The 60,948-nt window shown below is 46.0% G+C and overlaps 1 protein-coding gene across 1 annotated transcript; it reads left to right on the plus strand.

Moving 5' to 3' along the window:
* Positions 1-33,742: 33,742 nt before the first annotated feature.
* On the plus strand, positions 33,743-60,647 carry MYL10 (myosin light chain 10). The gene is made up of 7 exons (XM_060757739.2): positions 33,743-33,820; positions 42,198-42,287; positions 43,330-43,405; positions 43,977-44,081; positions 49,404-49,482; positions 58,903-58,951; positions 60,457-60,647. The coding sequence occupies exons 1-7, from the start codon at positions 33,818-33,820 to the stop codon at positions 60,553-60,555; spliced, it is 501 nt and encodes a 166-aa protein (XP_060613722.1). The 5' UTR covers positions 33,743-33,817; the 3' UTR covers positions 60,556-60,647.
* The last annotated feature ends 301 nt before the right edge of the window (positions 60,648-60,948 follow it).

Here is a 60,948-nt window from a genome sequence, read left to right on the forward strand (position 1 = left end):
GACCCTTCCAAGGACCAATGAGTCCAACCCCATTATGCCAAGGCACCATCCGATCCCTCCCAACAGAGGGCCATCCAGCCATGGATATGATTGATGCACTATCTTCCATACTAGATCTATCATAGGATTTTGGAGTTGGAAGAGACCCCTCCAAGGACCAACCAGTCCAACCGCATTCCGCCAAGACATAATCAAACCCCTCCCGACAGATGGCCATCCAGCCATGGATTTATGATAAGGTTGGAGACCCATTTCCCTGGAACTCAAACTTTCCCTGAAATGTCTGGCTGGCAATAATGTCTCCTTCTCCTTGCATGGCTGGGTTGGGTTTCCCTTCCAGGCAGCAGGAGCAGCGGCATTGGGGCAGCCCCACGATGAGATGATCGCAGCAGCGGGAGCAGCATTTTCCCAGGTTATCTCAGAAGACAACTTAATTGGCGAAGGACAGACAATGTGTCTCCAGTCTCCCAGCGCCTAGGGACGTGTGTGTGTGTGCCCAGGACGCCTTCCTTGCTTGCTTGCCTCCTTTCTTTCGTCAGGCCTCCTCTCGCGGCTTCTCTCAGGCGTGTCCCTGCAGAAGGGAGGCCTGCCCCACTCCGTTCGGTCCTGGGGTGCCAATGGGAGGCGGGAAAAGCACCATCCGATCCCTCCCGACAGAGGACCACACAGCCATGGATAGGATAGATGCACTATCTTCCAAACTAGATCTATCCTAGCATCCTAGAGTTGGAAGAGACCCATCCAAGCGCCGTGCAGTCCAACCCCATTCTGCTTTAAAGGAAGACACCACTCGATCCCTCCCGGCAGATGGCCATCCAAGCATGGATATAAGATACACTACATTCTATATCTATCATAGGACTCCAGAGTTGCAAGATGGCCCTCCAAGGGCCCTCCAGTCCAACCCCATTTGGGCAGGAAGGAAGACACCATTCGATCCCTCCCGGCAGATGGCCATCCAACCATGGATATGATGAGATACACTATATTCTATATCTGTCAAAGGACTCCAGAGTTGGAAGATGGCCATCCAGTCCAGCCCCATTTGGGCAGGAAGGAAGACACCATTCGATCCCTTCCTGCAGATGGCCATCCAGACAGATATGATAGATGCACTATATTCTATATAAGAGATCTATGATAGGATCCTAGACTTGGAAGGGACACAAAGGACCATCCAGTCCAACCTCATTTTAACAGCAAGGAAGACACAATCCCTCCCAACAGATGGCCATCCAGCCATGGATATGATAAGATAAACTAGACACTATAATAAATTGGATCCCAGAGTTGGAAGATAGCCCTCCAAGGGCCATCCAGTCCAACCCCATTTGGAGAGGAAGGAAGACACCATTCGATTTCTTCCTGCAGATGGCCATCCAAACATATATTCTTTAAGAGATCTATGATAAGATCTTAGAGCTGGAAGGGACCCAAAGTGACCATCCAGTCCAACCTCAGTCTGCTGTAAAGAAAGACACAATCCAATCCCTCCCAACAGATGTCCATCCATCCATGGGTATGGTAAGATACACTATACACTATAATAGATCTATCATAGGATCCTAGAGTCAAAAGGGTCCCCAAGGGCCATCCAGTCCAACCTCATTTTAACAGGAAGACACAATCCAATACCTCTCAACAGATGTCCATCCAACCATGGGTATGGTAAGATACACTATACGCTATAATAGATCTGTCATAGGATCCTTGAGTTGAAAGGGTCCCCAAGGGCCATCCAGTCTAACCTCATTTTAACAGGAAGACACAATCCAATTCCTCCTGACTGATGGCCATCCAGCCATGGATATGAATTGATGCACAATATTCTATAATATATCTATCATAGGATTCCAGAGTTGGGAGATAGCCCTCCAAGGGCCATCCAGTCCAAACCCATTTGGAAAGGAAGGAAGACACCGATCCCTCCCTGTAGATGTCCATCCAAAGATAGGTATGATAGATGCACTATATTCTATAATAGATCTGTGACAGGAAGAGATCAATGCAAGTGCCATGCATCCCAATCCCATTGTACTATAAAGAAAGACACAATCCAATCCCTCCCGACAGATGTCCATCCAGCCATGGATATGGTAAGATACACTATACGCTATAACAAATCTATCATAGGAACCTAGAGTTGAAAGGGACCCTAATGGCCATCCAGACTAATCTCATTGTGACTTAAAGACACAACCAAAGCCTTCCTGACAGAGGGCCATCTAGCCATGGCTATGATAAGATACACCATATTCCATAATAGATCTATCATAGGATCTTAGAGTTGGAAGGGACCGATGCAATGGCATCCAGTCCAACCTCATTCTGCTATAAAGGAAGACACAATTTGACCCCTCCCGGCAGATGGCCATCCAAACATAGATATGATAGATACACTATACGCTATAATAGATCTATCATAGGATCCTAGAGTTGAAAGGGACCCTAATGGCCATCCAGACCAATCCCATTGTGACAAAGACACCACCAAAGCCTTCCTGGCAGAAGGCCATCTAGCCATGGCTATGATAAGATACACCATATTCCATAATAGATCTATCTTAGGATCTTAGAGTTGGAAGGGACCCATGCAAGGGCATCCAGTCCAACCTCAAGGAAGATACAATTCAACCCCTCCCGGCAGATGGCCATCCAAACATAGATATGATAGATACACTATATGCTATAATAGCTACCATAGGATTATATGGTACCGTTGCCTACAAGTGTAGCAAGTTTCATATTTTGGGAGATTCGGAAGTTTCATCCTGAAACTTCCGAATCATAAAAACGATAGTCGGGAACCTTGAAATATTTCCCATCGAAACCGGGGTTGTCCGAATTGCGAAATGAATCGCGAACGGGATTCCTGCCTCTATCGCACAGCTCTAGTCTTCGCTCCTTCCCGAGTGTTTCCTTTTGAGAGCATCATCCTGGCCCATTTTCAACGTGTCGCCTTTCCCTATTTTGTGGGGCATGCGGAGGGCCTGTCTGTCATGGTTTAATTGACGACAAGCTGGCTCCCTTTGCGTCCTTTGGCGGACGATGGGACTTGTCTGGGGGAACAGACAGGCAAGCCCTGGGACGCCTAAGGTCGGGACCCGGCCTGCAATATATTACCGATCTGACAAATCGTGAGCCAATCTCCCTTATTTATCATCAGGGCAGGACAAGGATGGAACAAGAGAGACGTAGAGGTGGAAGAACTTGTGTTTTGGGTGACTAACACAAGATTTTAGGTTTTTTTCCGCCCACTGAAACTAGGGGGGCAAAACCAGAGCCGAACCTCACTACCTCTGAGGATGCTTGCCATAGATGCAGGCGAAACGTCAGGAGAGAATGCCTCTAGACCATGGCCATATAGCCCGAAAAAAACCTACAACAACCCATGAAAGCCTTCGACAATACAGAGCCGAACTGCTTGTGAAATGTTATTTATTTATTTACTACTAGTGTAGGGACCTGGCGGTGCCCTGGTTGTCTGTGCTCCAAGTTTAGTCTACATCCATTGTTGGATGGGTTTAGTGGGTGCAGGTGAACTACAACTCCCATATTCAAGTCCCATCACCCATGGTGCATCCTCCTCCAAACTGAACCAGGATGTAGTGTGGGTCTTGGGGGCTCTGTATGCCAAGTTTGATCTCGATCAGTCATTGGTTTGGGTCGCAGTGGTCTCAGGAAGGTACTGTAAGTCCCATAGTCCATAGCCCATCCTCCTCAAAACTGCACCAGGATGTAGAGTGGGTAATGGGGACTTTGTGTGCCAAGTTTGGTCCTCATCCGTCATTGGTGGGGGTTGCAGGATCTCAGGAAGTGAGTGAAGCTACTGTAATTCCCATCATCTGTAATCTGTCCTCCTCCATACTGTATCAGAATGTAAAGTGGGTCACGGGAATTCTGTGTGCCAAGTTTGGTCCTGATCCGTCATTCGTGCGGGTCACAGTGTTTTGTGGGAGCTGTCACAATTGAAAGTACTGCAAGTCCCATCACCCATGGTCCATCCTCCTCCAAACCAAACCAGGATGTAGATTGGGTCTTGGAGGCTCTGTGTGCCAAGTTTGAGCTCGATCAGTCATTGGCTTGGGTCGCAGTGGTCTCAGGAAGTGAGTGAATGTACTGTAAGTCCCATATTCAATTGCCCATCCTCCTCAAAACTGAACCAGGATGTAGAGTAGGTAATGGGAGGTCTGTGTGTCAAGTTTGGTGCTGATCCGTCATTGGTGGGGGTCACAGGATCTCAGGAAGTGAGTGAAGCTACTGCAATTCCCATCATCTGTAATCCGTCCTCCTCCAAACTGTACCAGAATGTAAAGTGGGTCATGGGAGTTCTGTGTGCCAAGTTTGGTCCTGATCCGTCATTCGTGCGGGTCACAGTGTTTTGTAGGAGTTATCACAATTGAAAGTACTGCAAGTCCCATCACCCATAGTCCATCCTCCTCCAAACTGCATCAGGATGTAGTGTGGGTCTTGGTGGCTCTGTGTGCCAAGTTTGATCTCGATCAGTCATTGGTTTGGGTCGCAATGGTCTCAGGATGTGAGTAAAGTTACTGTAAGTCCCATAGTCCATAGCCCATCCTCCTCAAAACTGCACCAGGATGTAGAGTGGGTAATGGGGACTTTGTGTGCCAAGTTTGGTCCTCATCCGTCATTGGTGGGGGTCGCAGGATCTCAGGAAGTGAGTGAAGCTACTACAATTCCCATAATCTGTAATCGATCCTCCTCCAAACTGTACCAGAATGTAAAGTGGGTCATGGGAGGTCACGGGAGGTCTGTGTGCCAAGTTTCCGTCATTCGTGAGGGTCACAGTGTTTTGTGGGAGCCGTCGCAATTGAAAGTACTGCAAATCCCATCATCCATGGTCCATCCTCCCCAAAACTGCACCCGGATGTAAAGTGGGTCATGGGAGTTATGTGTGCCAAGTTTGGTCCAGGTCCGTCATTTGTGGGGTTCGCAGTGGTCTGTACATAGATATATACAAACATACAAACATTGACTTATAGATATATATACCTCACGTTCTCGTATTTTTTAAGATTTTAAAGTTATATTCACTGTTTTGGGGGGTATTTTTTATATTGCTGGTCATACCTTGGGGTATGAGGCGTTTCGAGGCCAAATTTGCTGTCATTTGGCCCTGTAGTTTTTTCGTATTTAGCATCCTCACGATGAACTGAAGCTTTTTATATATATAGATAAATACAATAAAGCAAATTAAAAATATATTAAAAACATGGTGCCTCGTCCCATAGTCGTTATTCCTCCTTGGTGTGTTGTGTGGTTTCTGGACGGTGCGGCCAATGTGTTCTAGGATGTATTGTCGAAGGCTTTCATGGCCAGAATCACTGGGTTGTTGTAGGTTTTTTCGGGCTATATGACCATGTTCTAGAGGCATTCTCTCCTGACGTTTCGCCTGCATCTATGGCAGGCATCCTCACTACCTCTAAGGTTGCTTGCCATAGATGCAGACGAAACATCAGGAGAAAATGCCTTTAGAACATGGCCATATAGCCCAAAAAAACCTACAACAACCCTGTTCTAGGAGGAATTGCTCCTTTGTTCGTTTCGCCTGCACCTGTGTCTAGAATCACAAAATCATAGAATTGGAAGAGACCTCGTGGCCATCCAGTCCAACCCCATTCTACCAAGAAGCAGGAATATAGCATTCAAATCACCCCTGACAGATAGCCATCCAGCCTCTGTTTAAAAGCTTCCAAAGAAGGAGCCTCCACCACACTCTGGGGCAGAGAGTTCCACTGCTGAACGGCTCTCACAGTTAGCAAGTTCTTCCTCATGTTCAGATGGAATCTCCTTTCTTGTAGTCTACTGGCATCTTCAGAGGATCTGATGGCAGTCAAGCAAGTGGAGTGTGTGTGTGTGTGTGTATATACACACACAAACACACATATATACATATACATACATAGAATCAAATCAAAGAATCAAAGAGTTGGAAGAGACCTCATGGGCCATCCAGTCCAACCCCATTCTACCAAGTAGCATGAATATTGCATTCAAATCACCCCTGACAGATAGCTATCCAGCCTCTGTTTAAAAGCTTCCAAAGAAGTAGCCTCCACCACACTCTGGGGCAGTGAGTTCCACTGCTGAACGGCTCTCACAGTCAGGAAGTTCTTCCTAATGTTCAGATGGAATCTCCTTTCTTGTAGTCTACTGGCATCTTCAGAGGATCTGATGGCAGTTAAGCAAGTGGAGTGTGTGTGTGTGTATATATATATGTGGAATAATGTTCAGGGTGGGAGAAGGAAGCCTTGTCTGTTAAACGAGTGTAAAGAATGCAATTAGCAAGCTAGATTTGCATAGTCGAAGGCTTTCATGGCTGGAATCACTCAGTTCTTGTGGGTTTTTTCGGGCTATATGGCCATGTTCTAGAGGCATTTCTCCTGACGTTTCGCCTGCATCTATGGCAAGCATCCTCAGATGTGAGGTCATATGTTGAGTTATTGTTTGCATATAGATTTGCATATGTTGAGTTATTGTTAGTTGTGTCAGGAGCGACTTGAGAAACTGCAAGTTTCTTCTGGTGTGAGAGAACTGGCCATCTGCAAGGACGTTGGCCAGGGGACACCCAGATGTTTTTGATGTTTTACCACCCTTGAGGGAGGCTTCTCTCATGTCCCCACATGGGGAGCTGGAGCTGACCGAGGGAGCTCATCCATGCTCTCCCCGGATTCTAACCTGTGACCTGTCAGTCTTCAGTCCTGCTGGCAAAAGGTTTTAACCCACTGCGCCACTGGAGGCTCTGGTGAGTGTTGAGTGGGATCCACCCATTACCATGTAAGCCAGGCATCTGCTTGGAAGTAGCCTGGCCTTCATTGCCTCTGACTTGTTCCCTGCCTGGAGACATCCTTAGCCTGGGTGGTGTTCACTGGCCAGCTTTGCCTCCTTACGTTTCGTTTACCTGCACATTGTGAGTGAGAGGCATGAATCAATGTTTCGTCATGGCTCTCCGAAAGGAGCTCTGGGTGGCATGTGGTTCGTTGTGGCTCCTCCGCACCCTCTTGCCCTGCCTTGGCCGGCCCTTCCCCGCTGGCATTTCCCAGCACCACTATGCCACCCTCTCCCTCCCTCCCTCCCTCCTCCTCAGGGACTCATGGATCTCTCCCAGGGCTTCGGGAGGACCCACGCCTATAGAGCTTCGCCCTTTGCACAAACAGCAGCACCAAGACTATTAATCATATGCATCTATAAGACACTGGAACCCTTTCTGGAAGGAGGAGCTCTGCCTCGGCCCGGGACAGACTGACGAAGCCCCAAAAGTGACCTAACGAAGGAATGTTACCACTCCTGCCCAGGGAAGGATGGGATGCTTTCCTTCTCCCCTCTTTGCAATTACTTTATTATAATTCCCACTCATAGAATCATAGAATCAAAGAGGTGGAAGAGACCTCATGGGCCACCCAGTCCAACCCCATTCTGCCAAGAAGCAGGAATATTGCATTCAAATCACCCCTGACAGATGGCCATCCAGCCTCTGTTTAAAAGCTTCCAAAGAAGGAGCCTCCACCACACTCCGGGGCAGAGAGTTCCACTGCTGAACGGCTCTCACAGTCAGGAAGTTCTTCCTCGTGTTCAGATGGAATCTCCTCTCTTGTAGATTGAAGCCATTGTTCCATTGCGTCCTAGTCTCCAGGGAAGCAGAAAACAAGCTTGCTCCCTCCTCCCTGTGGCTTCCTCTCACATATTTATACATGGCTATCATATCTCCGGGGCCCCCGGTGGGCCCCGGTGGCTCAGTGGGTTAAAGCATTGAGCTGCTGAGCTTGTTGATCCAAAGGTCGCAGGTTCCGCTGTCAGGTTGGCTGTCAGCCCTAGCTTCTGCCAACCTAGCAGTTCGAAAACATGCAAATGTGAGTAGATCAATAGGTACTACTCCGGCAGGAAGGTAACGGCGCTCCATGGAGTCATGCCAGCCACATGACCTTGGAGGTGTCTACGGACAACGCTGGCTCTTCGGCTTAGAAATGGAGATGAGCACCACACCCCAGAGTTAGACATGACTGGACTTAATGTCAGGGGACTACCTTTACCTTTTATCATATCTCCTCTCAGCCTTCTCTTCTTCAGGCTAAACATGCCCAGCTCCTTAAGCCGCTCCTCATATGGCTTGTTCTCCAGATCCTTGATCATTTTAGTCGCCCTCCTCTGGACACATTCCAGCTTGTCAATATCTCTCTTGAATTGTGGTGCCCAGAATTGGACACAATATTCCAGGTGTGGTCTAACCAAAGCAGAATAGAGGGATAGCATGACTTCCCTAGATCTAGACACTATGCTCCTATTGATGCAGGCCAAAATCCCATTGGCTTTTTTTGCCGCCGCATCACATTGTTGGCTCATGTTTAACTTGTTGTCCACGAGGACCCCAAGATCTTTTTCACACGTACTGCTCTCGAGCCAGGCATTGTCCCCCATTCTGTATCTTTGCATTTCGTTTTTCCTGCCCAAGTGGAGTATCTTGCATTTGTCACTGTTGAACTTCATTTTGTTAGTTTTGGCCCATCTCTCTAATCTGTCAAGATCGTTTTGAATTCTGCTCCTGTCCTCTGGACTATTGGCTATCCCTCCCAATTTGGTGTCGTCTGCAAACTTGATGATCATGCCTTCTAGCCCTTCATCTAAGTCATGAATCGAGATCCTGAACAGGACCGGGGCCAGGACAGAACCCTGCTGATGGCACTCCACTCGTCACTTCTTTCCAGGATGAAGAGGAAGCATTGGTGAGCACCCTCTGGGTTCGTCCGCTTAACCAATTACAGATCCACCTCACCGTAATTTTGCCTCGCCCACATTGGACTAGTTTCCTTGCCAGAAGGTCATGGGGGACCTTGTCGAAGGCTTTACTGAAATCCAGGTATGCCACATCCACGGCATTCCCTGCATCTATCCAGCTTGTAACTCTATCGAAAAAAGAGATCAGATTAGTCTGGCATGACTTGTTTTTGATAAATCCACTGCCTTAAGGAAGCTCAAAATACTCTTCAGGATCCATCTGACCCTGGTCCTTCTTCTGTTTTTGAATTGTTACTATCAGGTAGATGGTATAGAATGATGCCCCAGAGCTGTATTCAGTTCTATATTGAACTCTAAGGTTTGCACACTGAATTGGGTTCTACGAGGGTTGAATGAAAAGTAATGCCTCCACCTTCGTTACTTGGGTTTGGATGGGAATATTTTAATAAATCAAACGCAGAAATAATCCTTAGAATAAGCTCTTTAACTACCACTATTCACTTTTCCACACAATCACCAGACAATTGGATACATTTCTGCCAACGATGAATAATGAATAAAATTAGAACAGCACAACAACAGAGAGGAAACAGACAGGGACATTTAATGGCCTCTCAACACAAGATTGCTCCAGGCACTGCCAGGCAATCAAATGCTAATCAAGGTGATCAGTTGAAACAGTCACACCTAGCTCCAGAAGACAAGAGTCCTTTGTCCCACCCTGATCATTCCACAGATATATAAACCCATTTTCCTAGTTCCAACAGACCTCACTACTTCTGAGGATGCTTGCCATAGATGCAGGCAAAACATCAGGAGAAAATGCCTTTAGAACATGGCCATATAGCCCAAAAAAACCTACAACAACCCAGTGATTCTGGCCATGAAAGCCTTCGACAATACAACGATGAATAAGTTTTCTGAAGCCGTCGCGGAAGAAGTCGACACTCTGTTTCCGCAACCAGCGTCTCACAGTTCTCTGAACGTCTTCATCAGAAACATATTTATTTATTTAAATTTAAAACTTTTATATCCCAATCTTCTCAACGTCCGTAGATAATGATGTCCCCGCAGATCTTCTTTCATTATCGGGAACAGATGGAAGTCATACGGTGATAAATCTGGACTGTATGGAGGATGTTGTACGGTGGTGAGATCCAGTCTCTGAAGCTTCAAGTCTGTGTGCTTTCATTTCAGGCGGCAGCATCCTGGGTACCCATCGTGCACAGATCTTCCGATAGCCAAGCAAAGCAATAATGTGACCCACACGTTCTTATGAAATGGCGATTATGCTTGAAATTTCTCTCTGAGTGATACGACGATTGTCTTGAATCAATCTGTCAACCTTTTGCTTGTCAAACTCAGTGGTTGCTGTCACAGGATGTCCAACTCTTTGTTTGTCACGCAAGTCTGTTCCCACCTCAACATCTTTAAACTCTCTCACCCAACGACACACAGTACTCACATCAACACAATCACCATAAACAGCTTACATTCTCTGCTGAATCAATCTCCTTTGGGGTGACACCTTCTGCTGTCAAGAATTCAATGACTGCACTTTGCTTAAGTCACATTGACCAACCGTCTGTGCAGGGTTCCATACTTCCAGGGGCGGCTCAACCCATTACGCAAAGTAAGCATTTGCAGTATAGTTGATTTTGCCCAGGGGCGCTCTTGAGGCACTCTTGGGGGAAAATAGATCTTGACATATGCGAATTGTAGTTACTGGGATGTATAGTTCACCTACAATCAAAGAGCATTCTGAACTCCACCAATGATGGAATTGAACCAAATATGGCACACAAAACTCCCACAACGAACAGAAAATTTATATCAGTGACTAGCTGTCCCCTGCCACGTGTTGCTGTGGCCCAGTCTGTTGATCTGGGAAATAAAGTAATGAAAAAGTGTTGGTTTCTAATATATGTAATGTCTTCCTGCTTGTGGGTAAACAGTATTTCTTGATGTTTCTTTGTCAGTGTTGATGTGGAGAGTGTCTGGTTTGCCCACCCTGGAACATGCAAGATATCATTGTCCTTCTTTAAGGGTCCCTTTCAAATCTGTGGTACTATATCTGTGTGCGTGTGAATCTTCTCTCTCTCTGTCTCTCTCTCTCTATGGATGGATGGCTCTTTGTCAGGAGGACTTTGATTACGTTTTCTTGCCCTGCTGAAGGGAGTTGGACTGAATGGCCTTAAGTATTTTCTGTTGGTCATGGGGGTTCTGTGTAGGAAGTTTGCCCCAAGTCTGTCGTTCGTGGGTTCAGAATGCTCTTTGATTGTAGGTGAACTATGAATCCCAGTGACTACAACTCCCAAATGTCAAGGTCTAGTTCCCCCAAACTCCATCTGTGTTCATATTTCGGCGTATTGAGTGCTTGTGCCAAGTTTGGTCCAGATCCATCATAGTTTGAGTCCACAGTGCTCTCTGGATGTAGGTGAACTACAACTCCCAAACTCAAGGTCTGTGCCCACCAAACCCTTCTAGTGTTTTCTGTTGGTCGGGGAGTCCTGTGTGCCAAGTTTGGTTCAATTCCATTGTTGGTGGAGTTCAGAAAGCTCTTTGATTGTAGGTGAACTATAAATCCCAGCAACTACAACTCCCAAATGACAAAATCATAATTTTTTGAGTGATGGTCACTCCTTGTGTTGTGTGACGTTTTGTTGCCAAATTTGGAGTGATTTCATTCATTGGTTCTTTTGTTTTTAAGGTACTCATTACGCAGAGCATTTTTATATATATAGATTGGTTGGGGGAGGGGGGCAAAATACTGTTTGTTTACTGTTGAAAATTACCGAGGGCTGCCTCTGCATACTTCGCACTTTAACAACACAACCATTCAGTGCTAAGGCTTCCCACCAAAATGGAACTGTAGAGGAGAGTCTACTGAACAAGCCAGTACCTGCCACATACCAGTACTGCCATCTGTTGAGGAGTTACGAAGGTGGAGGCATTACTTTTCATTCAACCCTCGTACATTGAATTCCAAGGTTTGCACACTGAATTGAGTCCTACATTGAACTCGAAAGCTTGCACACCACATTGCACTCTAAGGTTTGCACACTGAATTGAGTCCTACATTGAACTCTTAAGTTTGCACACCACATTGAACTCCAAGGTTTGCACACTGAATTGAGTCAGTCATCAAAAGCAAATTAAGGCAAATAACGACAAACTTGACTTCATGTAACAGAGTTGGAAATGGATGACGTTGGGGGTCTCTTCCAACTCGAGAATTCTGTGACTTTTTGGATTCTTCGAAGTGAGCCGAAAACAAAGAGGGAAAGCGGGAGTAGGATAAGGAAACCGGGACATTTCTCAAGAAGCTACAATGAGATTGGGAAGGATGAATACAAGGGACTCTCTTTGCTGAGTCGGGAAAGTTGGCATTGATGCCATTCCCTTCTCGCAACCGTCTCCGGACTCGTTTCCTCTGCGCCACCGCAGTTGCTGCATGCGCTTGAGTCTTGCTTGGGGCCGCTTCCATCAAAAACTGCCTCAAAGTCCAAGCCGATCTCTTCCGCCGCTTTAGAGCTGCCAGCTCTTGTTTTCACCTCCTGGATGGAATTAATCAGATCTGCTCAACTTGTTTGCGTTGTTGTCGTCGGACGGAGATTGTCCTCGAACACCCCGACCTGCGACTGCTCGGGGAGTTACGGCCCAACCACTCATAGTATTCTAATACAGATGAAATGTCCCGCCGAGGACGGGGCGAACTTGTTTTCTGTTGCTACAGATAAATATGACACAGAGCCATGGGTTCAACTGCCACGGGAGAAAAAAGATTCCACCTAAACCAGTGGTTCCCAACTTTTTTTGACCAGGGACCACTCTCCAACATTAGTACCAAAAGGGTTACAAATCGGTTTTGTGGCAAATCGGTTTTGTGCACCGGGACTGTGGCGTAGTTGGCTGGAAGTCAGCTGCATTAAGATCACTACTGACCGAAAGGTCATGAGTTCGAAGCCAGCCCAGGTCGGAGTGAGCTTCTGACCAATTTGTGTAGCTTGTTGTTGACCAATAATAATAATAATAATAATAATAATAATAATTATTATTATTATTATTATTTCTACCCCACCACCATCTCCCCGATGGGGACTCGGTTGAGTGCGCTAACTGGAGGTCAGCTGTGACCAGCAGTGCTGTGGAATTCGAAGAGGCTCAAATGGGAAACATGCCAAGAGGACACCGCTTAAATGGCTCAATGCTTCAGAATCACAGGATCCGAAGACCTTTAGTCTTTTCTGCCTAACACCAAACCCCCACCTCCATTTCCTTTGAGCGTGCTAACTGGAGGTCAGTTGTGACCAGCATTGTTGTGGAATTTGAAGAGGCTCGAATGGAAGACGTGCCAAGTGGACACCGCTTTAATGGCTCAATGCTTCGTAATCACAGGATCCGAAGACCTTTAGTCTTCTCTGCCTAACGCCAAACTCCCATCCCCATTTCCGTTGAGTGTGCTAACTGGAGGTCAGCTGTGACCAGCAGTGCTGTGGAATTCAAAGAGCCTCGAATGGAAGATGTGCCAAGAGGCTCAATGTTTTAGAATCACAGGATTCAAAGACCTTTTGTCTTCTCTGCCTAATGCCAAACTCCCATCCTCATTTCTGTTGAGTCCGCTAACTGGAGGTCAGCTGTGACCAGCAGTGCTGCGGAATTTGAAGGGGCTCAGATGGAAGACATGTCAAGAGGACACCGCTTTAATAGCTCAATGCTTCGGAATCACAGGATTTGAAGACCTTTAGTCTTCTCTCCCTGACGCCAACCTCCCACTCCCATTTCCGTTGAGCGCACTAACTGGAAGTCAGCTGTGACCAGCAGTGCTATGGAATTTGAAGAGATGTGCCAAGAGGACACCGCTTTAATGGCTCAATGCTTCGGAATCACAGGATTCGAAGACCTTTCGTCTTCTCTGCCTAACGCCAATCTCCCACCCCCATTTCCGTTGAGGTCAGCTGTGACCAGCAGTGCTGTGGAATTCGAAGAGGCTCGAATGGATGACGTACCAAGAGGACACCACTTTAATGGCTCAATGCTTCGGAATCACAGGATTCGAAGACCTTTCGTCTTCTCTGCCTAACACCAAACTCCCATCCCCATTTCTGTTGAGTGCGCTAACTGGAGGTCAGCTGTGGTGACCTCCAGTCAGTGCTGTGGAATTCGAAGAGACGTGCCAAGATGGTACTGCTTTAATGGCTCAATGCTTCAGAATCACAGGATTCAAAGACCTTTCATCTTCTCTGACTAACGCCAATCTCCCACCCTAATTTCTGTTGAGGTCAGCTGTGACCAGCAGTGCTGTGGAATTCAAAGAGGCTCGAATGGAAGACATGCCAAGAGGACACTGCTTTAATTGTTCAATGCTTCGGAATCACAGGATTCGAAGACCTTTACTCTTCACTGCCTAACGCAAAACTCCCACCCCCATTTCGGTTGAGTGCGCTAACTGGAGGTCAGCTGTGACCAGCAATGCTGTAGAATTCGAACAGACGCACAGAGATGGGGATTCCTTTGTCTTGCTTTGGAAAAACTGGAATCCAGTTCTCGTTCCAAGCGAGAGTCAGGGAGTATTAAAAGAAACATTCGTAATGCGAGGACAGGGAACATCCCGTAAAGTTCAGCCGATAAGAAAGGCAGGAACAGTTCCCTGTAACATTTTCGGGATGAGCTGTCCTTGTGGACAGTATGTGGAGCCATCCCTGGAAAGGCGTTGGCTTTGATTGGCCGGCCTTTCAATGACCAAAATATACCATAGCAAAGGCCTTTTCCAAAGCTAATTGTGCCAATTGTTTGTCTGAGGGGCGCCACCTAGTGTTGGACTGGGGCACTGCATTGGGATGCAATATAGCATCCTAGAATTGGAAGAGACCTTGTGGGCCATCCAGTCCAACCCCATTCTGCCAAGAAGCAGGGAAATCACATTCAAAGCACTCCCGACAGATCGCCACCCAGCCTTTGTTTAAAAGCCTCCACAGAAGGAGCCTCTACCACACTTTAGGGCAGAGAGTTCCACTGCTGAACAGCTCTCACTGTCAGGAAGTTCTTCCTAATGTTCAGGTGAAATTCATAACTAGGAGAAAATGTTTTTTCCCCCAATAGGAACCAGTAAAGGAAGGGGAAAACAGTTGTCATTGACACAAAGTGGATGCTGTGTCAATAGATGGCAAAAATAATCACACTGATCACTAAAAGTATTATTATTATTATTATTATTATTATTATTATTATTATTGCTGGAGAGAGGTATAAACATTGGCAGATGTTCACGAAATGTGTAAGCCTCCTTGAGTTCCTTCCAGTAGCAAAAAGTTGGGTTGTGAATTAGTCAAGGTAAAGGTTTCCCCTTGACATTAAGTCTAGTCGCATCCGACTCTGGAGGGTTGGTGCTCAACTCCATTCCTAAGCCGAAGAGCTGGCGTTGTTCATAGACACCTTCAAGGTCATGTAGCAAGTGGCAGGACTGCATGGAGCGGTTTCCTTCCCACCCTTCTTGCCTTTCTTCCGCCTCGCACGGAAAAGCGTGTCCCGCAGGCATCTCAGATCTCTCATCCGATAGCAGCCACAGAGCCGAGCAACACCCTCCTCATTCAGATTTCCCTTCACTTTCACAACGACACGCTTTGAATTTCGCAAGCCAGTGTGCCAAGGCAGAGGGAGCACAACCCGGTCTTCTGGACACTCCCAAGCACCATATCCATCCCAAATTGTCTGTTGTGGAGCCACATTCTTCACCCAGTCCTACCTGGAAAGCCACCCACCCAAACCCATTTCCATTCTCCTCTATCCTGTGACCGTTCAGCATTGGTTTATTTGTTTACTTCCTTTCACCCAGCCAACTCAACGTGGCATATAGGACTCTCCCTCTCCCTACTTCCCACTTACAAGGATCCTCAGAAGGAGACTAAACTGAAAGTCCATGGACACCCTATGCCATGGGCCAAGAGAAGGACGAGTCTGGATTGGAAGACTATACCAAGAGAGTCTATGGCCATCCTATGAGCTTCATGGGCCAATGGAAGGATAAATATGGAGTAATCGACTAAGCTGAGAGAGTTGAAGGCCATCTTGTTGGTTTCATGGGCCAAAGGAAGGATTAATCTGGATTGGAAGACTAAGCTGAAAGAGTTGAAGGCCATCTTGTTGGTTTCATGGCCCAACAGAAGGATGATTCTGGATTCATAATCTGAGAGAATCCATGGCCATCTTCTGAGTTTCATGGGCCAATGGAAGGATTAATCTGGATTGGTAGACTAAGGCCATCCATCTTATTGCTTTCATAGGCCAATGAGAAGGATAACTATGGATTGATAGACTAAGCTGAGAGAGTTGAAGGCCATCTTGTAGGTTTCATGGGTCAAGGGAAGGATGAATCTAGATTGGAAGACTAAGCTGAGAGAGTTGAAGGCCATCTTGTTGGTTTCATAGGCCAATGGAAGGATGACTCTGGATTGGAAGACTAAGCCGAGAGAGTCTATGGCCATCCTATGGGTTTCACGGGCCAATGGAAGGATAAATATGGATTAATAGACTAAGCTGAGGGAGTTGATGGCCATCTTGTTGGTTTCATGGGCCTATGGAAGGATGACTCTGGGTTGGAAGACTAAGCTGAGAAGGTCCATGGCCATCCTATGAGTTTCATGGGCCGATGGAAGGATAAATATAGATTGATGGACTAAGCTGAGAGAGTTGAAGACCATATTGTTGGTTTCATGGGCCGATGGAAGGGTGACTCTGGATTGGAAGACAAAGCCGAGAGAGTCAATGGCCATCCTATGAATTTCATGGGCCAATGGAAGGATAAATATGGATTGATAGACTAAGATGAGAGAGTTGAAGGCCATCTTGTTGGTTTCATGGGCCAGTGGAAGGATTAATCTGGTTTCACAGGCTAAGCCGAGAAAGTCCATGGCCATCATCTGAGTTCTTGGGCCAATGGAGGAATGAATCCGGTTTGTACAACTAAGCTGAGAGAGTTGAAGGCCATCTTATTGGGTTCACAGGCCAATGAGAAGGATAAATATGGATTGATAGTCTAAGCTGAGAGAGTTGAAGGCCATCTTGTTGATTTCATGGGCCTATGGAAGGATGGCTCTGGGTTGGAAGACTAAGCTGAGAAGGTCCATGGCCATCCTATGAGTTTCATGGGCCGATGGAAGGATAAATATGGATTGATGGACTAAGCTGAGAGAGTTGAAGGCCATCTTGTTGGTTTCATGGGCCGATGGAAGGGTGACTCTGAATTGAAAGACTAAGCCGAGAGAGTCAATGGCCATCCTATGAGTTTCATGGGCCAATGGAAGGATGAATCTGGATTGGTAGACTAAGCCAAGAGAATCCAAGTCACCCCATGGGTTTCATGGGCCAATGAAACCCATTAATCTGGATTGGAAGACTAAACTGAGAGAGTTGAAGGCCATCTTGTTGGTTTCATGGGCCAACGGAAGGATGAATCTGGATTGGAAGACTAAACTGAGAGAGGTGAAGTCCATCTTGTTGGTTTCATGGGTCAATTGAAGGTTGAATCTGGATTGGAACACTAAGCTGAGAGTTGAAGGCCATCTTGTTGGTTTCATGGGCCAACGGAAGGAGGAATCTGGATTGGAAGACTAAACTGAGCAAGTTGAAGGCCATCTTGTTGGCTTCATGGGTCGATGGAAGGATGAATCTGGATTGGATGACTAAACTAAGAGAGTTGAAGGCCAAGCTGAGAGAGTTGAAGGCCATCTTGTTGGTTTCATGGGCCAGCGGAAGGAGGAATCTGGATTGGAAGACTAAACTGAGCAAGTTGAAGGCCATCTTGTTGGCTTCATGGGCCAACGGAAGGATAAATCTGGATTGGAAGACTAAACTGAGAGAGTTGAAGGCCATCTTGTTGGTTTCATGGGCCAACGGAATGATGAATCTGGATTGGAAGACTATGCTGAGAAAGTATTGTTATTCCAAGTCCATCCTAAGTTTTGTGGGTCAATGGAAGAATGAATCGGGATTGGTCAACTACTCTGAAAGATAATTGTTGGCTCGTGGCCATCCTATGAGTTTTGTGGGCCAATGGAAGGATGAATCTGGGTTGGAAGACTAAGCCCTATGGGATGGATGCCTAATAGGATTAATGCCCTATGGGACACCACCTGGGGACATTCTGGCTGGTGACCCTTTGCTGGAAATGCGCAGGGGGTTGGACTCAATGACCTGTGGGTCCCTTTCCAGCCCACATATCTGTAGTTATGTTTTGTAAGCTGTGTGTTGTGATGGCGAATTGTGTCTTGAATAATGGCGTCCTGTCATTGGCATTTGTTGTGCTCAGGAGAGGGAATGCGCAGCGGTTATGTCGTCGCACACCTCCATATTTATATTGAGTGATGTTGCTTCTCCAGCCTGTATCCATGCCTGTTATGGCATTGAATGATAGCTAAGTAGAGGCTGAAATAAGTCAAAGGAACTAATGCGCACTTCAAGGCAGATCAGGTTGCAAACTGAACCCGTTCGCCAAGGGGAATAATATATCTGCCTAAACCTATCGTAACATTTCTAATGCGGCTTATATTGCTCCTGTCTTCCAATTTTATTGTTCCACTTACTTTTGCTTTTCTATATATTTATAGCTTTAATAAACATTTATTCTGTGCAGAGCTTCGTAGTTTCTTACTTTATATAAATACTATCTTGGGCCGCTCTTGTCTGTAGGGTAAACTACAACTCCCACTATGGTTAATCAGTCCCTGCAAACCCCTCCAGTAGGGGGTTCTGTGTGTCAAATTGGGTCCATGTCCATCATCAGTGGAGGTCACTGTTTCTCTGGTTATGAGTAAACTACAACTCCCAGAAAGAAAGAGTCAGTTCCCTCCAAACCCCTCCAGTAATAAAATTTTGGCATATCAGAATGTGTACCAAGTTTGATCCAGATCCATTGATGTTTGGGTTCACAGTGCTCTCTGGAACTACAACTCCCCCAAAATCAAGGTGAATTTTCCCCAAAGACCTCTAGTATTTTTTGCTCATGTGAGTTCTGTGTACTAAGTTAAATCTAGGTCCATCATGGGTGGGGTGCAGAGTGCCCTTTGATTGCAGGTGAACTATAAATCCCAGTACCTACAACTAACAAATGTCCAGGCCAATTCCACCCCAAATTCACCAATATTCAAATTTTGGCATATTGGGTATGCATGCCAAGTTTGGTCCAGATCCATTGATGTTTGCGTTGACAGTGCTCTCTGGATGTAGGTGAACTATAACTCCTATAAATTAAGATGAATTTTCCCCAAAGCCCTCATGCATTTTTTGTTGGCCATGGGGGTTCTGTGCCCCAAGTTAGGTCCAGGGCCATTGTTGCTTGGGTCTGGAGTGCTCTTTGATTGCAGGTGAACTATAAATCCCAGTACCTACTACAGTTCTAAATCAAGGTGAATTCTCCCCAAAATCTCCACTATTTTTCTTAGGTCATGGGGGTTCTGTGTGCCAAATTTCATCCAGGTCCATTGTCAGTGAGGGTTCCACTGCTCTGACTCGATGCAGGGTGAACTACAACTTCCATCATGTGGAGTCAATCCCCCCAAACCCCTCCAGTATGTTTAGTTGCTGATTAGATCTGTTCTGTTTGTTGTGCAGAGTGTCCGGATCTGCAGCTTTCTGGCAAAATAATTACCGCATAAACAAAATTGGAAAGATTGAATTCAAAACGTTGCAGTAGCGATGCAACAAAGTTCCAAATGACAGTTTACTTCCCTCTTGCCACACTCTGGCCCCTCCCCTGCATTGCTCCCATTTCCATGGCTATCCTCTCCCAGATTTCAAATATACACCGGAAAGGTCTGTGTCATGGCCTCATTTCCTGTCTACACACCAAACCAGGAAATAAGGTCATGACACAGAGTTGGAAAGAGTTGGAAAGGGTTAAGGGAGTTTCCACACCAATGGGGAGAGCAAGAAACACTGGGATGTCTGTGATGGAGGAAACACAATCTAAGGTGAAATGGTCCCCGAATGAAAGCATTCCTTGGGTGGTGGGCAGGATGCTGTTTGGGGAAGGATGACATGTTCATGGCGCTTGCTATGACCTGAAATGTCCTTGGAGGGGGGGAGGGCTTTCGGTGGCTCCTCAGCAGTGTGGGTTAAAGGTGTGAAGCTACTGCAAACCCCATCTTCCATGGTCCATCCTCCTCCAAACTGCACCAGGACGTAAAGTGGGTCATGGGGGAGGGTCTGTGTGACAAGTGTGGTCCAGGTTTGTCATTTGTGGGGGTCACACTGGTCTGTGGGAGATGTATCGAGTGAAGCTACTGCAAACCCCATCATCCATGGCCCATCCTCCTCCAAACCGCGCCAGGACATAAAGTGGGTCATGGGGGAGGGTCTGCATGACAGGTGTGGTCCAGGTCCCTCATTTGTGGGGGTCACAGTGGTCTGTGGGGGGTATATCGGAGGAAGCTACTGCAAACCCCATTATCCATGGTCCATCCTCCTCTAAACTGCAGCAGGACGTAAAGTGAGTCATGGGGGAGGGTCTGCGTGACAAGTGTGGTCTAGGTCCCTCATTTGTGGGGTCGCAGTGGTCTGTGGGAGGGGTATTGGGTGAAGCTACTGCAAACCCCATAATCCATGGTCCATCCTCCTCCAAACCGCGCCAGGACGTAAAGTGGTTCATGGGGGAGGGTCTGCGTGACAAGTGTGGTCCAGGTCCCTCATTTGTGGGGGTCGCCCTGTGGGAGGTGTATCGGGTGAAGCTACTGCAAACCCCATCATCCATGGTCCATCCTCCTCCAAACAGCGGCAGGACGTAAAGTGGGTCATGGGGGAGGGTCTGCGTGACAAGTGTGGTCCAGGTCCCTCATTTGTGGGGGTCGCAGTGGTCTGTGGGAGGGGTATTGGGTGAAGCCACTGCAAACACCATCATCCCAGGTCCATCCTCCTCCAAACTGCGCCAGGACATAAAGTGGGTCATGGGGGAGGGGGGTCTGTGTGACAAGTGTGGTCCAGGTCCCTCATTTGTGAGGGTCGCAGTGGTCTGTGGGCGTTGTATCGGGTGAAACTAATGCAAATCCCATCATCCATGGTCCATCCTCCTCCAAACCACACCAGGACATAAAGTGGATCATGGGGGCTCTGTGTACCAAGGTTGGTCCTGATCTGTCATTGGTGGAGGTCACAGTGGTCTGTGGGAGCAGAAGTGATTGAAAGTACCAAAATCCCATCATCCATGGCCTGCCCTTTTCCAAATTTCACCAGGACATGAGGTGGGTCATAGGGGTTCTGGGTGCCAAGTTTGGTCCAGGTCCATTGTTCGTGGGGATCGCAATGGCCTATGGAAGTGGAAGCCAATCAGAAATCTATAGATATCTATATATCTATATCTATAGATATAGATATATGCAGATCTTTTGTTCAACCATCAAAATGCCTGGTTCTTGCATTACAGGTATGGATTTTGAACTGCTCCATAGTCAGTCAGGCTATTTCTTTGCAATTGTGGCACTCCCCGTCTCCATATTAATATAATAATAATAATGATAATAATAATAATAATAATAATAATTACTATTATTATTATTATTATTATTACAGTCCTGGGATTTAGGTTGGCACAACAAACCAAGGAAAGCAACAAATCAAATTGAGATGAAGGTCTTGGGACGCATGGATACCACAGGGTTGTGTTGATGACCTAAAGTGCCTAGAGAGGGCACATTTTTCTGGTCCCGCGGATATGGAGGTCATTCTGTATTGATCCCAGCTAGGAAGCCGCTTCTGGTGACAGAGAGAGGGAGTCCGTGGCCTTCTGGGAGGAACAACTGGCCCCTCGCTCTTCCTCCCCTGCGCTGCGAAGTCTGTGCTCTTTCCCTCCGGTTGTTGTGCCACTCAGACGGAGTTAAATTTATGTGTGTAATCATCTGTGTAGAAATAACTAGCAGTTGAACTTATGAGTCACTCACTGGAGTAACTGACTTTCCTGCGGGGGAAGGAGATCATCAGCTGTCCAGAGTCCTCCCGAAGAACAGTCAACCATGTACAGTTTGACCCCCATATTCGCGGTTGATACATTCCCGGACTTCGTGTAGATACGTGAACCGCGGATAATGGTGAACTTTGTTTTTTTTTTAATGGGTGAACAATTGGTGGTATCGAGAACAAGATGCAGCTTGTCTTTGAATGAATAAAACTACAGGAAAGGAAATTCCATCTGAACATGAGGAAGAACTTCCTGACTGTGAGAGCTGTTCAGCAGTGGAACTCTCTGCCTCGGAGTGTGGTGGAGGCCCCTTCTTTGGAGGCTTTTAAACAGATGCTCGATGGCCATCTGTCAGGAGTGCTTTGAATGCAATATTCCTGCTTCTTGGCAGGGGGTTGGACTGGATGGCCCATGAGGTCTCTTCCAACTCTATGATTCTAGGGAAGTGTGCTCTGTAGGAATCTCTAGGTCTTCCAGTTTGATTCCATGGTAAACTTGTGTCAGAAGCTGGTTGTAGAGTTTCCTAGAGAGAAGATACAAATCAAGTTTGAGAAGAATCCAGTCCACATGTGAGAAGGGCCACCTGTAGAGTTTCAACCTCCAAAGTGACCAAGGAAGGTAGGTATGACAGATATGAGTCCAAGGCCTCACTCTCTGCAATGTGAGCCACACAGAGGAGATTTTCGATCCCGAGTGCCTGCCTGTCCAAAGTGACGATCCCAATTGATCCATTTCTGCGTCCTCGTTGCCAGGACTCCCACCCAAATAGCCTCCTCGCTAAGAAGTAGCAGCCTTCTCTGAAATATGAGACACAGAGAGGCGATTTTCAATCCAGAGTGCCTGCATGTCCAAAGTGATGATCTTTGTTGATCCATTTCCGCGTCCTTGTTGCCAGGACTCCCAAATCACCTCCTCGCCAAGAGTCGGGGGTATCAGCCCTCACTCTCTGACATGCAAGATATAGAGAGGCGGTTTTCAATCCGAAGTGCCTTCATATCAAACGTGATGATCTTTGTTGATCCATTTCTGCGTCCTTGCTGCCAGGGCTCCCAAATCACCTCCTCGCTAAGGGGTATCAGCCCTCACTCTCTGAAATGTGAGATACGGAGAAGCAGTTTTCGATCCGGAGTGCCTGCCTGTCCAAAGTGACTATCCCTGTTGATCCATTTCCGCATCCTTGTTGCCAGGGCCTGCCCATCCAAAGGGATGATCCTTGTTGATTTATTTCCGCGTCCTTGCTGCCAGGGCTCCCAAATCGCCTCCTCGCTAAGACTCAGGAGTATCAGGCCTCACTCTCTGAAATGCGAGATATAGAGAGGCGGTTTTCGATCCAGAGTGCCTGCTCGTCCAAAGTGATGATCCTTGGTTTATCCATTTCCGCATCCTTGTTGCCAGGGCTCTCAAATCACCTCCTCGCTAAGGCTCAGAGGTATCAGGCCTCACTCTCTGAAATGCGAGATATAGAGAGGCGGTTTTTGATCCGGAGTGCCTGGCCCTCCGAAGTGACGATCCTTCTTGATTTATTTCTGCATCCTTGCTGCCAGGCCTTCCAAATCGCCTCCTCGCTAAGACTCAGAGGTATCAGGCCCCACTCTCTGAAATGCGAGACACAGAGAAGTGGTTTTTGATCCGGAGTGCCTGCCCATCCAAAGTGATCTTTGGACCATCAAGGATCATTTCTGGGTCCTTGTTGCCAGGGCTCCCAAAATGCCTCCTCGCTAAGACTCAGGGGTATCAGCCTTCACTCTCTGAAATGCAAGATACAGAGAAGCGGTTTTTGATCCGGAGTGCCTGCCTGTCCAAAGTGAAGATCCTTGTTGATCTGTTTCCGCGTCCTTGACACCAGGGCTCCCAAATAGCCTCCTTGCTAAAACTCAGGGGTATCAGCCCTAACTCTGAAATGCGAGACACAGAGAAGCAGTTTTCGATCCGGAGTGCCTGCCCGTCCAAAGTGACGATCCTTGTTGATCCATTTCCGCACCCTTGTTGCCAGGGCTCCCAAATTGCCTCCTCACTAAGACTCAGAGGTATCACTCTCTGAAATACAAGACACAGAGAGGCAGTTTTCGATCCGGAGTGCCTTCGATCCGGAGTGGCGATCCTCATTGATCTGTTTCTGCGTCCTTGCTGCCTGGACTCCCAAATAGTCTCCTCGCTAAGACTCAGGGGTATCAGGCCTCACTCTCTGAAATGCGAAATACAGAGAAGCGGTTTTTGATCCGGAGCACCTGCCTGTCCAAAGTGACAATCCTCGTTGATCTGTTTCCATGTCCTCGCTGCCAGGGCTCCCAAATAGCCTCCTCTTTAAGACTCGGGGGTATTGCTTGCCTCCATTTGACACCAGGAGAGATTTCCCTGCAAAAGGTCAGCATGTCAGATCGATATTGAACGGAACCGCAAGCCAGACGGCTCTTTGGCTGTCAGTCATTTGAATGTGCAAGGATTCTTTCCCTGCATCGTATTTGTCATTGAGCAAATTTATCTTCCTGGGCCTGCTCCCTGGTTTTTCGCAGTGACAGCTGCTACCTTCTGTCTTGCTTGTAGGCTTGGGAGTGTGACATGGAAGCCTGGGTTTACACACTGCTCAACTCCCATGGATTTTGGCTGACAACATGGTGACAGCCTTGGCGATTTATTGTCGAAGTCTTTCATGGCCGGAATCACCGGGGTGCTGATTGGTTACTGGCTGTATGGCCATGTTCTTGCCATTAAGAAATAAATAAATATTTTATATCCCAGGAACAAAAACCATATTACACAGTTCTGTTGTTATTGTTGTTGTCCTGTACCTTCAAGACAATTCAGATTGTGATGACCCAGTCTTGACAGACGTCCATCCAAGGCATTCCATTCCACTGTTAAACAATCCCTTCAGTGAAGATGTTCTTCTGATGTTTAGACCAGTGGTTCCCAACCTGTGGTCTGTCCCCTAGAACTAAAATATGGTCCATGGCCTCACTATTGCTACACTGCTGCATTTCTGATTCAGCACCACTAATAACCAAACTGTATCAAAAGTTGACCAAATTGTTTCGTAACCCTTTTGGTACTAATGTTGGAAAGTGGTCCCTGGTCACAGCGGTCCTTGGTCAAGTGGTCCCTTGTCAAAGTGATCTCTGGTCAATTAGGTCCCTGGTCAATGTGGTCCCTTGTTTAAGTGGTCTCTGGTCAAAGTGGTCTCTGGTCAATGTGGTCCCTGGTCAAAGTGGTCCCTGGTCAAAGTGGTCCCTGGTCAAAGTGGTCCCTCGTCAATGTGGTCCCTGGTCAAGTGGTCCCTAGTCAATGTGTTCTCTGGTCAAAGTGCTCCCTGGTCAAGCGGTCCTTGGTCATATTGATCCCTGGTCAAAGTTGTGTCTGGTCAATGTGCTCCGTGATCAAATGGTCCCTGGTCAATGTGGACCCTGGTCAATGTGGTCCTTGGTCAATGTGGTCTCTGGTCAATGTGCTCCCTGATCAAATGGTCACTGGTCAAAGTGGTCCCTGGTCAATGTGGACCATGGTCAATGTGGTCTTTGGTCAATGTGCTCCCTGATCAAATAGTCCCTGGTCAAAGTGGTCCCTGGTCAAATGGTCCTTGGCCATATTGATCCCTGGTCAAGAAGCCCCTGGTCAAGTAGTCCTTCCCTGGTCAAAGTGGTCCCTGGTAAATGTAGACCTTGGTCGATGTGGTCCCTGGTCAAAGTGGTCCCTGGTCAAGTGGTTCCTGGTCAAAGTGGTCCCTCATCAATGTGGTCCCTGGTCAAGTGGGCCCTAGTCAATGTGTTCCCTGGTCAAAGTGGTCCCTGGTCAAGTGGTCCTTGGCCATATTGGTCTCTGGTCAAGCAGCCCCTAGTCAATGTGTTCCCTGGTCAAAGTGGTCCCTGGTCAAGTGGTCCCTGGTCAATGTGATCCCTGGTGAAAGTGGTCCCTGGTCAAGAAGCATGCTCCGGTGGCCTTGAAATCCTACCGCATCCCCCTGATTCACCCGACCTCACACCATCAGACTTTCACCTCTTTCCAACAAGGAAGTTTTGAAGGACAAGCATTTTTCAGGTGATGAGACTCTGATTTCTGAAGTCACAGCGTGGCTTTTGGAGCAGCCTCTCGACTTCTACAAGCAAAGTGTTGACAATGGCTTCAAAAGATGGGAGGAGCGTGTGTCCTCAGGTGGCACTGACGGAGAGAAGGAGGACTCAGAACTGGGCCAAGTTGCATTGCTCTCCGTCCATAGGAAGGGGGTCTGGAAAAATTGTTCATGAACGCCCCTCATAAACCCCATTGATTTACCTGTGGGTCTACTTGGTTTGGAATAAGAAAAGGATTAAGACCAAAGGGAAGAAGCAATGTCTCCAAGCGCAAGTCTTCCTTCTCACTGAAGAGTTGATTCTTTTGTTTTTAGAAGAAGAAGTAGTAGTCGACAGACCTTTGATTCTCAAATGTCACCCCAGGTTATTACTGGACGGGTGATCTAACGCCGGAGAACGCGACGGCACGGCCATGTTTGGGATCTTTGGAAGGTTCCCTATGAAATGTGCAGCTGTTTTTAAGGTCAAAAAGACCAAGGGGCTTTGTACCGGCAAACAATGGAGACCAACCAGCTGCCAAGCAGAAGGATTTCTCTCTCGGATGGTGGTCCAGAGGGGGAGGAGAAGGGATCCGGTTTCATGGGATTCAAAGCTGGTGGCGGCTATTTCCACCATATTAAAGGCTGGCATCTTTTATTCCTGGCGGCCGCTGGGAACATTTCTCCCCCCCTGGGATCAAAGTGGAAATGCCACATCTGTGGGGAAGGATCAGCAGAGGCCAAAGTATTTTGAGAGACACAAGGTACAAGATATTCGGACTCCTGGGGGATCACAAAATCTGAAGTCAGTTTTGGTATTTGTGGATAATTTGTGGATTTCATAGAATCCTAGAATCGTAGAGTTGGAGGAGATTTGGTGGGCCATCCAGTCCAACCCTCTTCTGCCAAGAAGCAGGACAATCGCATTTAAAGCCCCTCCAATATAAGGCCATCCATCCTCTGCTTCAAAGCCTCCAAAGAAGGAGTCTCCACCACACTCAGGGGCAGAGAGTTCCACTGCTGAACAGCTCTCTGTCCCAGTCAGGAAGTTCTTCCTCAGGTTCCGGTGGAATATCCTTTCTTGTAGTTTGAAGTCATGCCAGACTAATCTGATCTCTTTTCCCCCTTCTTTTTCTTCTTCTATCTCCTGTTCCTTCTCTTCTTTCTTCTCTTTCTTCATTTCTTCTTTTTCCTTATCCTCCTCCTCCACTTCCTCCTCTTCTTCCTTTTCATCTTCTTCCTCCTCTTCCTCCTCCATCCACCTCCTCATTCTTCTTCTTTATCCTCCTCCTCCTCCATCTTCCCCTTTCTCTTCTCCTTCCTTTTCATCTTCTTCCTCCTCCTCCTCCTCTTATTTCTCTTCTTTCTCCGCCTTCATTTCTTTTTCTTCCTTATCCTCCTTCTTGTCCTTCTTCCCCTTCCTCTTCCTCCTTCACCTCCTCCTCCTCCTCTTCTCTTTCTTCCTTGTCCTCTTTCTCTTCTTCTTCTTCTTCCTTTCATCTCCTTCCTCCTCCTCCTCTTCCTCCTCTTCTTTCTCCTCCTCCTCCAGTTCTTCTTCTTCATTGTCCTCCTACTCTTCTTATTCTTCCCTTTTCTCTTCCTCCTCCTCCTCCTCATTTTCTTCCTTTTCATCCTCCTCCTCCTCTTCTTCTTCCTCCTCCTTTCTCCCTCAGTACTTCTTCTTTATCCTCCTTCTCTTCTTCTTTTCCTTCCCCTTTCTCTTCCTCCTCCTCCTCCTCTTCTTTCTCCTTCATTTCTTCTTCCTTATCCTCCTTCTCTCCTCCTCCTCCTTCTTCCCTTTTCTCTTCCTCCTCCTCTTCTCTTTCTTCTTTTTCCTCTTTCTCTTCTTTTTCTCCCTCTCCTCCTCTTCGAACTCTTCTTCCTTTCCTTTTTCCTCTTTTGAAACAAGTGTACATTTCAAAAACAAGAGAAAGCGAAATGGCACAATGGGGGACCTTTCCTGGCTTAAACGTAACCAGATCCCTTTAGAATTGCTTCTGAAATGCCACCTGAAGAAGAGTTGGTCGGAGGCCTTTTGTTTTTCAGCAGGGCTGGAAGGAGATACAGCCAGCGTCACCTTTACAAAGACGCACGAGGGATGTGTATTATACTATTTGAGCATTTGTCGCCTTTGGATCAACCCCATGGACTTAGTCTAGCTGATGGACTTAGTCTAAGTCCACACATTGTCCAATGGCAACATCAGGCGGGCCATCATGGCTGCTCTTATGGTCGCCAACGTCTCACAGTGAATGGAGATCAAAAGGAGACGTGCAATGTTTGCACGGCGCGGCCGTCTCTTCCGCAGCCACATCAGGTTATGTCAACCCTTCCTGCGTTGGTTTTGATTAGTCTGCTTTTCACTCAGGACTGATTATGCTTCTTGACGCAGCGCGACATGCTGTAAATAATCGAAAATGACCTTGGAGGAGGGAAGGGAGCGCCTGTTGTTGTGCTGCTCTTCTTGTTGTTGTTGTGAGCCAGGATCACGATCGAGGGAAGTCTCACCTGGAATAGAATCATAGAGTTGGAAGAGACCTGGTGGGCCATCCAGTCCAATCCCATTCTGCCAAGAAGCAGGTCAATCGCGTTCAAATCACCCCCGACAGATGGCCATCCAGTCTCTGTTTAAAAGCCTCCACCACACTCCGTCGCAGAGAGTTCCACTGCTGAACAGCTCTAAGTCAGGAAGTTCTTCCTAATATTCAGGTGGAATCTCCCTTCCTGTAGTTTGAAGCCATGGCTCCATTGCGTCCTAGTCTCCAGGACAGATGTGGATAAATGAAACCATGCGTCTCGTAGACAATAGGATCCCATTGGCAGTGGAAGAGCCACCTTCAAGAAATGGTGGACTTTCAATGCATCTTTCATTCGTAGTTATGTCTTCCCATATGGTATTCTTTTCATATTGGTTGGGTATTTAGCTTTCTGAGATCATAAAGGAACATAAAATAAATAAATAAATAAATAAATAAATAAATAAATAATAATCTGGGATCTGAACGCATCATTCACCGATACATCACACAGTCCTAGACACTTGGGAAGTGTCCAACGTGTGATCCAATACAACAGCCAGCAGGGTGTCTGCTGTGGACGCATCTTGTGGTGTTTCAAATAATAATAATAATAATAATAATAATAATAATGGGAAAAAAGGAGACGGAGGGCCTGATTCTGGCAGCCCAAGAACAAGCCATTCGAACAAATGCCATCAAGGCCAGAATTGAAAAGTTGATGACAGATCCCAAATGTAGACTCTGCAAGGAAGCAGATGAAACCATAGACCACATCCTCAGCTGCTGCAAGAAGATCGCGCAGACAGATTACAAGCAGAGGCATAACACCATTGCTCAGATGATTCATTGGAATTTGTGCCACAAATACTACAAAACTGGTGGGATCACAAACCAGAAAAAGTTAGAGAATGAACACATCAAACTCTTCTGGGACTTCTGGATTCAGACAGACAGAGTTCTAGAGCACAATACTCCTGACCTCACAATCGTGTTAAAAACAAAGTGTGGATTTTTGATGTTGCAATCCCAGGCGACAGCAGGATTGAAGAGAAACAACTGGAAAAGCTGACACAATACGAGGATTTAAAGATCGAACTGCAAAGACTCTGGCACAAACCAGTCAAGGTGGTCCCAGTGGTGATCGGCCTAAAGACCTTGGCCTGCACTTAAACACAATCGGCGCTGACAAAATTACAATCTGCCAACTGCAAAAGGCCACCTTACTGGGATCTGCATGCATTATTTGGCAATATATCACACAGTTCTAGACACTTGGGAAGTGTCTGCTGTGGACTCACCTTGTTGTGTTTGAAATAATAATAATAATAATAATAATAATAATAATGGTAATGGTAATGATGATGATGATGATCCAATACAACAGCCAGCAGAGTGTCTGCTGTGGACTCATTTTGTTGTGTTTCAAATAATAATAATAATAATAATAATAATAATAATAATAATAATAATAACTGTAAGGATCATGCCTCTCTCCAAGAGAAGGAACACAACTCCCCATCCATTAAAATAAGACAAAAGCCGAAAGAGTTGTGGATCCCCTTCTTTCAGGCAATGGAAGCTTCTCCTTTCATCATCAATCAATTAATGCTTCCAGACTTATTTTCCTTCCTTCTTTCTTTCTTTTCCAGAGGAGGGGGGACATGCAAATCAGACGAGAAGAAGCACACAGGCTGGAGAAAGGTAGCAGACAGAACCCTGGAGCCAGACATAAATTCTGGTATTTAATATTTCAAGGGAAACACTCAGCATCCATTATCGGTGTCCCCACCCAACCCACTCGCCTTCCCCAAAGACGTCAATATTACAAGGAAAGGGCCGCGCAAATCCGTTCCGTCTCTAATTTAGCCAACCGAGCAAAGGAATTATTAAGAGGTCAATTAAATAAACCCACATCTTTCCTCTCCACATTCCCTCACTTTTTCCCACCCACCTTTATATTCAAAGATCCTGTCTGATCTTGGAAGCTAAGCAGGGCCAGCTTTGGTTGGGAGCTGGATGGGACACCGTCAACAATCCCAGCCATTCCAATAGTTGGCATTGATAACACTATGTCACAATTTTTTGGAAAATGTTCTTCTCCTTATTGTGGAAGTCAGGAGCAGAACTTTCTGGCTGTGAGAGGTGTTCAGCAGTGGAACTCTCTGCCTCAGAGTGTGATGGGGGCTCCTTCTTCAAAGGTTTTCAAACAGAGGCTGGAGGCCTCTGTTTTTTGTCCTGATCTGCATTTTGTCCTGATCTGCAGTTTTATAGAGAAGAAATTACCTCACAGACAGACAGGAAGGGCTTTATTTTGCGAAGCATACAGTATGGTAGCAAGCAAAGTTCCATCTGACAGTTGGTTTCCCTCTCACCTCATATCTATTACTTTGGCCCTCCACCACAACTGTTTCCATGGAAACCCTCTCCCTTGCTTCAAGTGAGCTACAGGCCAAGGCATGGCCTGCTTTCATGGTTCCCCACAACACCAGGAAAGGCGGTAGCAAGCAAAGTTCCATCTGACAGTTGGTTTCCCTCTCACGTCATATCTATCACTTTGGCCCTCCACTTCACAGCCCCGTTTCCATGAAAACCCTCCCCCTTTCTTCAAGTGAGCTACATGCCAAGGCATGGCCTACTTTCATGGTTCTCCACAATACCAGGAAAGGAGGTAGCAAGTAAAGGTCCATCTGACAGTTGGTTTCCCACTCAGCTCATATCTATCACTTTGGCCCTCCACTTCACAACCGTTTCCATGGAAACCCTCTCCCTTACTACAAGTGAGTTACAGGCTAAGGCATGGCCTACTTTCATGGTTCCCCACAACACCAGGAAAGGAGGTAGCAGCAAAGTTCCACCTGACAGTTGGTTTCCTTCTCACCTCACAGTTATCACTTTGGCCCTCCACTTCACAGACCCGTTTCCATGAAAACCTTCTCCTTTTCTTCAAGTGAGCTACAGGCCAAGGCATGGGCTACTTTCATGGTTCCCCACAACATCAGGAAAGGAGGTAGCAAGCAAAGTTCCATCTGACAGTTGGTTGCCCTGTTACCTTATATCTACCACTTTGGCCCTCTACTTCACAGCCTTTTCCATGAAAACTGTCTCCCTTGCTTCAAGTGAGCTACAGGCCAACTTTCATGGTTCTCCACAATACCAGGAAAGGAGGTAGCAAGCAAAGTTCCATCTGACAGTTGGTTGCCCTCTCACGTCATATCTATCACTTTGGCCCTCCACTTCACAACCGTTTCCATGGAAACCCTCTCCCTTACTACAAGTGAGTTACAGGCTAAGGCATGGCCTACTTTCATGGTTCCCCACAACACCAGGAAAGGAGGTAGCAGCAAAGTTCCACCTGACAGTTGGTTTCCTTCTCACCTCACAGTTATCACTTTGGCCCTCCACTTCACAGACCCGTTTCCATGAAAACCCTCTCCTTTTCTTCAAGTGAGCTACAGGCCAAGGCATGGGCTACTTTCATGGTTCCCCACAACATCAGGAAAGGAGGTAGCAAGCAAAGTTCCATCTGACAGTTGGTTGCCCTGTTACCTTATATCTACCACTTTGGCCCTCTACTTCACAGCCTTTTCCATGAAAACTGTCTCCCTTGCTTCAAGTGAGCTACAGGCCAACTTTCATGGTTCTCCACAATACCAGGAAAGGAGGTAGCAAGCAAAGTTCCATCTGACAGTTGGTTGCCCTCTCACCTCATATCTATCACTTTGGCCCTCCACTTCACAGCCCCATTTCCATGGAAAACCTTTCCCTTGCTTCAAGTGAGCTACAGGCCAAGGCATGGCCTACTTTCATGGTTCCCCGCAACACCAGGAAAGGAGGTAGCAAACAAAGTTCCATCTGACAATTGGTTTCCCTCTCACCTCATATCTATCATTTTGGCCCTCCACTTCACAGCCGTTTCCACGAAACTCTCTCCCTTGCTTCAAGTGAGCTAAAGGCCAAGGCATGGCCTACTTTCATGGTTCCCCACAGCACCAGGAAAGGAGGTAGCAAGCAAAGTTCCATCTGACAGTTGGTTTCCTTCTCAGCTCATATCTACCACTTTGGCCCTCCACTTCACAGACCCGTTTCCATGAAAATCCTCTCCCTTGCTTCAAATGAGCTACAGGCCAAGGCATGGCCCACTTTCATAGTTCACTACCAGGAAAGGAGGTAGCAAGCAAAGTTCCATCTGGCAGTTGGTTTCCCTCTCACCTCATATCTAGCACTTTGGCCCTCCACTTCACAGCCCCGTTTCCATGGAAAACCTTTCCCTTGCTTCAAGTGAGCTACAAGCCAAGGCATGGCCTACTTTCATGGTTCCCCACAACACCAGGAAAGGAGGTAGCAAGTAAAGGTCCATCTGACAGTTGGTTTCCCACTCAGCTCATATCTATCACTTTGGCCCTCCACTTCACAGCCCCGTTTCCATGGAAAACCTTTCCCTTGCTTCAAGTGAGCTACAAGCCAAGGCATGGCCTACTTCATGGTTCCCCACAACACCAGGAAAGGAGGTAGCAAGCAAAGTTCCATCTGACAGTTGGTTTCCTTCTCCCACTTTGGCCCTCCACTTCACAGCCACGTTTCCATGGAAACCCTCTCCCTTGCTTCAAGTGAGCTACAGGCCAAGGCATGGCCCACTTTCATGGTTCCCCACAACACCAGGAAAGGAGGTAGCAAGCAAAGTTCCATCTGACAGTTGGTTCCCCTCTCACCTCATATCTATCACTTTGGCCCTCCACTTCACAGCCCCGTTTCCATGAAAACCCTCTCCCTTGCTTCCATCTGACAGTTGGTTTCCCTCTCACCAAGGCATGGCCTACTTTTATAGTTCCCTACAACACCAGGAAAGGAGGTCATGACACGTTTAGTATAATGCCAAGTTTTTAACTTTGTTTGTGGCTTTTCTATACATTATAACTGTATTCTCAATTCGCTTCTGACATGACAAATAAATAACCGTAAAGTCACTCTGGAGTGCAACGTAGCGAGTGCAACAAAAAAAAACCTCTCTAGGCATTTGTTGGTCTTCCAGCAAAATTCGATGGTAAATTGGAGGACCTAGAGATTTCGAAAGAGGTGTTGGCTCGAATAAGGAATATGAATTTTGTAAAAATTGGCATTTTTTCCACTTTGCCAGAAATGTTATGCTTCTGACTCCTGCAAAAGGGAGTCTCATTACACTCGACTCCCCGAACTACAAATCCCAGGGTGTAATTCCAGCAGTTCAAAGTGATATCAAACCACATAACTGTATAATCTCCTTGCTTCTCTTTCTAAAAGTGTGTGTCCTGATCAATGCAATGCCTCTTGACCATTGCTGTGCAAAATACCTGTGCCCCGGAAAGGCATCCCAGCCTCGTCGAAATGGGGATTCGTGTTGGCTTTAGGGCTTCTCTTGCGGCGCTCCTGACTACGGAAATGCTTGGCATGGCTTGGAGGTCCAGTTGCTGCACTCTTTTACACCCATTGTCTAAACTTGGAGCGAGCCAAAGAGCCTATATATAGAGGGACAATGCTCATTGTCTGGGTCGGTGGGCAGAGAAGGTGCGTCGCTTCAAAATGGTAAGTAAGGGGGTCTCTCTCTCTCTTTCTCTCTCTCTCGTTCCCTTTATTTCTTTGCCTTCCAGCGGCTTTCATGACCTTTCTAGAAGTTGTTGGTTGCCATCAAGTCAGTGTTGATTTTGGCTGTGTTTCCAGGGCCGAGTCTTACGGTATTTACTCAAATCTAGCGCTCACCTTTTGTGGTCTGTATTACCTTGCTAAAATTTGGGTGCGCATTAGATTGGTGTAATATGGTCATCTTAGTATGGAGCCAAAGCCAAAGGAGAAGCTGCTTTGATGATGAGGTCCTGCTTTGAGGTCCTTCTATTTGAAGGACCTCAACTCTAACTCAATGCCTCAATGCTATAGGATCCTGGTCATGGTAATGATGGGTAATAATCGTCATTCTCTCTTCCTTCAGGGCAGAAGGGGGGTTGGATTAGATGGCCCTTGGGAGCCCCTTCCAACTCTATGAGTCTAATAATAATAATAATAATAATAATAATAATAATAAATCACACAGTCCTAGACGCTTGAGAAGTGTTCGACTTGTGATTTTCTGATATGAAATCCAGCATATAGATCTCATTTGCTGTGACATACTGTGGTTTTGTGTCAGTAAAATAATAATAATAATAATAATAATAATAATAATAATAATAATAATATAGTAATTCTGTCTTCCTTTATGGCAGAAGGGGGGTTGGACTGGATGGCCCCTGGGAGCCCCTTCCAATGCTGAGTCTAATAATAATGATGCTAATAATGATGATGATGATTATTAATATTATTATAAAGTAATTCTGTCTTCCTTTACGGCAGAAGGGGGGTTGGACTGGGTGGCCCTTGGGAGCCCATTCCAACACTATGAATCTAATAATAATAATAATAATAATAATAATACATCACTTGGGAAGTGTTCGACTTGTGATTTTCTGATACGAAATCCAGCAAAAAGAACTTGTTTGCTGTGACATATTGTGGTTTTGTGTCAGTAAAATAATAATAATAATAATAATAATAATAATAATAATGATAATGATATAGCAATTCTGTCTTCCTTTATGGCAGAAGGGGGGTTGGACTGGATGGCCCCTGGGAGCCCCTTCCAACTCTATGAATCTAATAATAATACTAATAATAATACTAATAATAATACTAATAATAATTATAATGATAAAAATAAAATCACACAGTCCTAGACGCTTGGGAAGCATTCGGCTTGTGATTTTGTGATACGAAATCCAGCATATAGATCTCGTTTGCTGTGGCATACTGTGGTTTTGTGTCAGTAAAATAATAATAATAATAATAATGATATAATAATTCTGTCTTTCTTTATGGCAGAAGAGGGGATGGACTGGATGGTCCTTGGGAGCCCCTTCCAACACTATGAGTCTAATAATAATGATAATAATAATAATACTGATCCAATACAACAGCCAGCAGAGTGACCTTGTTTGCTGTGGACTCATCTTGTGGTGTTTCAAATAATAATAGATAATGATGGATATATAATAATAATAATAATAATAATAATAATAATAATAAGTCACACAGTCCTAGATGCTTGGGAAGTGTTCGACTTGTGATTTTCTGATACGAAATCCAGCATATAGATCTCGTTTGCTGTGACATACTGTGGTTTTGTGTCATGAAAAACCTGTCAGGAAAATAATAATAATAATAATAATAATAATGGACAATTTCAACAGAAAGTAGGAAACCACGAAAATGAACAAAATTTGGCTACCAGTATTAAAAAAAACTCTAAAATTACAACAGCACAACAACAGAAAGGAAACAAGCAAGGACATCTAATCACCCCTCAACAAAAGTTTGCTCCAGGCACTGTCAGGACATTATATGCTAATCAAGGTAGTCAGTTGAAACATTCAAACCTAGCTCCAGCAGACAAGAGTCCTTTGTCCCACCCTGGTCATTCCACAGACTGGGCCACAGCAACGCGTGGCAGGGGATTGCTAATAATAATAATAATAATAATAATAGATAATGATGGATAATAATTGTCATTCCGTCTTCCCTTATGGCAAAAAAGGATTGGACTAGATGGCCTTTGGGAGCCCCTTCCAATGCCGAGTCTAATAATAATGATGCTAATAAAATGATGACGATGATGACGATGATGATAATAATATAGTAATTTTGTCTTCCTTTATGGCAGAAGGGGGGTTGGACTGGATGGCCCTTGGGAGCCCCGTCCAACACTTTGAGTCTAATAATAATGATGATAATAATATTGATCCAATACAACAGCCAGCAGAGTGACCTTGTTTGCTGTGGACTCATCTTGTGGTGTTTCAAATAATAATAGATAATGATGGATAATAACAGTCATTCTATCTTCCCTTATGGCAAAAAAGGATTGGACTAGATGGCCTTTGCGAGCCCCTTCCAATGCTGGGTCTAATAATAATGCTAATAAAATGATGATGACAACAACGAAGATAATAATAATAATAATAATAATAATAATATAGTAATTCTCTCTTCCTTTATGGCAGAAGGAGGGATGGACGGGGTGGCCCGTGGGAGCCTCTTCCAACTCTATGAGCCTAATAATAATAATAATAATAATAATAATAATAATATTGATCCAATACAACAGCCAGCAGAGTGACCTTGTTTGCTGTGGACTCATCTTGTGGTGTTTCAAATAATAATAGATAATGATGGATAGTAATAGTCATTCTATCTTCCCTTATGGCGAAAACGGATTGGACTAGATGGCCTTTGGGAGCCCATTCCAATGTTGAGTCTAATAATAATGATGCTAATAATGATTATGATGATAAAGTAATTTTGTCTTCCTTTATGGCCGAAGGGGGGTTGGACTGGATGGTCTTTTGGAGCCCCTTCCAACACTATTAGTATAATAATAATAACAATAATAATAATAATAATAATAATAATTCACACAGTCCTAGATGCTTGGGAAGTGTTCGACTTGTGATTTTCTGATACAAAATCCAGCATATAGATCTCGTTTGCTGTGACATACTGTGGTTTTGTGTCAGTAAAATAATAATAATGATGATGATGATGATATAGTAACAGAACCTTGCTCCTTATAAACTATGGGAAAAAGAAGGGATTTTGCTCAGAACCCAAACCACAACAGGGACAATATCCCTGATGAAAGCCACCCGAGGATGTGGATCCATAAGGAAACGATTGCTCTGTATTAATCAGGGAGAAATGCACATCTAATTATGCTCCATGAACTCCGCAGGGAGGCTTTCTTCCATTCCCTGGCCCGCCAGTCCACCCACCACGTCGTCCTTTACGACTGTCTTAAAGGGCTTCTAAATATGATGGAGGAGGTTTTATGGCCTCGTAATGTCACAGAGAGGAATGGCAATAATTAACGCAAGGAGAAGGAAGGAAGGAAGGAAGGAAGGAAGGAAGGAAGGAAGGAAGGAAGGAAGGAAGGCAGGCAAGGCTCAGCAAAAGGCAATCGCTGAAAACTTGGTGGACATTCTTGTTGATTTGCTGGCAAATTCAGCTTTCATTCACGATGACCCCTTGAACGAGAATTTTTTTAAGGTTTTGACCATGAGAAAAGGAAGTGAGGAAGGAAGGAAGGAAGGAAGGAAGGAAGGAAGGGAAGGCCATGGCTTTTCTATTGTGCTTAAAAGCCTCCAAAGAAGGAGCTTCCACCACACTCCAGGGCAGACCTCGTTGGCCATCCAATCCAACCCCATTCTGCCAAGAAGCAGGACAATCACATTCAAAGCACCCCTAACAGATGGCCATCCAGCCTGTGCTTCAAAGCCTCCAAAGAAGGAGCCTCAACGACACTCCGAGGCAGAGAGTTCCACTGCTGAACATAGAATCCTAGAATTGGAAGAGACCTGATGCGCCATCCAGTCCAATGCCATTCTGCCAAGAAGCAGGAAAATTGCATTCAAAGCACTCCTGACAGATGGCCATCCAGCCTGTGCTTAAAAGCCTCCAAAAGAGACTCCACCACACTCCGAGGCAGAGAGTTCCACTGCTGAACATAGAATCATAGAGTTGGGAGAGACCTGGTGGGCCATCCAGTTCAACCCCATTCTGCCAAGAAGCAGGAAAATTGCATTCAAAGCACTCCTGACAGATGGCCATCCAGCCTGTGCTTAAAAGCCTCCAAAGAAGCCTCCACCACACTCCGAGGCAGAGAGTTCCACTGCTGAACATAGAATCATAGCGTTGGGAGAGACCTGGTGGGCCATCCAGTCCAACCCCATTCTGCCAAGAAGCAGGAAAATTGCCTTCAAAGCACCTCTAAAGATGGCCATCCAGCCTGTGCTTAAAAGCCTCCAAAGAACGAACATCCACCACACTCCAGGACAGACCTGGTTGGCCATACAATTCAACCCCATTCTGCCAAGAAACAGGAAAATCGCCTTCAAAGCACCCCTGACAGATGGCCATCCAGCCTGTGCTTCAAAGTCTCCAAAGAAGAAGCCTCCACCACACTCAAAGGCAGAGAGTTCCACTGCTGAACATAGAATCCTAGAGTTGGGAGAGACCTGGTGGGCCATCCAGTCTAACCCCATTCTGCCAAGAAGCAGGAAAATCGCCTTCAAAGCACCCCCGACAGATGGCCATCCAGCCTGTGCTTAAAAGCCTCCAAAGAAGGAACATCCACCACACTCCAGTACGACCTGGTTGGCCATACAATTCAACCCCATTCTGCCAAGAAGCAGGAATATTGCATTCAAAGCACCCCTGACAGATGGCCATCCAGCCTGTGCTCATAAGCCTCCAAAGAAGAAGCCTCCACTACACTCCAGGGCAGAGAGTTCCACTGCTGAACATAGAATCATAGAATCCTAGAGTTGGAAGAGACCTCGTTGGCCATTCAATCCAACCCCATTCTGCCAAGAAGCAGGAAAATCGCCTTCAAAGCACCCCCGACAGATGGCCATCCAGCCTGTGCTTAAAAGCCTCCAAAGAAGGAGACTCCACCACACTCCAGGGCAGAGAGTACCACTACTGAACAGCTCTCACAGTCAGGAATTCTAGACTTGGAATAGACCTGGTGGGCCATCCAGTCCAACTCCCTGCCAAGAAGCAGAAAAAATTGCATTCAAAACACCCCTGACAGATGGCTGAACATAGAATCATAGAATCCTAGAGTTGGAAGAGACCTCCTGAAAATCCTGCAAATCTCTTGGGAAGACATGCGGGCAAATGTCAACGTGCTGGAAGAAGAAAAGACCACCAGCATTGAAGCGATACTCCTACGTCATCAACTCCTCTGGACCAGCCACGTTGTCTGGATGCCCGACCATCGTCTCTCAAAGCAGCTGCTCTACACCGAACCCAAGAACGGAAAACGGAATGCTGGTGGGCAGGAAAAGAGATGGAAAGATGGGCTCAAAGCCAACCTTAAAAACTCTGGCATAGACACTGAGAACTGGGAAGCCCTGGCCCTTGAGTGCTCCAGTTGGAAGTCAGCTGTGACCATCAGTGCTGTAGAATTTGAAGAGGCATGAATGGAGGGCGAAAGAGAGAAATGTGCAAACAGGAAGGTGCATCAAGCCTAGATTTTAAGGATTTCTGGTTGTTTCTACGAGTCTTAAAGCACCACCCCTCTTCTCTCTCTTTGGAGGGTGAATATATTGCTTGCTCTCCCAAGAAAATAGCCTATTTTGCTCATGCGGGTAAAGCCTTCCTCCGCCCAGCCCTGGCTTTGAGGAATCCGACTCTGCCGTGCCACCAAAGAATCTGAAAACAAACCTCCACAATCCCCCCTTTCCCATTCCTGTATACCGCCCCCCTCCCCAACACAACTCCATTGGCATCTGTCATGACATCATAAACCGAGACGCTTGGATGAGAGTGATCATCTAATTATAGCGAGGCTGAGAAAGGGAGAATGAAAAAAAAATGTGATCAGAGGGATGGAATGCTGTCCATACAAGGAGAGGATCGAACGGTTGTGGCTTGAAGAAGAATCCCGGGGGAGAGACGAGACAAGGCTATAGGCCTCCTCCAGTGGAGAGGAGACCACAGAGCCTGGCTTCTTATCCATGCTCACGTTGTGGGCCTTCAAGTCCTTCTTTCTGACTTGTGGAGGCCCCAAGGCAAACCTATCATAGAATCCTAGAGTTGGAAGAGACCTCATGGGCCATCATAAAGTCCAACCCCATTTGACCAAGAAGCAGGAAAATCGCCTTCAAGGCACCCCCACAGATGGCCATCAGCCTCTGTTTCAAAGCCTCCAGAGAAGGAGACTCCATCACACGTCAGGGCAGAGAGTTCCACTGCTGAACATAGAATCATAGAATCCTAGAGTTGGAAGAGACCTGGTAGGCCATCCAGTCCAACCCCATTCAAGAAACAGGACAATCACGTTCAAAGCACCCCGACAGATGGCCATCCAGCCTCTATTTAAAAGCCTCCATAGAAGGAGCCTCCACCACACTCCAGGGCAGAGAGTTCCACTGCTGAACATAGAATCATAAAGGTAAAGGTAAAGGTTGTCCCCTGACATTAAGTCCAGTCATGTCTGACTCTGGGGTGTGGTGCTCATCTCCATTTCTAAGCCGAAGAGCCAGCGTTGTCCGTAGACACCTCCAAGGTCATGTGGCCGGCATGACTGCATGGAGCGCCGTTACCTTCCCGCCGGAGCGGTACCTATTGACCTACTCACATTTGCATGTTTTCGAACTGCTAGGCTGGCAGAAGCTAGGGCTGACAGCGGAAGCTCACGCCGCTCCCCAGAATTGAACCTGCGACCTTTCGATCAACAAGCTCAGCAGCTCAGCGCTTTAACCCACTGCGCCACCGGGGGCTCCATAGAATCATAGAATACCTATTTATCCACTCACATTGCTGTTTTTGAAACTGCTAGGTAGGCAGAAGCTGGGCTAAAGGCCTGATCCAGGCTTCGAACTATCAACCTTTCAGTTGGCAAGATTTATTGCAACTGGCGTTAAACCTGCTGTGCTAAAGCCAGGCCATTGGAGGCATGCATTCAGCTAGTATAAGAGGTAAAGGTTTTCCCCTGACATTTCCGACTCTGGGGGTTGCTGCTCATCTTCCACAAACACCGGTATCATCTTTCATCCATGTCCCAGCATTATTTCCAATTTTAACTCTACATTTGGCCTTCCCGCTGTTTCTAATTGTGCGTTGTCTTATTGATAATGTTGTGTATTTTATTGTCTATGTTTTTAATTGCTTGTATTGTTGTTATTATTGCTGTATTGTTATGTTTGGGCTCGGCCTCATGTAAGCTGCACCGAGTCCCTTGGGGAGATGGTAGCGGAGTACAAATAAAGTGTTATTATTATTATTATTATTATTATTATTATTATTATCTCCATTTCTAAGCCGAAGAGCCAGCATTGTCTATAGACATCTCCAAAGTCATGTGGCCAGCATGATTACATGGAGTGCCGTTACCTTTCCGCAGGAGCGGTACCTATTGGCATGTTTTTGAACTGATAGGTTGGCAGAAGCTGGGGCTAACAGTGGGAGTTCACCCCCACTCCCCGGATTTGAACTGCTGGTCAGCAGGTTTAGCAGCTCAGCGGTTGAACCCACTGTGTCACCAGGCAGGACCATTAAGGTAAAGATAAAGGTTTCCCTTTGATATTAAGTCCAGTCGTGTACGACTCTGGGACTCTGACACTCATCTCGATTTCTAAGCTGGAGAGCCAGCATTGTCCATAGACACCTCCAAAGTTATGTCGCATGGAGTGCCGTTACCTTCCCGCAGGAGCAGTACCTATTGATCTACTCGCATTTGCATGTTTTCGAACTGCTAAGTTGGCAGAAGCTGGAGCTAACAGCAGGAGCTCACCCCACTCCCCGTATACCCAGCCCAAATGACACATGCAGATACAAATTGGGGTATCATAATAACAAGCACGGAATCAGGGATGCAGAGAGCGCTTTTCTCCAACAAGAAGTGAGGGGGGAAAGGAAGAAGAAAGACAATATGATGCCATCTTCTTAGGCTGAGAGGGTGTGACCTGCCCAAGATCACTCAATTGGTTTGCATGGGTTACTACTATACTGCACTCCTTCTCTCATTTCGGGGTTAGATTTCAGCAACAGCTTTGCCTGAATATAAATCATTCTCCTTCCTTTCTAAATTATTATTTTCAGAATGTACGCATAGTAACATAACTATTGGTATATTAAGCCACCAAATAACAGTAGAAAAAGTCTTGACCCTACACCAGTTGTGTTGTCTATATTTTTGTTTTGAAAAAGTTGCCTATATAGTTCAGTGGTCAATTCCTCTTTAAACGATTGGTTAAAGGCTTGTCGTCAGCCCATCAGGGCCCGGGGCTTTTCCCCACCTTCAACTTTTCAATGGCTTTCCGTATTTCCATTACTTGAAATAAGATTGTTTTTGTTTCCTTTGGATTCACAGGCCCCCAAAATGGCACGGCACAAGAAGGAAGGCGGCAGCTCCAATGTCTTCTCCATGTTCGACCAGAGCCAGATTCAGGAGTTTAAAGAGGTGCTTTCTGTTTACACCTGCAGTGGATTCTTTGGCTGATAACTTTGGTTCAAGACTGATCTCTATGAATCCCAACTAACCAGAGCTGAGCCTGTTTGGCTTCCAACATCATAGGGGTCTTGATGCTGTTAATTATTATGTGCAGCTGGTAATGTAGGTCAGCTAGCATGTTTGGGCCACATCCGGTGAGGTATAACTGTATGGATTTTAGAATACAGTTTGAAGAAGCAATACGCTAATTTGAGGAAGAGAAGCAATATTCTGTAATGCTGCTATGCTCTAACAGCAATGCTCTTTGCTATGGTTGTTGTTGTTGTTCACTCGTTCAGTCGTCTCCGACTCTTCATGACCTCATGGACCAGCCCACGCCAGAGCTCCCCGTCGGCCGTCACCACCCCCAGCTCCTTCAAGGTCAGTCCAGTCAGGATGCCATACATCCATCTTGCCCTTGGTCGGCCCCTCTTCCTTTTACCTTCCACTTTCCCCAGCATAATTGTCTTCTCTAGGCTTTCCTGTCTCCTCATGATGTGGCCAAAGTACTTCAGCTTTGTCTCTAGTATGCTATGGTGTTGCTATAGTATGCTATAGTATTGCTATGGTGGAATAGCTATTTAGTCAAGGTTTATGTTTGGTCTCTCATTTGAATGAGATTCTTTGGCTGTTAACTTTGGTTCAAGACTGATCTCCATGAATCCCAACTAACCAGAGCTGAGCCTGCTTGGCTTCCAAAATCAGAGGGATCTTGATGCTTTTAAGATCTATCAAGGTCCTTGGAAATGTGATAGCCATCTTTGTTTTAAGCAAGAGATTAAGTTCAACACAAGCTCTGTTACAGTCAGTTGTAGCAGGATCAAGTGTGTGTTAAAGAAAAACCCTATGATGTTAATTATTATGTGCAGCTGATAATGTAGGTCAGCCAGCATGTTTGGGCCTCACTCGGTGGAGCATAACTGTATGGATTTTAGCTAAAACAGGCACAACGCATCAAGCTCCGCTGTCCCTGTGGTTTCACGCAATGCTCTCCCGTTTTATTTCTCCAAAGGCATTCACCATTATGGACCAGAACCGAGACGGCTTCATAGACAAGGCTGACCTCAGAGACACATTCGGTGCACTGGGTAAATTGCATTCTAGATGGTCATCACTGGTTTTTAAGAAGTATATTTGCCCCTCCGTTTTCACACGTGTTTTCTCCGAGCGGAGAAAATTCCGCAGCACTGCTGGTCACAGAAGACCTCCAGTTAGAGCACTTCCTATATTTAGTATTTGTATGTATTTCTCTGCTTTGTGGGGAAGGGTGGGGGGAGGACGGGGATAGTGAATAAAAACTTAAAGGTGATGTAGTTGAGCCATGGTGGAGGCTCCTTCTATGTGTGGTGGAGCCTCCTTCTATGCAGGCTGGGTGGTCATCTGTTGGGGGTGCTTTGAACTGATTTTCCTGCTTCTTAGCAGGGGGTTGGACTGGATGGCCCATGAGGTCTCTTCCAACTCTAGCATTCTATGATCATGGCAGTCAGAGTGGTGTCGAACTGCATTAATCCCACAGCGTGGATGCACCCTAAATCTGCTGAGAAGAAACAAGGTTCTCACTCTAATCCCGGTCAATAGGGAAAAATGTTTAACAAAGTTTTGAACAGGCAATGAGTTTTTTTGACATGATGGGAAACAAACGGTGCTGTTCTGTCACAGGTCGCCTGAATGTCAAGAACGAAGAGTTGGAAGAGATGATCAAGGAAGCCCCGGGTGCCATCAACTTCACCGTCTTCCTCACAATGTTTGGGGAGAAGCTCAAAGGTAAGAGACAACCAGAAAAAGAGAACGCATCTCCTAGATCAGTGCTTCTCAACCTGTGGGTTGGCCTTCAACTCCCAGAAGTCCTAACAGCTGGGATTTTGGGGAGTTGTAGGACAAAACACCTGGGGAGCCACAGGTTGAGAACCACTGTCCTTTTGATGGTCCTCTAAGGGATGATGGTCCTCCAAGTAGTGGATACATAGGTGGCTGTGGAGCCCTATTCTTGACCCGCATGTTCTTCCACAGTGAGGACATCTGTTTCCAGGTGGAAGGTGGTCCTGGTCTGGGTTAGCTTGATGGGCTTTCCTCTTGGCACATTTCTTCCTCTCACCCTCCATTCGTGCCTCTTTAAATTTGATTAATGAGCCTTGCTATCAAGAGGCTTCTTCAGGAGGGACTTATCTCAAGATGGATGGAAGCTCTTCTCGCTATCAGTAGCCAGTACAGACACTCTGGCGCTATGGTCCACTAATAAGCAACTCTTTAGATAAAGGTGCTTAATGGAAGATTGAAGTTGTTGAAGTTAAAATATGCTATTGAAATCAATGTAAAAGTGGAATTTTGTGACGCACATTGTGATGCTTGTATGATGCATGCATATTATCTTAAAGGGTATAAAAACCAAGGCAATTCTTTTGTTCAGCACCCTATTTTTTTGGAATATCAGCAGGGTCCATATCTGGTTGGCGCCAACCGAGAATAAACCATGCTTTTACAGACCCCAGGAACTCTCTTTTGTCTCTTTCCCTCAAACTTTCTCCCTGCCATTTCACAGTGAGGACATCGGTTCACAAGTCGAAGGTAGTCCTCGTCTGGGTTGGCTTGATGCACCTTCCTCTTGGCACATTTCTCCCTCACCCTCCATTCATGCCTCTTTGAATTCCGCAGCACTGCTGGTCACAGCTGACCTCCAGTTAGAGCACTCAAGGGCCAGGGCTTCCCAGTTCTCGGTGTCTATTTCATATTTTTTAAGGTTGGCTTTCAGCCCATCTGAAAGCACTTCTAATTTCTGCAGCTGACCCAGGTGTCGAGCCTTTCTCAGGCTCAAAGCCTTGGGAATTCTCTGGTAGCAATTCAGGCCCAGGGAACAGACCATCATCCCCAAACCCTTCCGGAACATTCCCGTCAGAAAAGTCACTTTGAACAGGCATCCCATTGTCATTTTCTGCATCTAGAGCAACCTCATTATTAGACACATGAACCTCATTGTCACTCCGCCCTGATCATTAGACACAATCACAGGCTGAACTCCAACAAGAGCTTTTTGGGACGAAAAGGCTTGTCAAATATAATAATAATAATAATAATAATAATAATAATAATAAATTGTTGTTGTTTTTGTTGTTGTTCATTCATTCAGTCATTTCCAACTCTTCATGACCAGTCCACGCCAGAGCTCCCTGTCGGCTGTCATCACCCCCAGCTCCTTCAAGGTCAATCCAATCACTTCAAGGATGCCATCCGTCCATCTTACCCTTGGTCGGCCCCTCTTCCTTTATTTATATTCCACCCTTCTCACCCCGAAGGGGACTCAGGGCGGATCGCAGTACACATACACGGCAAACATTTAATGCCGCTCTGTATAGACAGTACACAGACAGACAGAACAGAAGGAGGTGCAATGGAAGGTTGGGCTCGAGTCCAGGGGGTGCTGTTGCTCTTTCCTCTATGACGAACTTTCTCCTTCCTTTTGGTCGCCCAGCATTTTCTGATCTTCTTTCTTTATGGTGTTGTAAAACACCTCCCTCACTATTTAGTGGTACCTAATTTCTCTAATCACAGCTAAAGCGGTTTTTGAATTGCTTAGGTAAACAATGAGCTAGGCTGACAGTTGGCAGCTCACACCAGCCGTCAGGAATTCCTCCTTCCTTTTGGTCACCCAGCATTTTCTGATCTTTTTTCTTTATGGCGTTGTAAAACACCTCCCTCACTATTTAGCTAAAACTGTTTTCGAATTGCTTAGGTAAATAATGAGCTAGGCTGACAGTTGGCAGCTCACGCCAACCCGGGGCTTCGAACTTGCAACCTTTTGGGTCATAGATCTTATAATTGCTGATGATTTACCAGCTGTGCTAAACCTCCGGCCACAAACTCCATAGTATTGCGCTTGGTCAATTCAAGTGGCGTCAGACTTCATTGATTCTCCACTGTGGATGGCTTCACCCCCAATGGCATCCAAAGATCTGGAGATCCCAGGACAATTCTGAGCGAGTAACCCGAAACTTCGGCGCTTTCGTTCTGACTGGTTTGCATCCTAAAAACAAGATTTTGGAAAGTGATCTGCGCTGGAGGGATTCTTTCCCTATCCCTTCCCTCTTCATAATTGGGGCCAAGAAAGAGGCGAAGGCGGAGGTGGTCGCAATGTGTCTCTTTTCCTCCAGGACCTCCGGCTTTGAAGTGGCGACCGGTCCCTTTTGATCCCTTTGAAGACGGGCGGCATCTCTGTGTGGGATACAAATTGCATTTCTTCCCTCCCTTTGTTGAAGCCGGGCGGCCCATGTGGTTGGCATTAATGCAGAATGCCTTTTGCATTCTGTTTTCTGGAGTGCGGCTTCTTTTCCTCGTGTCTGCGTTGTTCTTTTTTCTTTCTGTCCAACTCCTCATCTGGTTTTGGGATCCAGCTTGCTCTTCGGTGCGGCCAGCTTACTCCTTGGATCCCAAATCGATTCTCACTTCACGTTGCCTTTCAATTGATTCCTTAATGGAGCAGTGACTGAAGAAAATTTTCTGTTACCAAAAAAGATTCTAAAGTTGCCTTTGTATTTTGCTTCGCCACTCTTCATTGCCTCTGATGTTTCAAAATTACCGGGACTGTCGCACCTCAGAGTCAAATCACCTTGCTTAAGACAACAAACAGCACACAGGCAATAGTCTTTATTGTTCTGTTGCGCGCTGAGCCTGTACAGAATTTCCTTTCAAACAGGACGTTGGGCTCCCACAGAAATTGAGGAAGCAGAATGCATTTTGTTCCCTTCTGCTTCAGGATAAGCTTTGTCTTAGAGGGCACTAGAAATCTGAGTGAGTGTTTAAAAATTAACTGCTTTGAGTGTTGCTTTGTTTGAGAGGCAGGGCTTCCTGTGTTTAAAAATTAACTGCTTTGAGTGTTGCTTTGTTTGAGAGGTGGGGCTTCCTGTGTTTAAAATTTGCTGCATAGTTCAAGCCTTATAAATGTAACTGTATCCAAAAGTCCAAGGCTCAGCCATCTCCCTAAGAACAGTCCAAACCAAGCCAGTCCCTTCAAGGATGACATCCACCCACCTTGCCCTTGAACGGCCTCTCTTTCTTTTTCCTTCCCATTTCCAGTTGTGAAGTAGCAACCAAAATAATGTTATGGTTGGGGGTCACCACAACATGAGGAACTGGATTAAGGGATTGTGGCATTAGGGGAAGGTGGACAAAGAGTGTATTTTTTTAGTATCAAGGAGAAGCTGTGTCCTGGCCCAATGCGTATAAGATCATACATTCATAGAGAACACATTCCAATACCACCTGGGGATACCCGAGGCCATGGATAATAGTAAATTCTATATTTTGACTATACTCGGCCTAGAAGTGCACCATAGAATTGCACTGATTGACTAAGAGAAGCACACAAATACTCCTGGGGGAGAGTATTTTGGAGTAGCTCACCTTAGGAAAGATATCAGCGAAACCGCGGATATCGTAAACTGTGGCTATATTGCATTCAGAAATGCCAAAACATCTGATATCAGTAAAACCGCGGATATCGTAAACTGTGGCTATGTTGCTTTCAGAAATGCCAACACATCTGATATCAGGGAAACCGCGGATATCGTAAACTGTGGCTATATTGCATTCAGAAATGCCGGTGAGATCATCCGGAGTTTCGGAGTGCGGTGTCATCTGTACGCAGATGATGTCCAACTCTGTCACTCCTTCCCACCTGCTACTAAGGAGGCTGTCGAAGTCCTGAACCGGTGCTTGGCCGCTGTGACGGTCTGGATGGGGGCGAACAAATTGAAATTGAATCCAGACAAGACAGAGGTGCTCCTGGTCAGTCGCAAGGCCGAACAGGGTATAGGGTTACAGCCTGTGTTAGACGGGGTCGCACTCCCCCTGAAGACACAGGTTCGCAGTTTGGGTGTGATCCTGGACTCATCGCTGAGCCTGGAGCCCCAGGTTTCGGCGGTGACCAGGGGAGCATTCGCACAGTTAAGACTCGTGCGCCAACTGCGACCGTACCTTGGGAAGTCTGACTTGGCCACGGTAGTCCACGCTCTGGTTACATCCCGTCTTGATTACTGCAACGCTCTCTACGTGGGGTTGCCTTTGAAGACGGCCCGGAAGCTCCAACTAGTCCAACGGGCGGCAGCCATGGTATTAACAGGGGCTGGACGCAGGGAGCACACAACTCCTCTGCTGTACCAGCTTCACTGGCTACCGATTAGCTACCGAGCCCAATTCAAAGTGCTGGTTTTGACCTTTAAAGCCCTAAACGGTTCTGGCCCTACATACCTATCCGAACGTATCTCGGCCTATCAGCCCACCAGGACCCTTAGATCTTCAGGAGAAGCCCTTCTCTCTATCCCACCTGCTTCACAGGTGCGGCTCGTGGGAACGAGAGATAGGGCCTTTTCTGTGGTGGCCCCCCGGCTTTGGAATGCCCTCCCTACTGAATTAAGATCAGCCACCTCGCTAATGGCATTTAGGAAAAAACTAAAAACCTGGATGTTTGAGCAAGTCTTCAATTGACCTTCGATGTGATGTTTTATCTGACCATGGATTAGCAATCAAGATAACGAATTGGATGATGATTTTAACTATGAGATGTCCCGATCTGTATTGGTGGCCCAATACTGTGTATGTTTTTTGTATGTATTTTTATTTTAATTTTATATGCTTAAATGAATTGTATATTTTAACATGTTGTAAACCGCAATGAGTCGCCGCACAGGCTGAGATATTAGCGGTATACAAGCATACCAAATAAATAAATAAAAATAAACACATCTGATATCAGGGAAACCGCAGATATCGTAAACCGTGGCTATATTGCATTCAGAAATGCCAACACATCTGATATCAGCGAAACCGCGGATATCATAAACCGTGGCTATATTGCATTCAGAAATGCCAACACATCTGATATCAGCGAAACCGCGGATATCGTAAACCGTGGCTATATTGCATTCAGAAATGCCAACACATCTGATATCAGCGAAACCGCGGATATCGTAAAAGGTGGCTATATTGCATTCAGAAATGCCAACACATCTGATATCAGCGAAACCGCGGATATCGTAAAAGGTGGCTATATTGCATTCAGAAATGCCAAGACATCTGCTTGTTCCTTTTTTTCAGGCACAGATCCCGAAGAGATCATTTTGAATGCTTTCCGGGTGTTCGACCGAGAAGGAAAAGGTTACGTCAAAGCAGACTAGTAAGTTGTTGTGTTTTGTTTGAAACCATTTCCCTAATCTTTAAGTGGTTACCAACTTCCCATTTTGTCACCAATAGATTATGGATTGTGGAAACAAAGGCCATTGTGCCATTGTGAGTGGGTGTTTACATCTGCGGAAACTGGAATTGCGATGTAGCACAACTAGCAAAGGGACTGATGCATATTGGGCACATTGGTGGCACAATGCACAATGGAACTGATGCTCATTGGTGGCCTGTGCACATTGTATCCATCCCAATAGACACTCCATTGGTTCTGATGCACGTTGGCCACCAATGCACTTTCTCAATTGCGTAACTGGGTCTCCGTGTCTCAGTTACCTAGTCATGTACATGCAAAGTTTACCTTTCCAGTGGTTTTAGACCTATGGCAAAACTATGACAGAGTTTTCCTAGCAAGATTTGTTCAGAAAAGGTTTGCCTTTGCTCTCATTCCTGGCCGATGGAATTCGGTTTCTCATGGGACAGACTACATTTTGGTTGCATACAATACACATTCCAGGTTTTCTCTATTACTTCCAGTCATGTACTGGGGGCATATAATATATTATAATTTATCATAATATATTATAATTCTACTCTATATTATAATATATTATAATTGTATATTATTATATTAATTATTATTACAGTGTAATAATAATTATTATATTATTATAATTTTATATTAGTATTATATAATATTATATAGAACTCCAATATGCTGATGATAACACAGTCTGTGCACATTCAGAAGAAGACCTACAAGCCACTCTAAACAACTTTGCAGAAGCACACAAGAAGCTGCAGCATTCTTCAGAATGAAGCAGAGAGTGTTTGACGACCAGGACATCCTTAGGGAAATCAAGATGCTTGTTTATCAACCATTATCTTCCTAACCCTGCTATATGTCTGCAAAACATGGCTCTATTGTATTGGGAATGGAGAGAGATTTGGGGAGCACTCCTTTAATTGAAGGGGGAATGCTGGAGGAAAAGGAGTCGGATAAGAGCGTTGGATAAAACGGAATGTCGGATAAGCGAAGGTCGGATAAGCGAGACTAATGTATTGGGAATGGAGGGAGGATTGGGGAGCGCTCCTTTAATTGTAGAGGAAATGCTGGAGGAAAAGAGAGTGTTGGATAAGAGCATCGGATAAGATGGAATGTCGGATAAGCGAAGGTTGGATAAGCGAGACTCTACTGTATTGGGAATGGAGAGAGAGTTGGGAAGTGCTCCTTTAATGGAAGGGGAAATGCTGAAGGAAAAGGAAGGGGTTGGATAAGAGCGTTGGATAAGACCGAATGTCAGATAAGCAAGACTCTATTGTATTGGGAATGGAGAGAGATTTGGGGAGCGCTCCTTTAATTGAAGGGGAAATGCTGGAGGAAAAGGGGGGTGTCAGATAACATTGTAATATAAGATGGAATATCGGATAAGTGAAGGTTTGATAAGCGAAACTATATTATATTGGGAATGGAGAGAAAGTTGGGGAGGGCTCCTTTAATTGAAGGGGAAATGATGGAGGAAAAGGGCATTGTCGTATAAGAGCATTGCGTAAGACGGAATGTCGGATAGGCAAATGCCAGATAAGCGAGACTCTACTGTATTGGGAATGGAGAGAGATTTGGGAAGCGCTCCTTTAATTGAAGGGAAAATGCTGGAGGAAAAGAAGGGTGTCGGATAAGAGCACTGGAATGTCGGATAAGCAAAGGCTGGATAAGTGAAACTCTACTGTATTGGGAATGTTTTGGGGAGTGCTCCTTCAATTGAAGGGGAAATGATGGAGGAAAAGGAAGGCGTAGGATAAGAGCGTCAGATAAGACGGAATGTCAGATAGGTAAATGTCAGATAAGCGAGACTATTGTATTGGGAATGGAGGGAGAGTTGGGGAGTGCTACTTCAATTGTAGAGGAAATGCTGGAGGACAAGGAGGGTGTCAGATAAGAGTATCGGAATGTCGGATAAGTGAAGGTCGGATAAGCAAGACTCTATTGTATTGGGAATGGAGAGATTTGTGGAGCGCTCCTTTAATTGAAGTGGAAATGCTGGAGGAAAAGGGGGGTGTCAGATAACATTGTAATATAAGATGGAATGTCGGATAAGCGAAGGTTTGATAAGCGAGACTCTATTGTATTGGGAATGGAGAGAAAGTTGGGGAGGGCTCCTTTAATTGAAGGGAAAATGCTGGAGGAAAAGGAAGGCATTGAATAAGAGCGTCAGATAAGACAGAATGTCGGATAAGCAAATGTCAGATAAGCGAGACACTATTGTATTGGGAATGGAGAGAGATTTGGGGAGCGCTCCTTTAATTGAAGGGGAAATGTTGGAGGAAAAGGAGAGTGTCGGATAAGAGCGTTGGATAAGACAGAATGTCGGATAAGCGAAGGTCGGATAAGCGAGACTAATGTATTGGGAATGGAGGGAGAGTTGGGGAGGGCTCCTTTAATTGAAGGGGAAATGCTGGAGGAAAAGATAGGCATTGGATAAGACGGAATGTCGGATAAGCAAAGGTCGGATAAGTGAGACTCTACTGCATCATAAAAACATGGAGCCCAGTTTGCTGTAGTTTTCCAATGAATATATCTCATAATTGAGTCTCAACCCATTCAACCTAGTTTGTGGCAGCCACAAAAACAACGTTTCGGGAGTAGAGTGACAACTTGCAAAGTCAGGACCGCACAATTAAACAGGAAATCACACTTCCAACCCAGGAACAGAACATTTTTCAACCTTGGTTCCATAGTGCAATGTTTGCTTCCTGGGTAATGTTGATCGTGGTGAAACCGACCATTAAATCAATTCCCTGACCATAGTTTGAAGTTCGTTTTCCCTTTATGCTCTTCCAACATTTAGACATTTGCCTATATTTCATAAATAGGGAGGGTTTCGCCCATCCCTTTGAAAATCTCGTCCCTTTCAAGAGGATGGTTGGTATTAATTAATACGACTTCTTCGGATTGGGAAGGAACGACGGGCGAGGGAGCGAAGAGGGGGAAAACGCTTCCAATCCCCCAAATCCGTTAACTGGCCATGCCTGACCTTTTAATAAGAAACTTCGTCTCATTAGCATCCCTTTGGGGGCATTTCATTTTTTCCACTGTGTGTGTTTTCACTTCGTGCATGGAAAGTTGTGACTCATGTGGGTGTCTTGGAGCTGATCTTGAGCAGGGCGGCAAAGGTTTTTTGTATTTCGTCCCCGCACGCAACCCCACACATCTGTGATCAGGAGATACCGACAACGGAGCCCGTCATGTCGCGCAGTGTGTTTTGTTTGCAACCGTTTGGTATTCATATCCGTGATTACGTTATGATCGTGGTGCACATTTCCTTGGCTCCGGGCGCAATGTGCAATGTGCCTTTGCATGCGCCCAAGGGCACCGCATGCACAGCCCTGCTGTCGCCACCTTGAATTGATTCAAACTGTAAATTTCCAGCTTGCATGTAAACACACGTATGGAATTATAATTTCTCTCTCACTCTGTCTGGATTTATGAGCAAATATTCCAAATTTCTATTTTTCTGAAGTTGCTCATAGAATCCTAGAATCCTAGAGTTGGAAGAGACCTGGTGGGCCTCCAAAGAAGGAGTCTCCACCACACTCCGGGGCAGAGAGTTCCACTGCTGAACATAGAATCCTAGAATCCTAGAGTTGGAAGAGGCCTGGTGGGCCTCCAAAGAAGGAGCCTCCACCACACTCCGGGGCAGAGAGTTCCACTGCTGAACACAGAATCCTAGAATCCTAGAGTTGGAAGAGACCTGGTGGGCCTCCAAAGAAGGAGTCTCCACCACACTCCGGGGCAGAGAGTTCCACTGCTGAACATAGAATCCTAGAATCCTAGAGTTGGAAGAGGCCTGGTGGGCCTCCAAAGAAGGAGCCTCCACCACACTCCGGGGCAGACAGTTCCACTGCTGAACATAGAATCCTAGAATCCTAGAATCCTAGAGTGGGAAGAGACCTGGTGGGCCTCCAAAGAAGGAGCCTCCACCACACTCCGGGGCAGACAGTTCCACTGCTGAACATAGAATCCTAGAATCCTAGAGTTGGAAGAGACCCGGTGGGCCTCCAAAGAAGGAGCTTCCACCACACTCCGGGGCAGAGAGTTCCCCTGCTGAACATAGAATCATAGAATCATAGAGTTGGAAGACACCTGGTGGGCCTCCAAAGAAGGAGCCTCCACCACACTCCAGGACAGAGAGTTCCACTGCTGAACATAGAATGCTAGAATCCTAGAGTTGGAAGAGACCTGGTGGGCCTCCAAAGAAGGAGCCTCCACCACACTCCGGGGCAGAGAGTTCCACTGCTGAACATAGAATCATATAATCCTAGAGTTGGAAGAGACCTGGTGGGCCATCCAGTCCAACCCATTCTGTCAAGAAGTAGGAAAATGGCATTCAAAGCACCCCCAACAGATGGCCATCCAGCCTTACTTCAAAGCTTCCAAAGAAGGAGCCTCTACCACACTTCAGCGTACAGAGTTCCACTGTTGAACAGCTCTCTTTCACCAGAATCATAGAATCCTAGAGTTGGAAGAGACCTGGTGGGCCATCCAGTCCAACCCCATTCTGTCAAGAAGTAGGACAATCTCGTTCAAAGCACGCCCGACAGATGGCCTTCCAGCCTCTGTTTAAAAGCCTCCATAGAAGGAGCTTCCACCACACTCCGGAGCAGAGAGTTCCACTGCTGAACATAGAATCATAGAATCCTAGAGTTAGAAGAGACCTGGTGGGCCATCCTGTCCAACCCCATTGTGCCAAGAAGTAGGACAATCACGTTCAAAGCACCCCTGACAGATAGCCATCCAGCCTCTGCTTCAAAGCCTCCAAAGGAGGAGCCTCCACCACACTTCAGCGTAGAGAGTTCCACTGCTAAACGGCTCTCTTTCACCAGAATCATAGAATCCTAGAGTTGGAAGAGATCTGGTGGACCATCCAATCCAACCTCATTCTGTCAAGAATGGGACAATCATATTCAAAGCACCCCCAAAAGATGAACTTCCAGCCTCTGTTTAAAAGCCTCCAAAAAAGAGCCTCCACCACACTTTGGTGTAGAGTTCCACTAATGAACAGCTCTCTTTCACGAGAATCATAGAATCATAGAGTTGGAAGAAACCTGGTGGGCCATCCATTCCAACCCCATTCAACCAAGAAGCAGGACAATTGCATTCCAAGCACCCCAACAGATGGCCAGCCTCTCTTTCAAAGCCTCCAAAGAAGGAGCCTCCACTTCGGGGTAGAGAATTCCACTGCTGAACAGCTCTCACAGTCAGGAAGTTCTTCCTAATGTTCAGATGGAATCTCCTTTCCTGTAATTTGAAGCCATTGCTCTGCGTCCTAGTCTCCAGGGCAGCAGAAAACAAGCTTGCTCCCTCCTCCCTGTCACTTCCCCTCACATATTTATACATGGCTATCGTGTCTCCTTTCAGCCTTCTCTTCTGCAGGGTAAACTTGCCCAGTTCTTTAAGCCGCTCCTCATAGGGCTTGTTCTCCAGACCCTTGATCCTTTTAGTCGCAAGAACCTTAGATCGTGCTGATCGTTTGGGATTCAGAGTTCGAAGGAGTGTGAGAATAGCTAACAAGAAGGAGGTCAGAGGCCAAAGAAACGCCTTCATGTTTTGCAATGGGTATTAAGCAGTATGTTAGGGACCAGAGCAACTTTTCGTTTAACGCTTGCATTTTGCTTGTCTGGATTATCTTGCAGTTCTTGTGTTTATGGTTTCAGGATTCAGTCATGTTCTCATGGGATTTTGCTTTGCTGGTGCCTTTTTGGGTCATGCTTCAAAGTGTTATTTTGTACTGATCTTTTAGAGCATTACTTTTGCTTTTAAGAACTTTTTATCTTTGTGAACCTGAATCCCATCATCCTCATCAGAGGCACTCTGGGGTTCCAGCTGAGTCACAACAAGACTCCCTCCTGGGCACACAGAAGACTGTGCAACTTGGAAGGCGTTGAACAGACTGCGCTCTGGCACCACGAGATGCAGAGCAAGACTTAAGAAATGGGGCCACAAAGTGGAGTCCATGACATGCAAGTGTGGAGAAGAGCAAACCATGGACCACCAACTACAATGCAGCCTGAGCACAACCTTCTCACAGCCACACTAGAGGCACCCCAAGTGGCCAGCTTCTGTTCAAAGGACATTTTGTCCTGATCTAGAGAAGAAATTACCTCACAGACTGACTGGAAGGGCTTTATTTCTCAAAGCATACAGTATGGTTACAAACAAAGTTCCATCTGACAGTTGGTTTCCCTCTCACCTCATATCACAGACCACCTACGACAATGCAACCTGAGCCCTGCCACATGCACAATGCTTTATTTCTCAAAGCATACAGTATGGTTACAAACAAAGTTCCATCTGACAGTTGGTTTCCCTCTCACCTCACATCACAGATTACCTATGACAATGCAACCTGAGCTATGCCACATGCACAATGGAGGAACTCCTTATAGCGACACCAGAGGCACTCCAAATGGCCAGCTACTGTTCAAAGGACATTTTGTCCTGATCTGTAGTTTTCTAGAGAAGAAATTAACTCACAGACTGACTGGAAGGGCTTTATTTCTCAAAGCATACAGGATGGTTAGAAACAAAGTTCCATCTGACAGTTGGTTTCAGTCTCACCTCATATCACAGATCACCTACGACAATGCAACCTGAGCCCCACCACATGCACAATGGAGGACCTCCTTATAGCAACACCAGAGGCACTCCAAGTGGCCAGCTTCTGTTCAAAGGATATTTTTTCCTGATCTGTAGTTTTCTAGAGAAGAAATTACAGACTGACTGGAAGGGCTTTATTTCTCAAAGCATACAGTATGGTTACAAACAAAGTTCCATTTGACAGTTGGTTTTCCTCTCACCTCATATCACAGACCACCTACTACAACGCAACCTGAGCCCTGCCACATACACAATGAAGGACCTCCTTATAGCAACACCAGAGGCACTCCAAGTGGCCAGCTACTGTTCAAAGAACATTTTGTCCTGATCTGTAGTTTTCTAGAAAAGAAATTACCTCACAGACTGACTGGAAGAGCCTTATTTCTCAAAGCATACAGAATGGTTACAAACAAAGTTCCATCTGACAGTTGGTTTCAGTCTCACCTCATATCACAGATAACATACGACAATACAACCTGAGCCCCGCTACATGCACAATGGAGGACCTCCTTATAGCAACACCAGAGGTACTACAAGTGGCCAGCTACTGGTCAAAGGACATTTAGTATAATGCCAAGTTTTAAAACGTTGTGTTTTTTAAATACATTACAACGGTACCCTTCTGATACGATAAATAAATAAACGGAAACTGAAACAGATCCCAACAGATACAATCTCATGTTCCACATCAAGGTGGATGGGCAGGTCCTTAGATTATAGAAAATGTATACAATTGTATTATAAATTCTGCTTAGAAAATCTATGATGTTTTTGTTTTTGTCCCACCCGCCCGCCAAAGAAACAAATAATACAGAACACAACACAAACGCCGAGAGCGCAGGACGTCTCCGTTTGGAAAATCTGAATCTCTGTTTCTCTATAAAGTAAATAATGGAAACTGTTCCTCGGTCCGCTTCGTGCCGAAGGATGCCAGGCGAGGCTGACGTGTTCGGCTTCTGAAGCTTTTAATTGCATTTGATCCTCCCCAAAATCACCACCCGAAAACCTCCTTTTCCAATACTTGCTTCAAATTATTTCCAAAAATGTGGATGGAAGACTCCTTCTTTGGAGGCTTTGAAACAGAGGCTGGATGGCTATCTGTTGGGGGTGTTTTGAATGCGATTTTCCTACTTCTTGGCAGAATGGAGTTGGACTGGATGGCCCACCAGATTTCTTCCAACTCAATGATTCAATGATTCTATGTTCAGCAGTGGAACTCTCTGACCCTGAAGTGTGATGTGTGATGGAGGCGCCTTCTTTGGAGGCTTTGAAGCAGATGCTGGATGGCCATCTGTCAGGGGGGTTTTGAAGGTGATTTTCCTGCTTTGTGGTAAAATGGGGTTGGACTGGATGGCCCAAGAGGTCTCTTCCAACTCTAGGATTCTATGTTCTGTGTTCAGCAGTGGAACCCTCTGCCCTGGAGTGAGGTGGAGGCTCCTTCTTTGGAAGCGTTGTAGCACAGGCTGGATGGCCATCTGTTGGGGGTGCTTTGAATGCAATTTTCCTGCTTCTTGGCAGAATGGGGTTGGACTGGATGGTCCACCAGGTCTCTTCCAACTCTAGGATTCTATGATTCTATGTTCAGCAGTGGAACTCTCTGCCCAGGAGTGTGGTCATCTTTGGAGCTTTTGAAGCAGAGGCTGGATGGCCATCTGTCAGCGGGGCTTTGAAGGCGATTTTCCTGCTTCTTGGCAGAATGGGGTTGGACTGGATGGCCCACCTGGTCTCTTCCAACTCTGGGATTCTAAGATTCCACATGATGCCAGAAAAGAAGCATTGCCAGAAAGTCTGGAAATGACACCTCAGGATCTTCTTGGCAGTTATGAGTCAAGGAGAGAAATCCATTGAGGCACTGGATGCATCCATTGGCCCAACATATCCTGGGTCATCTCCAAATGTCAAGGTCTGTTTTCCCCAAACCCCATCAGTGTTCACATTTGGGCATATTGAGTATTCATGCCAAGTTTGGTCCAGATCCATCATTGTTTGAATCCACAGTGCTCTCTGGATGTGGGTGAACTACAACTCCAAAACTCAAAGTCAATGCCCACCAAACCCTTCAAGCATTTTCTGTCGGTCATGGGAGTTCTGTGTGCCAAGTTTGGTTCAATTCCATTGTTGGTGGAGATCATGGGAAGTTTGGCCCAATCCTATTGATGGAGTTCAGAATGCTCTTTGATTGTAGGTGAACTATAAATCCCAGCAACTACAACTCCCAAATGTCAAGGTCTATTTCCCCCAAACTCCACCAGTGTTCACATTTGGGCATATTGAGTATTCATGCCAAGTTTGGTCCAGATCCATCATTGTTTGAGTACATGGTGCTCTCTGGATGCAGGTGAACTACAATTCTCAAACTCAAGGTCAATGCGCACCAAATCCTTAGTATTTTGTGTTGGTCTTGGGAGTTCTGTGTGCCAAGTTTGGTTCAGTTCCATCATTGGTGGAGTTCAGAATGCTCTTTGGTTGTAGGTGAACTCTAAATCCCAGCAACTACAACTCCCAAATGACAAAATCAATCCCCCCAACCCCACCAGTATACAAATTTGGGCCTATTGGGTATTTGTGGTCCAGTGAATGAAAATACATCCTGCATATCGGATATTTATGTTACGATTCAGAACAGTAGCAAAATGACAGTTGTGAAGTCGCAATGAAAATAATGTTATGGTTGGGGGTCACCACAACGTGAGGAACTGTATTAAAGGGTCACGGCATTCGAAAGCTTGAGAAACATTTTTCTTTTCTTCTTTCCAGCATGAAGGAAATGCTCATGACACAGGCAGACCGGTTCACCGATGAGGAGGTATGCGTACGTTTTGGCATGTGCAAGTTTCCATTTTGATTTTCTTTCGGCAACGGTGACAACCATTAGAAAACGGGCTGCGAGAAAGCAAAATTCCAGGCTGTGGCTCCCTTGGCTGGCCCGATCTGTGTTTCATGCAGCCAGCATTACGGTCTTCCCTTTTGAGACCTTTCATTTCATGATATGTCCAAAGCACGATAGCCTCAGTTTTAGTCCTTTTGGTTTCTAGCATGGTTTGCTCTTGGACTGATTCAGTCGTCTTTGTGCCATAGCTGTCTTCCAATCTCACATCCCAGTGGCATCCCTTGTGCCATCAGGACTGCTGACCGAAAGGTTGGCGGTTCGAATCCAGGGAGTGGGGTGAGCTCCTGTCTGTCAGCTCCAGCTCCCTATTTGGGGACATGAGAGACGCCTCCCACAAAGATGATAAAACATCCGGGCAACCGTTACTTATTTATTTACGGTATTTATATTCCGCCCTTCTCAGCCTGCAGGGGACTCAGGGTGGATTACAATGCACATATACATGGCAAACATTCAATGCCATAGACACACAACATATATGGACAAACACAGAGGCAATTTAACATTCCAGCTTCATGAGGGTATACTCGAATTCCGGCCTCTGGGGGAGCTGTCACTTCACCCTCCACTTGTGACACCCAATCCTTGATGAAGTACTTCCTCATTATTTTGCACACTGCTGGAGATTTTTATGGCATGGTAAATTAGTTAAATTAGCCTCCCCGCACAAGCGGTACCTAAATTTCCAGCTTCATGAGGGTATGCTCGAATTCCGGCCACCAGGGGAGCTGTCACTTCACCGTCTACTTGTGACACTGAATCCTTGATGAAGTACTTCCTCATTCTTTTGCATGCTGCTGAAGAGTTTTATGGCGTCGTAAATTAGTTAAATTATCCTCCCCACATAAGCAGTACCTAAATTTCCAGCTTCATGAGGGTATGCTCGAATTCCGGCCACCAGGGGAGCTGTCACTTCACCGTCTACTTGTGACACTGAATCCTTGATGAAGTACTTCCTCATTCTTTTGCATGCTGCTGAAGAGTTTTATGGCGTCGTAAATTAGTTAAATTATCCTCCCCACATAAGCAGTACCTAAATTTCCAGCTTCATGAGGGTATGCTCGAATTCCGGCCACCAGGGGAGCTGTCACTTCACCCTCCACTTGTGACACCGAGACCATGATGAAGTACTTCCTCATTCTTTTGCACGCTGCTGGAGAGTTTTATAGCGTCGTAAATTAGTTAAATTATCCTCCCCACGTAAGCAGTACCTAAATTTCCTACTTGACAGTTGCAAGTGTCTTTCAGGCTGCAAAGGTAGACAGCAAGCTAGACAAATGGCCGGAAGCTCACTCTGACCCATGCTGGCTCATGACCTCTCGGTCAGTAGTGATTTTAATGCAGCTGACCCCCAACCAGCTGCGCCACAACCCGGTATATCCCATGTTTTCTAACATTTTTGTCTGACTTGTCTTTTCCAGATCAAGCAGACGTTTAGCGCTTTCCCACCGGATCCTTCCGGGAACCTTGACTACAAGAACCTTGTTTACGTCATCACCCATGGCGAGGAGAAGGACTAAGTGGGGCGGAGAGTCGCCATCCGGTGGCTTCCCTTCATGAGCCAAAGCCTGGAAAACGGTCCGCATGAGATTAAAGCTGTTATACAACCTTCTTGGTTTTGTAGAAATGTTGAGTTCGTTCCCTTGTGCACTTTCCATGCTCCAACCTCCCCGCTGTTGATCTTGTCAGTGATATATACATGGGCTGAACGGGCTCTTTCAGGATCTGCTGATGCTCCTAACGTTCACCAGATGGTCCTCTGTTGATCATCCGGCTCCCATTTCTTTCCCATTTCTTTTCCTTTGCTTGGCAAGAGCCATCATCACGAAATAGGCAGGACGCCTATTAGCACATCTCCATCAGGGCTTCATGTGAGTCTCCCCAGGCTGGGACACAAAATCGTAGAATTGTGG

Source organism: Anolis sagrei, chromosome 11 (genome assembly GCF_037176765.1).
Source record: "Anolis sagrei isolate rAnoSag1 chromosome 11, rAnoSag1.mat, whole genome shotgun sequence".
NCBI classification, from domain to species: Eukaryota; Metazoa; Chordata; class Lepidosauria; order Squamata; family Dactyloidae; genus Anolis; species Anolis sagrei.

Coding starts and splice junctions, on each gene's coding strand:
- MYL10 (XM_060757739.2), top strand. Junction 43,406..43,976: donor AGACACATTCGGTGCACTGG/GTAAATTGCATT, acceptor GTTCTGTCACAG/GTCGCCTGAATGTCAAGAAC. Junction 49,483..58,902: donor GGTTACGTCAAAGCAGACTA/GTAAGTTGTTGT, acceptor TCTTCTTTCCAG/CATGAAGGAAATGCTCATGA.